The sequence below is a fragment of the Tasmannia lanceolata genome, unplaced genomic scaffold (assembly GCF_043159265.1).
Source record: "Tasmannia lanceolata isolate RefF3 unplaced genomic scaffold, GAP_Taslan_0.1 ptg000012l, whole genome shotgun sequence".
Lineage (NCBI taxonomy): Eukaryota > Viridiplantae > Streptophyta > Magnoliopsida > Canellales > Winteraceae > Tasmannia > Tasmannia lanceolata.
Genome location: NW_027518689.1, coordinates 46,443,004 through 46,515,092, shown reverse-complemented (window position 1 = coordinate 46,515,092; position 72,089 = coordinate 46,443,004). Strand labels below are relative to the sequence as shown.

Sequence of the window (72,089 nt, the reverse complement as noted above, 5' to 3'; positions counted from 1 at the left end):
ATGAGAAGTGGCAAAAAAATCAGGAAACAAAGAACTCTTCTCAAAATCCGACAGTTTTTTCCTGAATTTTAGCCACTTCTCAGGCTCATCTCAATCGTGCCCTCTCAAAATTCTCTCCTTCTCCTAATGCCCTATCCCTCTCTCACCACTTTGAAACACTGATTTATTGTCCAAAAAAAGTAAAAAATAAAAATCCTGGCAGTTAGACATAAGGCTTTAAATAAATTTTCTATTTCTGATTCTGCTTAATGGGGAATCAAAATAGGATGCCGATTCCAATTCCTGATTCGGCCAATAAGGCAAGTCATATAATATAAAGTGATGATAGGGCTTTTCTCCCCGCCAACAAAAGATGAAAGGGTTCTCCTTTCTCATGCTTTTAGCTAGCCCTAACACCTTTCCTTTTCCCTCTTGCGGTCTTACCCCTCCCCTCTCTATATCTTGAATCGACCAACTAGTATGGTTGAAATGATCAGGAACTGATCGATGATAAATAATCTGGAGGAACCCATATTTCATATTAGCTCAACTCCTTTCTAACTCGTCCAATATGTAAGTAGTTGTATCAAAATCTCTTTACTGCACAAATGTCTCTTCATTTTCTTCGCAGTAGGCTACTACAAATCAGCATCACACAACATTCAACTACCTATCTCTATTTTCTTCAAAACCCATTTCTCAAATCCATTTCCACCTCATCAAACCCTAATGACCAACCCTCATTTACAGTCTCTTACCTTGTTCATTCATATGGCCTATCAGAAGCAGCAGCTATGTTAGTCGCCAAGAAAGTTCGCATTGAAACAGCTGAAAAACCAGACTCTGTCCTTTGTTTATTCCAAAACTATGATTTTGACAAAACCCACATCTCAAAGCTCATTACCAAGTGCCCGTCGTTACTCTTAGTTAAACCAGACAAAACCCTGAAGCCCAAGTTCGAGTTTTTTCGTGATTTGGGCCTTTCCGGCCCTAACCTTGCAAAGATCCTCTGTTCAGACCCATATATTTTGAAAAGGAGCTTAAAGAAGGACATCATGCCTTCCATTGATTTCCTTAGAAGTCACATTAGTACCAACGAAAACATCGTCTTTGCTCTCAGACGCTCATCGCGTCTTCTTCAATTGAGTTTCCTAAAACGGATGCTATCCAATGTATCAACCTTGGAAACACATGGTGTGCCAAAATCAGGAATTTTGAAATTGATCATGACCCAATCCAGAGCACTGATGGTGAATCCTGATCGTTTTAGTGAGAATATAATGACGATTAAGGAGATGGGTTTCAATCCCTTAAAATCAACGTTCATCCGAGCAGTCTTCGTTATGTCAGGGATAAGCAAATCAACCCGGGAAGCAAAATTGGAGGTTTATAGGAGTGAGGGTTGGTCTGAGAATGAGGTAGTTTTTGCATTCAAAAGGCAACCTTTGTGCATGGCTATATCGGAGAAGAAAATTAGGAAAGTGAGCGATCACTTTGTGAACAAAATGGGCTGGAAACCATCGGTTTTATCCAAAAACCCAGCTCTTTTGAATCTTAGTTTGGAGAAGAGAATTCATCCTAGATGTTCGGTTATGCAAATTCTCATGTCAGAAGGTCTGGTCAATAAGGATTTGAATCTGGTTTGGGTGTTGAAATTGACTGAGAAAGACTTCATGAAGAAGTTTGTGATCAAGAATCAAGAGAAAATTCCAAAAATACAGAGGGTATATGAAAACATGATTGGAGCTGTAGGACTAGAGATTGGTTCTAAGGACTTGGGTGGAATTCAAAAGTTGTAAAGTTTTCATAACAGAGCACTTGAAATATATGTTTTTTTCTGTTTGGCATTTTTTTTTTTTTTGGTATTTTACAGAAACTGATATGCTTGAACCTGACAACTCATAGGTTGGAGCGCACAATGTACCTCACTATGGCAGTTTGCCCTCTGACACTCGGTGCAATTTTTTGTCTTTCGGTGCCATTAGTTCTTAGTTCTTTGATGGCTATTATTTTATTTTAGACTCTTTTTAGCTTATCTGCGATGAAACCTGTGATGAAGAATATGGTACTAATTGTGGTCTAGACTGTGGTCACAATTCAAATGTGTTTTGGTTGGCTAGTAAAACAAAATCCCTGCAACTAAAAGTTGTTCTAATCCTGACACCAGATAAATCCTTAGACTCAAATTGGAGCATCTCTAGGTTAACTTCTTTAATTCTTCAGAGTCAGCAAGTAAAAATTACTGCTTCATGAACAATGAGCTGCTTTATCATATCATATATACACTTTGACCATCTATTTTTCTTTTACACTCTTCCTCAATGTACCTCTAAGGCTTTGTATATTCTCTCAAAATCCTATGTGGTGAACAAGATATTTCTTGTTTAAGTGTTTAGAAATTCCATCCACTTTGTCGAACTTGCTTCTAAACTCCAAAACTTAGCAAAGTTGCACTTTGAGAGATTGAGTGCAGATTTCTGAAGTTATTCTCCATTGAAGTTACCAAATTTAATTGAAAAAGAATTTGCATAAAAATCCAAGAAGGTTACATCCTATGATTTGGCCGACACTTCGAATTTATTGCCGATTCACGTGTCCTGCCTTGTCCAACACGACACGCGTGTCCACACGTGTCGACACTCATTTGGACACTTTTACTTTGTCTTGCTGGAAGTGTTAGACTTAATGTGGGTGTGTGGACATGTTTTTGTACCGTGTCAAGTTTGACATTCTGTTTTTTTTATTGAATTTTGTGTCTACCTCATTTAGACAACTCGTATTCATGTCAAAACTGGACACACGAATCCATATCCACGAATTATTATTACATATACTTTCTATTTTAGCCGAGTTCCTGTTTCTAAAGTTTGGGGGTTTGCCGTGTCCGACACTCCATGTCCGTGTCCACAGATCATAGGTTACATCACCAGATTTCTGGAGTAGTTTTTGAATTTGAAATAATTTATCAAAAAAAAGGCCGTGAAGGGCCTGAACCAGTTATGTGCCAACTATTAGAGATACTTTCAAAAGAAACTTCCCTTGAAAACACCAGCAAAATTAATGCCTCGTAGCTTTTGCTATAAAGAAAAATGAACCAAGATTGTAGATCTTTTCATAAATGCTATGGAATGTTTCAGTGTATGAGTTAACTCAACAACTTGCATAAAAATCCCATGTTCCAGCGTCATTTCTTATTTCATATGTCTGGGTTTCCATTTTGTTGAGGATTAAGGATTCCATTGGATTTGAGAGCATGAAGGAAGAAATGAGTCAAAAAATCAACCATGACCCACATGAGACAGAGATTGAAGACCTTGTGGCTCTTCCCAAGGCAACTTTTGCACTATTTGGGGAATTCTATGAGGTATATGCCCGTACATCTTTGCATGGACTGTTCACTACGCATTTTATACACCATGAGGCTGGCTTACATCAACATTTTGACATGAAGAATGCTATGATGCAAAGAGAAGTAAAGATGGAGGATTACTATGGAGATACTATCCTAAATAGAGCAAGGATCGTCTACATTTTTTATCCGGGTAGACTACGTCGACAATGGGGCTGGTGGGGAACTCGAGGTCGAGTTCTTTCAAGAAGGGGAGTGTGATGCAGGAGCATCCCCTTAATAAAGTCTACATCAACCCAAGTTGCTTCGTTAACCAAGGATTTGCTTTGTTACATTAGTGTAAACAAGTAGAGTGGGGGTAGTTTAGCCATTTTGGAGTTTTTACATGTCTTTTTAAGTCAATTAGTATAAGTGAGGATAGTTTAGACAAGTAATACTTAATTGCCATTTCATTTAGATTAGGCATTTTAGTTTCGGTTGCATTTACATTTCATTTGTAGAGGGAGCTATAAATATCTATCCCTCCATTGTCATTTTAGTTTTTGGACATTGTAATTTTGAATTGGTTTTAGAGAAAGGATTTTGTAAAGGAAGTTTCTCCAAGTGGGGAGAGCGATTCTTGTTGAAAATTGTCAAGGAAAAAGGTGGATTAGAACTTGATTTTCAAGCTTCTCTAGTTGTTTATGCAATTACCTTGCTAAATCAAGGATTTCTTCTTTCAATTTCGTGATCTTAGCATCCCCTTGCTAGGTCGATTGTGTGGTTTGATGAAGAAAATCAAAGCTGATTGAAGAGAGCCCTGGGAAGTGTGCAGATTTGCCCTGTTAAAGATACATCACAAGGTTGCTGATTTCTATGGCATTTTTATGCATCTTTTGTGTTGGATCTCATCCTCCATAAACCTGTAAGTAGAATTCTATAAACATGAAATTACTGCCTCAGATCAACTAAGGTTTTTGGTTGAACTCGTTGGAAATGTAAAATCCTCAGTTTAGTGGAGTGCATTGATTTCACTTGCATGTTTGGAATTGTGAGGGTTTGGATCCTAATACAACCTAATTTGTCAATGGTGATCTTCTGAAATAGTTGCCTTGTGTTTTTCAGAGGTATTGAAACCGGGCATATGAAAATCAGTTTCATGGAACAGAGTTTTTGTTCTCACATGCATTCAATTTGTTGTCTTCCTTCTTTAAAGCCATGAGCTTATAACAGATCTAAAGAGGCTTTGTAGTTTAGAGGAATTCAATGAATGCCACAATCTGACAGAAAGTTGAAGCAATTTAATGGCCTTAGCACAGTAGTGAAACTACTATGTTGACACAAGCCTTAAATGCTTCTGTAAGCAGCATTAAGATGCTTGTTTAGGTTGAAAGAAGCCTTTGCCATCTGAACTTTTCCAGATAGCTTAATACCATGAACCTGAAGTGGATTTGAACTCATGAGTTTGCGTTTTCTGATTATAGCAGCTCTGGGCATTTGAAGTGCAAAGGCTTCTTTCAATTTTAAAATAAGCTCCATTTGCTCATTTGAGTTAAATTTCTAGTTTTTGGTTTGGCCCACAAACAGATTAGACTAATTGTATTTTTGAGATGGTGTCAAATTTTAGAGGCTAACTTGGTTTTAAGTGCACTGATATTGAATATCCAAAGAGAAGCCGAGGGCTCCCTTGGCCTAATAGTTCCTATAACTAAGAAGGCTGCCACAATGAACTGTTGGATTTTTTTTAAATGAAGGTTGGATTGGGACGCGGTTGAGAAAGTTGCAAGGAGTTTGAGTTGCATGTTACAGAACTGAACATCTCCAAGCTCAGTTACAACTCTCGATAGAAATTTCCTGAAAAAGGCACAATTCTGTCTTTTACTGTTCGTGCTTGCCTTAATCATTGTTGAGGACTGTTTTGATTGTGTTTCTGCTACTAAAGTCACCTCGAATTACAAGATAGAGCTGGTCCCCTAAATTCCACTAGAAACTGATCTAGAAAACTACTTTGCACTAGTGAACTTCAGATTCCTGAAAAAGGCACAATTCTGTATTTTACTGTTCGTGCTTGGCTTAATCATTGTTGAGGACTGTTTTGAAGGTGTTTCTGCTACTAAACTCACCTTGAATTACAAGATAGAGCTGGTCCCCTAAATTCCACTAGAAACTGATCTAGAAAACTACTTTGCACTTGTGAACTTCAGATTCCTGAAAAAGGCACAATTCTGTCTTTTACTGTTCGTGCTTGGCTTAATCATTGTTGAGGACTGTTTTGAAGGTGTTTCTGCTACTAAAGTCACCTCGAATTACAAGATAGAGCTGGTCCCCTAAATTCCACTAGAAACTGATCTAGAAAACTACTTTGCACTTGTGAACTTCAGATTCCTGAAAAAGGCACAATTCTGTCTTTTACTGTTTGTGCTTGCCTTAATCATTGTTGAGGACTGTTTTGAAGGTGTTTCTGCTACTAAACTCACCTTGAATTACAAGATAGAGCTGGTCCCCTAAATTCCACTAGAAACTGATCTAGAAAACTACTTTGCACTTGTGAACTTCAGATACATTTAGAATTGGACAGTGATAAATTGACCCCCATATAGGGCAGTGCAGAGAGAGAGAGAGAGAGAGAGAGAGAGAGAGAGAGAGAGAGAGAGAGAGATGGGGGTCGATTTAAGATACTAGGGGGTCAATTTATCACTGCCCTTAGAATTTAGGCATGCAAACTATTCTAGCTTCAATCAAGGAAATATGGAATGATTAAATAACTATTTAAATTTAATCTTTGCAGGTTTGGGACTGGAAGAATCCCAATCTTTTGAAGTTCTTTAAATGCTGAAAATGAAGAGATCTTTAGAAAGACGATTTCAGATGATAAAAGCGTTGCTTGAATCTACCAAAGAAAAGGCAAGGAGTGCAAGAAATGCCATAATGAATTAAAATTGTTCAAGTAACATTGAATATGAAATAGCTGCAAATACTTGCGAAGCTGTAGCAAAGAATCACATTGCCACCTTATAGCCTGTGGATGAAATGAGGTTTTGGTTTGATCTGAATTACGAAGTACTTACCTACAGAGGCCTCAACAAGATAATCAGCCCTTTCAACTGGTTCAAAGTTGGAGGGGACACCACTATAAAATTGGTGAGTCAGAGGCACGGGAGCGGATCATTGATTTGGGTGTTGATTTGGATTTATAATTGATTGATTTGGTCATGATTTCGGAATATAAAATTTTCTCGTCATTTTTAACTATTTTGAGCCTTTTCTTGGACCAATTTTAGCTGCTCTTTTCAACACTTGTTAAGCAAATATTCCATGTAAAAAATTTCATGGTCGCCAAATTGAATAGTTAGAAATCCTCTCAAGTGTCTCTTCAAGTCCTTTTTAACGTTTTGATTACTTTTTTTGAAGGATGGTAAATTTTAATGAAAAAAGAGAGCAACCGATATTATCATTATAAGCAAAAGAAAACAGAGGCAAAAAGAAACAATTATAACGAAGGAGACAAAAAATCAAGGTGGGGAGGAAATCAAATCTCTCCGAGCTGTACGGTTCACCTCCATTCGAGTCAATCGGTCTACGTCACTGTTTGCCGATCTCCTAATGTGATGAAATCCAACCTAGAACCCTTTGAGTCGGTCTTGAATCTCTAGGGGTAGGGGGTTCCCTCCTCAAGCCACCTATTCATATTTAAGGAGTCCCCTTTCACAATTGCCCCTCTCGATAAGATAGATTTCCTAGGGTTTTGATTAAGGGATTTGCTAGCGTCCATCGCAAAAGGCATTTTGTGGATGGTCTTAGGGCTGCAACTCGGGTCGGGCGGGTCGGGTTTTGGAGAACCCAACCCTACCCGAGAAATATCTCGGGTCGGGTCGGGTCGGGTTTTTTTTCGGAAAACCCACGATTCCCAAACCCGGCCCTACCCATGATAAATCTCGGGTCGGTTCGGGTCGGGTCGGGTTCTTTCACGTTGACGCAAATTTTAAAGGAAAATTCTTGTTTGGCAAGGCAACTCAACTCATAGAAGCAGAAATTACACTCACATTACACTTGAATCAAACGATGATGTAATTACACTCACATCACACTTGAATCAAACAATGCTGTAATCAAACAATGTTGTAATTACAATCAAACAATGCTGAATCAAACACTTGAATCAACTCAACTCATAGAAGCAGAAATTACACTCACATACAGTAACAGTGGGTGCGTGGGTTTTCACTTTTAACGTTGGGATAATTAAATTTACACTCCCTCTAGTTTCTGACACATCCACTTCCACCCCTATAGTTTAAAACGTGACAAATACACCCCTGTAGTTTCAATTTGTTTAAGGTTTGTCCCCTCAGCTGAAGGTTCGTCCATAGATTGAAGGGTTAGGATGATCCGATGGAGCTGATTTTTTGGGCACACCATATCTATGTCAGGACCCATCAAATGAACGCTTTGGATCATCCAAATAATGTGGGCCCCTACCCGAATCCAAACACTACCAAAAAATCATCCAAATAATGTGCGACCACATTGTTTGGATGATCCAAAGTGTTCATTTGATGGGTCTTGACATAGTTAGGGTGTGCCAAAAAAATCAGCTCCATCGGATCATCCTAACCCTTCAATCTATGGACGAACCTTCAGCTGAGGGGGCCTACCTTAAACAAATTGAAACTACAAGGGTGTATTTGTCATGTTTTAAACTATAGGGGTGGAAGTGGATGTGTCAGAAACTAGAGGGGGAGTAAATGTAATTATCCCTTTAACTTTTAACTAACAATAGAAAAAAATGTACATACTATAACTTATGTAACTCGGGTCGGGTCGGGTCGGGCCCCTTCAAACCCGGCTCGACCCGAGATTCATGCGGGCTTTTGAATGCTGAACCTGGCTCGACCCGAAACCCATGAAACCTGAACCCGACCCAGGCTATTTTTGGGTCGGGTCGATGCGGGTCGGGTTTTACCCGGCTCGAGTTGCAGCCCTAGACGGTCTGTTTCAACTGATCGCAGCCACCTTGTGAATGAAGACAAAATCATTCCTTTTTCTAGAACATAGATGGACACAGGGAAAGAAAACAACCAAGGTGGTGCTGTGGAACAAATCTTTGGTTGAGACATATTGGCCTTTGTAAGGAAAGAATACCGCATAGCACCAAGAATGCAAGGGAAAAAAAAAAGACTTATGACAGCAATCCAGAAAGAATGACTACCACTTTTAGAGCTTATTTACGACTTTCAGCTGGATATTTGCAAATTTGACAACTTATCTTCCTGGAATTAGATAGAGTTCTAGATGTAGGCTTCTTATTTTCAGCAATGACTCCAAATATGAAGCCCACTACAACACCAACTCCAATTATTTTCTCCCAATCCACCCACATCCAACTAATTTTAATTTTAATTTAAATTCTAACCATCCACAACCCCACGTTACCTCTCCCTCTCTTGCAACTCGCTTTATTTCAAATTCAAACTCCCAAAATATTTTCAATCCTTATCCACAATCCCATGATTCTCTCATTCAAAATAACAATGGACGTGCAAATCCCACCTCCCCTTTAGCATTTTCCCTATTTTTCCTCCTCCATCTCTATCATGTCAAACATCACATTTGTTGGAACAACAAATCCCACAAAATCAACAACACCACATTTTTCTCCCTCTAACCCCACATTCAGAAGCAATTCTGAATACAAATTTGGGGTTTTGCAATAGAAGTCTTCTAGTTTGCTTTATTTGCAAAAAAGGTCTTCTACTCTGACAATTTGCAAATAGAGTCATTATATTTGAGTGAATTTTGCAAATCACGACATGCCATTTATATGTGACCAAAATATTGGACCCATAAAAAAAACCAAAACATCCTTATTTGTAAGAAGATGAAAATTACCTAAGAAAAAGACCAAAATACCTGTGATGTTGAATAATATTTTTTGACAGGGTGAGCCCCACAACTCAATTCAAACTCATGCATTGGGTGGGGCCTACCATTTTGCCTCATGCTTTTATGTGTAGGCACCCACACCCATGTATAAGGTAGGGCCCACGAAAATTTACACCACATTGTTTTGATGGGCTGGGCGGCTGGGCCCATTTTTTCACAACCATACATAACTTTGGCCAAGAATGCTAGTATATATGGAGATGATATTCGCACACCCTTGATTAAACAGATGTCATTGGCCGTCATGGGTATTTTGGTCTTTTTACAAGGTAACTATTGTCTTTTTCACATATAAGGGTAATCTAGTCTTGTTGGGAGTAAAACACAATCCACCCTGGGCATTTTGGTTAGGGCTGCAACTTGGGTCGGGTTGAACCCGAATTTTGGGCGGGTTGGGTTGACAAAATTCGGGTTGGGTTCGGGTCCGGGTTGGGGTTTGGCAACCCGACCAAAATTTGGGTTGGGTTGGGTTGGGCATCAGGCAACCCGACCCAACCCGTAACCCGGCAAAGAATAAGATTAGCACGTTACTTTTTGACATTTTTAGTTTTTCACTGTGGACCCCGATCCGAGATAGAGGTGAGGGAACGGGTCCCTGACACCATCTGGATCATCCACGTGTGAAGGAGAGCTCTACCAAGGAACTCTCAAAACGGATGCCACCCTCATAGCATAGCATGAGTGGCGATATAAAAAGAAAGAGATATGTCTTGATCCGGAACCAAGGTTCGAAACCGAGACATACTTAAAATAAACTCAGAGTCGCCATCCATGGATATGCGATGGAACCCTAAAATCAAATCCTCTGTGCAATGGATAACCAGAAATATATATGGGTTCGTGCATGGTTACGAATGGAGAAGGTTTGAGAGCACCCCCAATTCGTCTGAGTGCAAGCACTTGGTCTCTTATGCCATTTTCATTAACTCCAAAGAAGTTTGGGTAAAAATAATGTGAAATGGGAATAGTCCTCAGGAGTCATCTACCTAAGCATGCATTTCCTGAGAATACAAATAATAAACACACATAAAATAAAATGAAAGATGTGTCATCTAAGCATAGTTAGGTTATGAGTGACATGCCTAATGGGTGTCTAAGTTCTGATGTGCAAACACATGCAAGCTATAGCTAAAGGTATAGGATCAGTACAAAAAGTAAGAAAACACATCAAAACATACGATGACTATACAACAAATCCTAAGACTCTAAATGATTAGCCCGAGTCTTCGGATAGTCTGGTATTCATCCAAAGAAGCCTACGTATTCCCGCCTCCGCAAGAATCAGAGCCACGTAGTTCTTCGTGCCTATTCTAAGCTAGGATGCCTAAGACACCTAGACTCGATCTAAAAGACCGGACTAGTTATTAAAGTTTCTTGTACGATTATTTAAATTCCAATGAATGGTGGATTTTATGACACCCTATATGCCCTTACTAAATGCAGATTAGCCCTAAGCTAATGCAGGTGGTTCCTACAACCTATGTGTAACTAGGCTGTATTTTCTAAAGAAAACCAAAGGTGGACTAGCGTATCCTACTCTAGTCATCACTCGGCGATGTGGATCGCTGACTGATCGGACGGAGGCGTTCTTATAACTATAGGACAGACCCCTAACTCTAAAATAAGCACACAACAAACAAACAATCAAACAACCTATCAAAAGAAAAACCTAACTCTAAAACTCTCTATCTAGGAGAAACTCCTAACTCTAGATGAAGATCTTTTGAAAACAAGATTTTAAAGGTTTTTGAAGAAGGTTTAAAACATTATTTACAAAAAGTTTGGCTGGACTTGGGATATGGATCCCAAGCTGCACTACGTACCTCATGGAAGAGGATTAGGCCAGCGTAGTTCGAAAACGAACTCTCCTAATTGCTAATTCTAAAACACTCAACACTTTAGGCTTTCTTAGGGTTTTTCCAATGTTTTTGATGTTTTGAATTTCTAATGTTTTTGAGTTTTTAAAATATTCAATATTTTTTGGATTTTAAAACTTTTCCAATGTTTTTGAAGTTTTTAAAGAGTTTTCACCCTTTTGGTAAAAAATCTAAGGGAATATACAAAGCAAAACCCTATGGCTAAACCCTAGGGCAAATAGGGGAAACCCCTAAACAAGGCAAACTAACGCCAAAGACGAGGGAATGGTCTAAGATCACAAAAGGTAAAGCTCCAATGAGACTGGACAAGTCTCTAACAAACAAGAGTGACGACAACACTAAGGAGAAGCTCCTAAAAATAATTATAGAAAAGGGGGAAATGAGTCAAAGACTCTCTAATGCCGCTATCAAAGGACGAGCGAATCAAAGACTCTCTAACAATGTCATCCAAAGGACGAGCCAGTCAAAGACTCTCTAACAATGTCATCCAAAGGACGAGTGAGCCAAAGGCTCTCTAATACTACAACTTAAAGGAGGAATGAGTCAAAGACTCTCTAATACTACCACTAAAAAGGATAAATGAGTCAAAAACTCTCTAACACTCTATAAAGGGGGACGAATAAGACATAGCATGTCTTTTAACTCAAAAGAGAGACAAACCGGGGAGGTTCTATAAATGAGGCACTGTATGCCTCCAATGGGAAAAGGCGGGCTCTAAGCAACGAGGCTTGCTCCCAGAGGAGAGCTGCCTAACGAGACAAAGCGTGTCTCCTATGATGAAACTCGCTAATAAGACCACAATGGTCTCCTAAATGAGGAAGAGAAACTATCATCTAAAGGTTTCTAAAAAGACTAGAGAAGTCTACTAAAATAGAGAGGGGGACACTACTTGGACCAAGCAAGTCCCCTGAGGCTGGGCTTGCTCTATAGAGACATAAATTGTCTCTCTAAAGGGGAGGCTCCGTCTATCGCCATCATTGTCCTCATCTGCCATATAACGCTGACAAATCTACTTGCAACCATGACTAGCATAGCAAAATTATTACTCCAGATATGAAGGGAGTAAGGAATTTCCAAATCAATTCCTTCAATCAACAAATGATTATTTGGGTGATGGTAGAATAGTTCAGTGAACACCATCTTTTCATGACAAATATTAGCATGTAATTACATTGAATTCCAAATTAACAGATGTATTTCCCAATTACAAAATCCAGTAAAACAAGAATGCGATATCAGCCAAGAAATTATTCTCCCAACATGGCAAAATAAATCATTACTTCTCCAAATAAAGCATCTGACACTAGTAATCTCATTCAAAAAATGAAGAGAAGAAATACAGGCATGGACAAAGCTTCAGTACTTAGAAAATTGAATGAATAGTGAGAAATGCATATGGCCACTGATAACAACGTAGCATGTGCTAAATGGATCGAAATCACTCCTCACTATGGTGTTCTTAAAAGCAAACATGGATATGAAATCAAACAATTCATGTACTTTTATCCTTGACATGGAGCAATTACAATAATTGGCCTTTAGCAACACAAGCATTACTCATGAAATAGTCTAATCTCGTTAGTCTCATCATGGAAATACAGGGATCCAAAAAGACAACTGAAGAAAATATAGTGTAAACCCATCCAAACGATCATCAACTCATCCTCAAACAAGAAGAAGAAATATCAGCAAAGAAAATCCCAGCAATTCAAGCTTAATGTTATATGATTTAAAGTGAGAAAATCATACAAAATTTAAAAGAAAGTCTTACCTAAATTGCTCCAAATAATAAAAAGAAATGAATCAAAGGCACTGTCTTCTCTTCTTTGATTTTCTCCCTTCAAAATAGCACCGGAAAATGATCGGATCTTAGCCAGATCTGATCGGAGAAGCAAAAACCGAGGGTTAGAGTTTCAGACGAAGGTTTCTAAATCCAAATCTACTTTCTTCTCTCCCTCCCAGATCTAAAATGATTCTCACACCAGATTTCTCTTTATCTCCAGATCTAATGCTCTATTTCGCTCGGATTCTAGGTTGAGATATCCAGATCTTAGCTAAGAAAAACTAAATCTGAGCTATGAATTTTTAGATCTAAGATTTCAAAACCCTAGTGTAAGGTTTACGAAAATGAAGCGCAGATCTGAAAAAAAAAGATCTCGAAAGAATCTGTGGTTGACGATGGAAGTGGCTGAAAAGAATTGAAGGGATTTTGATGAGGGTTACAACAGAAGAGATGATGATGAGGTCGGGATTGGATCTGTGATGAAAAATGAAGAAAAACACAAATGGATTTAATGGAGAAGGAATGGTGGATATGGCTGTAAAGCAGAGGGCGATTGAGATGGTAGTAATAGGGGTGATTGACGAAGAAAATGATCGGATTTGGTTCGGATTGGCCGGAGAAGAAGGGCGGAGAATATGGGTTTTCTGGTTCGGGGTGGGTTTGATGGATGTGGTGATCGGAGGTGGTTGGCCGGTGATGGGGACGGTAATGGCCTCTCCTCTCCCTCTATGTCTTCTCCAAAATTGAAGAGAAAACCCCTCTTCCTGCAACTCTCTCGTTCTCCCTCTGCTCTCTGTCTTTCGAAAATGAACAGTTCTCTCCCCCTCCTCTTTTTTTCGTTGATTTTTTCATATATACTAAAACCGAGCTGCTGATATTAGCACTACGAAAATTGATGGGCGCACAAAAATTGATTGGCGCGCCCGTCAATTTGTCCTATTAATGCTTGGGTTGGCCCGCTGCAGGATAAATCACCCCCCTTTTGGGAGCGTACTACATTCATTGCCCAGGTCTGTTCGCCGGGCAAATTGGCTCCGATTTCGATGAAAATTTGCAGGGACTCTGGTAGGACCCCAACCTAGCTTAGGATGAAATTTGGGGCCTAATTCCAAGATTTGATAAGGCTTCGCACAAAACACCGCGAACATGGGTCAGGTCAAAATGGGGTGTTTACATTCATGTGTTTTTTTTCTAGCTTCTAATTTTCTATCCTTGAAAATATAATAGTGTATACTTTATATACTTATCAAAAAGTCAAAAACAAAAAGTAAAGGCAAACCCTAACCTAGAAAGAAGAAATCCTTATTCTCTATTTCTCTTTGAGAGAAGCCAACAACCTCCAATCCTCCATCGGACCATCTCTCATTCTTCTTCCGTTCTTCCGCCACAGGACCTACAAGGTTCTCTCTCTCTCTCTCTCTCTCTCTCCGATTTTTTTCATTAAGATTTAAAGAGGCATTTTTTTCATTAAGATTTCAACAGAAACCCAACCCAACTTGGGAAATCGGGTTGGGTTGGGTTAGGGTTGGGGGTTGAAGATTTTGGGTTGGGTTGGGTTGGCCTCAACCCGACCCAACCCGACCCGAGTTGCACCCCCTAATTTTGGTCACCAATTGATGGCGAGACTTCATTTACAAATTTGATTGAAATGTGACGACTCCATTTGCAAATTGTCAAACTAGAAGACGTTTTTTGCAAATAAAGCAAACTAGATGACTTCTTTTGCAAAAACCCCTACAAATTTAAATGATACTACTATTCCAGAAAATATTCAAACCGTTTCTTCTTTTCAAGATCAACTTCCTCAAGCAATTAATACTTCTCTACCTTCTACAGAATCTACTTTAAATGGTAGAGATGTTCACAAGTTTGAAAATTAAAATGGTATTGAAAATTAAAATGATTTTCAAAATGGTATTGAAAATTAAAATGATTTTTCACAAGTTTTGATTTTAAACATAAAAACAATTTTCAGACATGGCCGGCCCGGGCGACCACGGATTGGTTTCTGGAAAATTGAATGATTTCCAGAAAGGTAACGGAGGTCGACCGCGGTTCTTTGGATCGAGAAAAAATAAAGAAACATAAGCATGTCGGCAGGCGACCGCGGATGTTCGAAAAACTATCCGTTGGAAGAAAATAGACATGGCTTTTCACTTCCGTTGTTTAGCCTTTCTTCATGTCTTTTGCTTCCCAACAGTCATGGATGTTTTTCAAGCACATTGTACACTTTGTAGATGATCCAAAACACTTAAATAACAAAGAGTTGTGATCGAATGGTCATTATTCAAACCAATCCAAGGGATGTCTTGAAGATATGCTTCTCTTAGTGAACAGACATCTAGTGTTCTATAAAAAGAGCAAAAACCTATCTTTTCATATATGAGAAAACAGCTATTGCTATACTTTCTTCTCTCTCTAGTAATCTCTCTCTCTCACTTGTTTTTCTAGTTAATTTGTTCACAAAACAGTGCACTAAAAACTGTTTTCTGCAGAAACAGTTTTAGTGATTTTCTTTAAGGCTTGAAGTTCTTGAAAGGTGTTTTGAGTTTGATTCCGCTTGTGCAAAGCATCATCAAACAATTGTAGGATTGTCCTACAAGGCTTCATTGTATCTTGGAGGCAATTTGCGGATTCCCTTTGCCCACAATTGGTGGGGGCGAATATTGTCTTAAGTAAAGCGATTACGCGCCTTGAAGCATCTTATTCTTCTTTTCTCATAACCACCATAGAGGAAATTTCTCCAACAAATTCAAATACCAATACCTCTCGTTCTTCCACACACCATATGATTACTAGATCACAAGATGGAACTCGAAAAGAAAAGTCTCTTCCTTCCCTCTTTGCAAACCAAAATAATACTTCACTTCACCTCTTAGGAAAATAACCAGAGACGACCTTAGAAAAACAACAAAAAGGAGCACAAAGCAAGTTATTTATTCGTGGATAACATCCATATGTCTCTTTTTGTTTTACATTCTCGGCCTCTAACAAAAAAATGAATTTGATGGACCCCTTCTTGGATTGATAAGATAGTCCATTGGACACGAGTCGGACCATGGGGAGCCACTTAGGGGCCCACGAAGTCAATGGTCATCAAAATCCCAAGGTCTTGTTTGATTGGATTTTGAGAACTGGTTGAGTCTAAAATTGACTATTGGACTCAAATTTGCATCTAGGCTCTGTTGTTTTGGATATTCAGATTCAATTGTGAGCCCAAGACTGATTATCAGACTCAACATGACCGTAGGCCCTGTTTGTGATTATGACAGCTGATTGTCAGGCCAAATTACGTAATTTTGTGTTCAAAAACAGGTTTTGGCCTGACAATTGGCTGTCATAATCTAAAACAAACAGGGCCTTAAATTTTGAGTTTGTTAATCAGTTTAAGCTCACAATCGGTTCTCAAAATCCAAAACAAAAGGGGCAATAATTAATGACAGGCACTATCAAGTTTCCCTAGTTGTACTCATAGTTAGCAAGACTTCGTTTTAAACGGCATTTTTTTTTTCAGAAAAAAAAACACATTTTATTGGTTTGCCGTTTATAAGTTTTTCAATGAAAAAAAACCTGTTTTTTTTTTAGGAAAACATTTTAAACACATTTAAAATACGTTTTAAACGTATTAAACACGTTTTTTTTGGTCAACTTTCCAGCTTTCCCCTCACTTTATTTTGCAAATGACAAAATTTTAAACTCATTTTTTGGTTTTTTTTTTTTTTTAACCACTACCGTATTAAACTCGAATTTTTTCCGTCCCCATTTTTGGCCGTATTACGTTTTGGTAACTATGGTTGCACTAACACATAGCTCTAGCATTTCCCTTGATGGAAACAAAACAAATCTCCAGGTCCTGATGGTTTCAATGGCGTTTTCTTTCAAAGATTTTGGTACCTCATCCATGGCGAAGTCTCAGCTGCAATTCATCATTTTTTCAAAAGTGGTCGAATCCTCCTAGAAATCAATTCAAATTTCATTGCACTAAAACGCAAATCCAACGGACCCTGCTCCCTTGATAAATTCAGACCTATCTCTCCCTACAATTTCATCTACTAGGTGATCACCAAAATTCTAGCAAATAGATTGAAAACTCATATGGATAAGCTCCTTTCCTCTTCCTAATCGGCTCTCATTCAGGCAGACTTATTCAAGACATTATCCTCCTCACCCATAACCTTTGCCACAATTTTCATAGAAAAAGAGCTAAGAAATCCATGTGTATTAAGATTGATCTGAAAAAAGCTTTTGACTGTGTCCGACACTCTACACTCCTAGCTTATCATGAAGAAAATGGGTTTCAACAACCTCTGGTGCTCTTGGATAGAGCAATGCATTTCCATCCCCACTTTCTCAATCCTCATTAACAGTGCAGCCTGCGGGTACTTCAATAGCTTAAACGGAATTCACCAGGGAGACCCCTTATCCCCTCTTATTTTCTGCATCACAATGGAAATGCTTTCCACCATTGTTGAGGATGCCACTCAGAAAGGGAACCTCAAAACCCCCTTTAAAAAAGGCACTACCCAGATAACACACCTATTATTTGCTGACGACTTATGCTGTGTTCTTTTAGTTTCCTTTCCCCCACTTTTCCGCATAAAGTTCCCTTTTTTTCACGGAAAACTCCAAAAACCGTGTTTCTTTAGTTTCCGCAAAAACTTTTATAACTTACGTGGAAATTTATAAAAAATTACGTGGAAAAGGGCTTTCCGCGATTTCACGGAAAGCCCTTTCCCCACCTCATACATCGGAAACCTCTATATTTCCCCGACTTTACCCAGACACACACACACACACACACACACACACACTCTCTCTCTCTCTCTCTCTCTCTCTCTCTCTCTCTCTCTCTCTCTCTCTCTCTCTCTCTCTCTCTCTCTCTCTCGCGCGCGCGCGCAAGACCATTGTCGACTTCTCTCTCTCTCGCAAGACGTCCGTCCGGCAAGTCTCCTCTCTCTCTCTCTCTATGTCTCTATCTCTATCTTTCTCTGATTTTTTTTGCTGGATATAGGGTTTCGAATAAGGGGTTTGAGGGTAGGGATTCAAATTTACTAGTTGAGGTTTGTTTTTTGTCCTTTTCCATTATATTTGGTATTTAGGGTTTCAGATTTTGGATTTAGGGTTTATGGTTTATGCATTTAGTTTAGGGTTTACAGATTTGGGTTAGAGTTTATGATTTATATGGATTTAGGGTTCCAGAAATAAGGTTTATAGATCTTCTGTTACGGTATTTTTTCGGATTTGGGTTTTTGGGTACATCTGTGACAAATTTTTTTTTTTTTGTATTTTTTTTGCAAATCAACAAGTTTTTTTACAATATTTTTGGTATTTGTTCCTCATTTTTCGATATTTTGGGTAGAGCTAGGGTTGGTATTTGTTCCTCAATTCTTTGTATTTGGTACAATATTTTGGGTATTTGTTCGTACCTGTTCGTATTATTTTTTTGCAAATCAACATGTTTTGTTTGGTATTTATTCTCTTTTGGTGGATATTTATTTTGCTTGGTATTTATTCTCTTGTGCTGGGAAATAGGGTTTAAGGGTTAGGATTAGGGTTTAGGGGTTTAGTGGTTTATGGTAATGTGATTCACATTTTTTATTTTTTTTAACACATAATTTGGGTTTAATGTATTAATTACCAGAATTCTGCATGTTAGTTTGTCATAGTTTCTGTTTAACAGGTTTCTATTGAGTTTCCGTGCAACGAAACGCATATTTCTGTAGTTTTTGTTAAGTTTCTATGAGCTTTCTATCAGGTTTCTGTGCAACGAAACGCTCATCTGACAGGTTTTCTGTTAGGTTTCTTTTCCTTCCCTTTCCTTTCTGCCACATCACTTTCCTTCCCTTCACTTCCCTTTCCTTTCCTTTCCCGACGAGAGAACAGAGCATTAATGTTTTTTGCAGATCCCAGCACTAAGTTGGCATCAACAATCAAAGATTGTCTGTCTTTCTTCAAAGATCCATCTAGTTTGGAAATCAACAGCCAAAAAAGTGAGATCTTCATTGCTGGAATTGATAGCAACCTCAAGTATGATATTTGCCATTTCCTTTCTTGTCCTCTAATCACTACAAGACTATCAATGAAGGATTGTCTTCCTCTCACAAGCAAGATACGAAATATCATTGCCTCTTGGTCCAATAGATTTTTGTCTAGAGCAGGGAGAATTGAGCTGGTTAAAACAGTCCTAAATTCTCTCCAAATCTACTGGTCAGCTGCCTGCAATACCCCAATTGAATCCCTTCAAAGCAATCGACAGAATCATTCAAGACTTCATATGGTCGGGCACAGACCTAAAGAAAACTTACCACCCAATTGCTTGGTCCATTCTTTGCAAGCCCAAAGGTGAGGGAGGAGTTGGCCTCAAACAGTTAGCGGATGTAAATAAAGCCTCCCAGATGAAGATCCTATGGCAAATCCTCAGAGGTCAGAAATCTCCCTGGGTCTCCTGGTTCTATAGCAAATATATAAATGAAAAAAACTTCTGGCGGATGAAAACTCCATACAACCTCTCCTGGGCTGCTAGAAGCATATTCCAAATGAGAGGGTCCATCAAACCTTACACCTGCTACCTTGTTGGGAATGGCTCTCGCTTTGATTTTTTGGATTCACACCTAGCATGCAAACACCACAACTGATTCAAAAACCTCCATTGGAAGAATTCAAGCTTCAATCCCTCAAAACATTGCCATCAGCAATTTGTGGCTAGATAGTGAATGGGACCCCATCCTTTTTACTCCAATCCTCAACACTAGCTGCCCTCGTGTCACCTAGGAAAATGGATCAAATCATGTGGAAACCCACCTCGGATGGTATTTTTTCTGTCAACAGCACTTGGAACAAGGTCAAAAGTCAAAACTCAAAGCCAAAAAATTACCTGGCACAATACCATTTGGTTTGCAGGTCACATTCTCCGCCATAGCTTCATCACCAGGCAGGCTAATCAAGCAACGCTTAGCACCGAAGACCGGTTGTTTTTCTTGGGTACCAATAGAGATACGACCTGCCCTCTGTGTAAAACTGGTAAGGAAACTACTGACCATCCTTTTTTTACTGCTCATTCTCCTCTTGGATTTGGAGATCAATCCTCTGGAGGTTTTCGCATCGAAGAAAACCAAAAAAAATTTACTTGAAGAGCAGTGGGTCGGTGACAACTTCAAAGGTAAAGGTCAAACGACGATTGCTATCAGAATTGTGTTTTGCAGCACCATCTATGCCATCTGGTCTGAGAGAAATGCTAGAGCTCATGACCAAGTAGAAACCCACAAGCGAAATATTATTACCAATATTCTCATATCCATCAACTGCGGCATTTCCTTCCTTGGCCTAACAGATTCTATTAATAGCAGGAGCTTCACCTTTGCATACCTTCTTGGTATCACCCTGTTTCAGAAACAAATCCAGCCAAAATACTGTATTTGGAAGCTCCCCAACTCAAACACCATCAAGGTCAACTCAGATGCTTCCTTGACCACGGATGCTGACCATGTAGGTTCAGCGTTGGGACTATATTCTTTCGAGTTACAACAAGAAGATATTCGCAGCCTTGAAATTGAAGCAGTTTATAAAGGAACTCTTCTTTCCCTTAACTGGCGCACTGAGCACCTATGGATTGAATGGACTCTATAAACGCAGTAAATGTGCTAAAAGGAATCACCCGCTGCCCATGGTGCAAGATTCCAACAGTCGATTGAATCTGCACTCTACTCTTAAATTTCAAATCTTGGGAGATCATGCATAGTTGGCGCAAAGCAAATCAAGCTGTAGATTTTCTGTCAAAGCCCTCGTGCTCGATAAAAGGATATTTCATCTACCCAAATCAAATTCCTTCATAGCTTTTATCCATCGTAGCTAGTAGGGCTGCAACAGGGTCGGGTTGGGCCGGGTTTTTCAAAACCCTAGCCCAACCCTGGATCCCATTATCTTAGCCCTGACCCGCCCTGAACCTTAGTCCGGGCCAAAAAACCTCAACCCAATGCCCGCCCTACAGGGCTCAGCCCAACCCTTGCCCGCGCTGATTGGGTCGGACCGGGCTGGGCAATTATACATGATTTCGGTCTATTTTATTGTCAAAATACTTCCACATGATCTATTTGATATATGTGATTTTTGGTCACATAAATACATAACCAAAACCCAATAGATGGAGAATTGAGAACAGAAAAATCAATTTCCAATACAACATTACAACATGAAAGCGGTAGTATGCTAATTGGCACTAATAAATGAAGAGAAAGGAGGTTGTTGCATATAATCTGAGAATGAAACTGAGAATACATTTATGTAAAAGTGTAAACATGGTCGGGTCAGGCCGGGTCGGGTTGGCCCGAGGAATCAACCCTTAGCCCGACCCGACCCTAAGTCAGGGCCTAAAAAATGAACCCAAGCCCGCCCTTAGGGTTGAAAAATCTAGCCCATACCATGTTCGGGCTCAGGGTGGGTCAGGGCTCACAAGGCCAAACTTGCACCCCTAGTAGCTAGTGATTCCTCTGGAGTTCACTATTCTTGTTTCTAATGTTTTTCTTTACTTTAAATAAAATCTGGTAGGGGTTTGCCCAACCCCGGCTTACTTGTTGGAAAGTTGCCTTATTCCCACCACCTTCTATTGCTTCGGTGGGAAGGCATGAGACAGAAATAGAAATTGCCTTGTTAGGTTTTGGGGAAGACCTAGAGGTATTAAACTTCTTTTTGGACTGCAAAAGAGGGTGCGACAAAACAAGAGAGCAAAAGGGTGTGTCGGCTGCCCTAGAGTGAGAAGAAAAAGAGAGAGAAGGGAAGAGAGAGAAAGAGAGGAAGAAGAAAGTGTTTTATCTTAGGTACTTTCTCTTGGGTTTTTCTCGGGTTATCTCTCGGGTACGATCTTGGGTTTGAGAAGCGAAGAAAGGGTTGCGGGTTTTGGGTTTTGGGTTTAATCCATTGTAATCCTTGTGTATTGTTTTCTCATAGTGGAAGATCGTGTTTCTCGCCCGTGGAGTAGGCTTTGCCGAACCACGTAAAATCTTGGTGTTCATCTTGTGGCTTGTTTATTTTACTTTTCCGTTATATTTGTGCACGATCAGATTGCCCGGCGGATTTTCTCAACATTACTAATAAAAAAAAATGCATTGTCTTTTTATTAATTAAGAGGTATTCTAAACTGAAGGGTGTCCTTGTAGAAATAGGAGGAAAGGGCGCCAAGAGCAGTTGTGCATATCTTATGGCTGAAAGTCAAAGTGCATTAAATGCACAAACACCCCCAATGTGGAAGCCCTTTCACCTCAATTCTGGAAGGGCGACCTTAGAATAACTCTACTCTACTCCTGTTGGATCAAATGTCAAGGGTGGTACTTCCACCGTACAAAGGCCTTATTGTTGTAAGGCGTTACACCATATAATTTCTCTTTAAAGAGATGTAAGGCTATTGCAGTTCCAAAAAACCCTCAAAAGCCCATTAGAAAAGAAGACGACAAGCTCATATAATACTAGTGTGGTGGCCCATTAGACAACAACGAAGGTGAAAAGGGATGATAGGGCTTTTCATGACTTGCTACAGAAACTGGTACAAACAAATGCTAGCAAACCCATGGGCTCGATCCAACGATACAAAATGCTTCTCAATCGATTGATCCAGTGACTGATATGATCCTGATCTTTTGGTTTAAAGTCAATATGGTGGTCCACTATATAACGTGTGGATAATTATACATTTGCCTCCTCCCCACAGCAAGGGTGAAAGGGTTAGCAAACCCTACCACTACTACTCTCTCTCTAATCGGAGCTTATCGATGAGAAAAAAATCTAGAGGAACCCAGATTTCAATTCAGCAGAAATCCTTTCTAATCTGGAAGTTGTATCAAACTCCCTCTATTGCCAATGTTTCATCATTTTCTTCGCAGTAGGCTACTTCGAATCAGCATTATACACCATTCAACCACCTGTCTCTATTTTCTTCAAAACCCATTTCTGAAATCCATTACCACCTTATCAAACCCTAATGACCAACCCTCATTTACAGTCTTTTACCTTGTTAATTCATGTGGGCTATCAGATGCAGCAGCTCTTTTAGTCTCCAAGAAAGTCCGCGTTGAAACCCCTGAAAAACCAGACTCTGTCCTTTGTTTATTCCAAAACTATGATTTTGACAAAACCCACATCACAAATCTCATTACCAAGTGCCCCTCGTTACTCTTAGTCCAACCAGACAAAACCCTGAAGCCCAAGTTTGAGTTTTTCCTTGATTTGGGCCTTTCCGGTCATAACCTTGCTAAGATCCTCTGTTCAAACCCATATATTTTGGAAAGGAGCTTAAAGAAACACATCATGCCTTACATTGATTTCCTTAGAAGTCACCTTCATACCAACGAAAACATCGTCTCCGCTCTCAGACGCTCAGCACGTCTTCTTACCATGGATATCCAAAAACCCATGGTATCCAATGTATCAACTTTGCAAAAACATGGTGTACCAGAATCTGGAATTTCGAAATTGATAATGACCCAACCCAGCGCACTGGTGGTGAATCCTGATCGTTTTAGTGAGAATATGATGACGATTAAGGAGTTGGGATTCAATCCCGTAAAATTAATGTTCATCCGAGCAGTCTACATTTTGTCAGGGATAAGCAAATTGACCTGGGAAGCAAAATTGGAGGTTTATAAGAGTGAGGGTTGGTCTGAGAATGAGGTAGTTTTTGCATTCAAAAGGCAACCTATGTGCATGGGTATATCGGAGAAGAAAATTAGGAAAGCGAGTGATTACTTTGTGAACAAAATGGGCTGGAAGCCATCGGTTATATCCAGAAACCCAGCTCTTTTGAATCTTAGTTTGGAGAAGAGAATTCATCCTAGATGTACGGTTATGCAAATTCTCATGTCAGAAGGTGTGATCGATAAGGATTTGAATCTGGTTTGGGTGTTGAAATTGACTGAGAATGACTTCATGGAGAAGTTTGTGATCAAGAATCAAGAGAAAATTCCTAAAATACAGAGGGTATACCAAAACATGATTGGAGCTGTAGGATTAGACAATTCGTCTAAAGAATTCTGTGCGATTCAAAAGCCGTGAAATATATGTATTTTCCGTTTGTTTTCTGTCATTTTTTTTTCTATTTTACAGAAACTTATAGGCTGGAACCTTAAAACTCATTGGATGCAGTGCAGGACGTACCTCATTATGGAGGTTTGCCCTTTGAACACTTGATTTGGTTCAAATTTTTATCTTTTTGTGCTCTTTTTTCTTAGTTTTTTTATGGCAATTATTTTATTTTAGGCTCTTTTAGCTTATATAGGGTGAAATCTGTGACGAAGAATATGGTACTAATTGTGTTTGTGTAGTCTAGACTTTCATCATAATTCAAACATGTTTTGGATGGTTAAATGCTGTAAGACAAATCCCATCAACTAAGCTATTCAAAAAAAAAGAAAAAGAAAAAGGAAAGAAAGAAAAAAAAAGAAACAAGAAAAAAGACAAAATCCCAGCAGCAAAAAGTTGTTCTAAACCTGACCAGAAAAATCTTTAGACTCAAACTGAAGCATCCTGAGGTCTTCTAACTTTTTAATTCTTCAAAGAGAGCAAAGTGAAAATTACTTCTTATTGATCAATGATCTGCTTTATCTTATCATGTGTACACTCTGACCATCTGTTTTTCTTTTACACTATTCCTTAGTTTACCTCTAAGGCTTTGTATATCCTCTCAAAATCCTATTCGGTGGACAAGAATTTTCTTGTTTGTGTTAAGAAGCTCCATCCACTTTTGTTGAACTCGCTTTTGAACACTAAAACTTATCAAAGTTGCACTTTAAGAGATTTGAGTGCAGATTTCTGAAGTTATCCTCCACGGAAGGGACACGATTAAATTAAAAAAGAACTTGCATAAAGATCCAAAAAGGTTACATCACCAGATTTCTTAAGTAGGTTTTGAATTTGAAATATTTTATCAACATAAAAGACCTTGTATGAAAAATGAACCGATATTGTAGATCTTTTCTTAAATGGTATGGAGTGTTTCGTTATCAAGTTAAAATTCCAGTAGTTGATTGAGTTTCAAAGACTTGGACAGCTATGAAACCCAAAAGCTTAGAATATGCAGAAATTTAATTGAACTTCGATCTCTTATGGACCAACAGAGGTTCCTATAAATTGTAACTGTGTGGCGAACTTGATATGCGAAGCCAGGAAGTATTTTGAAAAGGAAAGTTAAATGGGTCTTTTGATGTAAAGAGAGTCCTGACAATGTACTCCACATACAGAGGGATACTTCCCATATGGAAGATAGAGAATAGGTCAAAATAACCAAACTTCAAAATAAAACAAAAAATCACTTGATTAAAATTTTTACATCTGGAAGTTTTTTGGAAAATTACCGAAGAAGAGATGAGACTAATGATCAAACAACAAGGGAGTTGGAAGAGGATACTGCCAGTGAGGAGGGAAGTTGGGATGTGGTGAGGATCAGAAGAGAAAAGCGATTTCAAAATGCGACTAAGGAAAGGTGACAGAAGGTTGGGAGATTGGAAATGCTCCCACTTAAAGTTGGTAAATTTTAAAAGAAGAATAAAGTGTTGGCGATGCAAAAAAGATATGGTTTGGTAATGACATGAAGATCAACAATCAATGGATAATGAACCAAAGAAACAAAGGAGCAAATACCCTTTGGAGAGAAGAGAATCATCTTCAGCCGTAGAGGAAGCGATTGAAGCCCTCGGGAGAAGTGATGAGACAAAGTGCTTCCGACTAATTGGGAAACTTGGCATCTAGGTGGTCAGGATAACTCTGAAGTATATGTTGGATGCATTGTTGGAGCGAAGCACTGAAATTTTTGGAAGGATTCCTATTTACTAGCTAGATGCATTTGAGGTATTTATTATTCTACCGCCAGAAGCTAATGCAAAAATCTTGAAGAAAGCCTTGTTTTCGAAGGCGGGATTCCGCTTTGATGAAATGGAACTCTAGTTCATCAAGTTCTCAAATGTGTTTATGACTACTTGGTGGGAGGTTTAAGGTATTCTGCCATAAGCTTGGTGTGAGAACAATGTCAGGAAAAGTGGAGCGAGAATCGGAAGAGTGCTAGCCGAGGAGTCCTGGCTAGCGAGTAAAGGATATAAGAGAGGAAAGCTTCTGCTTTAGTCCTTTGCTACAGCTCTAGAATCGATGTCTATTCTGGTAGACATAGACGACAACCTTTGCTTGGTAATGTGAATATCTGGTTAATCCAAGAGTCCCTTGGATTTGAAGCAGGAATCTTTCTCATGAGTGCTGCTCCCATGCTATAACCACGATTCGACGCCCCTTAGGAAGGAAACCGCTCCCATGATGCTTCTGAAGAGACAATAGCTACTCCCATGGCGCTCCCAACCTGCTCCTATTACTCCATCAGCCCCATTACCGTACCATCACCAACTTCCATGCATCAAACTCCTCCAGTTCTTCAAAGTACTTCACTGGAGCGAGCACAAAGGCGTCTTCAGAAGGCACGGGGAACGAGGGCACAAAAATGAAGATAATTAGAAATTGATACTTTTTGATGTGCTTAAAATTTGAAAGATATATGAAGATAGTTGGAAATTACTATTTTTTGATGTACTTGAATTCCAAAAAACATATAAAGAAAATATTACATAAATACTCCCATGGCGCTCCCAACCTCAAACTCTTCTATGATTTACCTGCAGATACTTGGAAAGCTGCAATTTTAGTTTTGATCTGAATCGTGAAGTACCTACCTACAAAAGGCCTGAACAAGATCATCTGACCTTTGAATTGGTTCAAGGTTGAAGGTTATAGCTGCACAAGTGCACAATTGTTGCATTCGTGGGAAGCCTTCTCCTCCTGGATTTAATCCGGTTACAGCTATTAATAAGTCTGTATCTTTCAAAAAATGAAAAGAATTGATTAAATAGTTTATAATTTTGGTATATAAAATTCTCTTAGACATTTTATAACTCTTTTGAGCCTTTTCCTCAACAAATTTGAGTGTTTTTTTTTCTTTTGCACGTTTCTCCATGTATATATATAATTAATTGAGTCCAATAATCAGTTTTGGACTCACAATGGGTTCAAGAACTAAATGGCCTAAGCGCGAAACACTGATAGGTCGTGTTGTTTCTTCCGAGCACTGGTACAAAGAAATCCTAGCAAACCTCGTGACTAGGATAATAGTCAATCATGGGCTTTATCCATTGGTACAAATAGCTTGTCACGAGATTAATACAATCCCCAATCTTTCCCGTATTTATTCCCTATGGTGTTCTCCTTCCCGAAGCGCCACCACCATTTTCCCATTAGTGCCAGATTCCGGAGCTTGATTTTCCCAATGCCAAGTCCACCACTTCGTTTCGATTTACACACCTTCGACCATGCAACTAAGTGTTTGAGTTTCCTCCCCCCCTCCTTGCCTTCCCATAAGAAATCCCTTTGTAGCTTTTCAATGCGTTTGGCCACGCTTGCAGAGACTTTGAAGATGCACATATAGTAAACCGGCATATTTTCTAGAGGTGATTTGATGAGAGTAATTCGCCCCCCGAAGGACAAATTTCTTTTTTTCCACGATGCTAGTTTTCTCTCCACTCGCTCAATTACCGGGTCCCATAGTGAAGCTTTTGGTATGCCATAATCCAACGGCGATGTTATTGATGGGTGGGACCCACCACCTCTACCCCATATCTATCAGGGTGGGGCCTACTATTTTACACCTCATATTTTGATGGGGAGGAGCCCACCATTTTACAACCATAGCATGGATCCGGAATACTAGTGCAAGCAAGGATAATAGTCTAGCATGGGCTCTATCCAACGATGAAAATTGCTTCTCACACGATTCATCCAATGGCAGATCTGCTCCCAATCTTTGATTTACTGCTTTTGTCAATGGGGTGGCCCACTAAACAATGCGTGGATGATCCTACATATCTCCCTTCTCCCAGCAACCGAAGATGAAAGGGTTTTCTTGCGAACCCTAGAAAGACATTAACACAATTGTTGCTTGCAAATTAAACATCTCTCTGTGTCTTGAATGGATCAATGAGTACTGAACAAATGACTTGTACTGAACGATGAGAAAAATATTATGAAGGAACCCAGATTTCATATCACTTGTAATCGTTTCTGTCTTATCCAATCTGTAAGTTGTATCCAACTCCCTTTTACTAAACCAATGTCTCTCCATTGTCTTCGTAGTAGACTACTGGTAATCAACATCACACACCATTCAAGCACCTATCTCTATTTTTTGCAGAACCCATATCTGACCCATATCTGAAATCCATTTCCACCTTATCAAACCCTAACGACCAACCCTCATTTACAGTCTCTTACCTTGCTAATTCATGTGGCCTATCAGAAGCTGCAGCTCTTTTAGCCGCTAAGAAAGTCCGCATTAAAACTGCTGAAAAAGCAGACTCTGTCCTTTGTTTATTAAAAAACTATGATTTTGACAAAACCCACATCTCAAAGCTCATTACCAAGTGCCCGTCGTTACTCTTAGCCAATCCAGACAAAACCTTGAAGCCCAAGTTTGAGTTTTTCCGTGATTTGGGCCTTTCCGGCCCTAACCTTGCAAAGATCCTCTGTTCAGACCCATTTATTTTGACAAGGAGCTTGAAGAAGAACATCATGCCTTCCATTGATTTCCTTAGAAGTCACATTCGTACCAACGGAAACATGGTCTTCGCTCTCAGACGCTCACCGTGTCTTCTTGAATTGAGTTTCCAAAAACGGATGGTATCCAATGTATCAACCTTGGAAACACATGGTGTACCAAAATCGGGAATTTTGAAATTGATCATGACCCAATCCAGAGCACTGATGGTGAATCCTGATCGTTTTAGTGAGAATATAATCACGATTAAGGAGATGGGTTTCGATCCCTTAAGATTAATGCTCATCCAAGCAGTCTACATTATGTCGGTGATAAGCAAATCAACCTGGGAAGCAAAATTGCAGGTCTATAGGAGTGAGGGTTGGTCTGAGAATGAGATACTTTATGCGTTCAAAATGCAACCTATATGCATGGATATATCAGAGAAGAAAATTAGGAAAGTGATGGGTTACTATGTGAACAAAATGGGCTGGAAGCCATCAGTTATTTGTAGAAGCCCAACTTTTTTGAGTTATAGCTTCGAGAAGAGAATTCATCCTAGATGCTTGGTTATGAAAATTCTCATGTCAAAAGGTCTGATCGATAAAGATTTGAATCCAGATTATGTGTTGAAATTGACTGAGAAGGACTTCATGAAGAAGTTTGTGACCAAGAATCAAGAGAAAGTTCCAAAAATACAGAAGGTATACCAAACCATGATTGGAGGCGTAGGATTAGACATTTGGTCTAAAGAATTGTCTGAGATTCAGAAGTTGTAAAGTTTTCATAACAGAACACTTGAATTATATATACTTTTAGTTTATTTCTGTCATTTTTTTCTATTTTAAGGAAACTGGTAGGCTGGAACCTGTCAACTCACAGACAGGAGCGAACAACATACCTAACTATGGGGCTTTGCCCTCTGAAACTTGATTTGTGCAATTTTTTTCCTTTCAGCGCCATTAGTTCTTAGTTCTTTAATGGAAAATATTTTATTTTAGGCTCTTTTAGCCTATCTATGTGAAATCTGTGATGAAGAATGCGACACTAATTGTGTTTATGTAGTCTAAACTTTGGTTATTCAAATGTGTTTTGGTTGGTCAAAAGTTGCATGACAAATACCAGCAACTAAAAGATGTCCTAATCCTGACCAGAAAAATCTTTAGACTCAAATTGAAGCATCCCTATGTCTTCTAACTTTTTAATTCTTCGAAGTCAGCAAAGTGAAAATTACTGCTGCTTAAGCAATGATCTTCTGTATCTTATCATGTGTACACTTTGACGGTTTGACCATCTATTTTCATTTTACGCTCTTCCTCAGGGTACGTCTAAGGCTTTGTATCTCTGAAACCCTTTTTGGTGAACAAGATATTTCATGTTTAAGTGTTAAGAGGCTCCATCCTTTTTGTTGAACTATCTTTTGAGCACTAAAACTTACCAAAGTTGCACTTTGAGAAATTGAGTGCAGATTTTTGAAGTTATCTTGCACTTAAGTTACAAAATTAAATTAAAGCAGAACTTGCATAGTAATCCAAGAAGATTACATCACTAGATTTGTGAAGCAGGTTTTGAATTTGAAATAATTTTATCAACAGAAAAGACCTTGAAGTGCCTGAACGAGTTGTGTGCCTACTGCTAGTAGAGATGCTTTCAAATAAATCTTTCCATGAAAATACCAATAAGATTTATGCCTCGTGGCTTTTACTATAATGAAAAATGAACCAAGATTGTAGATCTTTTCTTAAATGGTATGGAGTGTTTCAATATCAAGTTAAAATTCTAATTGTTTATTGAGTTTCAAAGAGAGGGTGAGCCTTGGCGCAACGGTATGGTTGCTCCATTGTGACCTGGTGGTCACAGGTTCGAGTCACGAAAATAGCCTCTCTGCAAAGCAGGGGTAAGCCTGAGTACATCTAGCCCTTCCCAGACCTTGCAATGGCGGGAGCTTCGTGCACTGGGCCTAGCGATGCAACTCGGGTTGGGTTGAGGCCAACCCGAACCCGACCCGACCTGAGTTCTAACCTGACAAGGTTCAACCCGACCCGATCCGATCCGAGGAACCCTTTTTTCCCAACCCAAACCCTACCCGACCCATCCGACCTGACCCGAGTTCAACCCTACCCAACCCGAGATTTAAGCTTAAAAAATTTAAAAAAATTATTAAAAATGTCGGGTTCACTCGGGTTGGGTTCCCCAAGCCCTCAGCCCGAACCCGACCCGATCTCAACCCGAACCCGAACCCGACCCGAACTCAACCCAACCCGACTTTTTTCCAGGTTGAACCCGTCGGGTTCGAGTTGAGCCCGCCCGAGTTGCACCCCTAACTGGGCCGCCCTTTTTATTGGTTTCAAGGACTTGGACAGCTATGAAACCTGAAAGCGTAGCATATGCAGAAATTGAACTGAACTCTGATCTCCTAGTGACCAACAGAGGTCCCAATAAATTGTAACTTGGTGGCGAACTGATGCAGAGCGTCCCCTAGGATTCTTCCCATCAGCCAGTAATTGCTCGTTAGTATAGATTTGCTTCATTTCTTTAACGCTAATCATATAGGGCTAGTTTAGCCTTTTTCAATTCTTTTTAGTCTTGTCTTAAATAGGGGTAGTTTAGGGAGTTTGAATTTGTACTAGGGCTATGATATAAAGCCCCTTCTTTCATCTCTTTTGGGGGAGTGTTTTGATGAATTGAGATTGATAGAGATTGTCTTTTAAGATCTTGTATTGTATCTTCATCTTTCTGTTAAAAAATTAGAGTTGCAAGCTATTGATTGTAGCTTTTCTCCATTTCTCTCTTCTACTTTCTTCTTGTCGAATGCCAAAGTGTCTTTTTGCCGTTTCCACGATCCGATCTCTTGCGTCCCCACACTCTAGTAAAAGATCAAAGTCCCTATCTTCCACAAAAGAAAAAAAAAATACATCTAATGAATATCGCTTCCGCTGATTACGCCCTACGTCAATTTGGTATCAGAGCTCTCGCTACGCCTTACCCCACAAGGTGTTTCTACTTCAAAAGGCAACTGGAAATGAAGAATTTCATGGAATTGTGGGCTGAAGTTTGAGACAGTAAGTGACAACGATTTTGTCCTCTTCTAAATCCCCTAAGTGCATGCTATTTTGGAGGAGGTTTTTTTCATTTAAGAATGTCCTATGCTCATGAACCGAGATTCAACAGTCAACACGAACCTGGGTTTGCTCTGAGCACACCTGCTGGAAATCGTGTGGTTTCCTGAGTCTTCTCATGTTGAATATTATCTTCTTTCAAAGATTATTTTCAGCTTTGCATAATCATTCGGTTGGCTTAGGGAAGGTCCTTGAAATCCCAATATTGAAGGGATTTCTGCATCTCTGCAAGCTGTTTATGGATGTTTCCAAAGAGTTGTGCTTGGGCTAAATAATTTACAAAGCACAATGGTCTAGTGACAGCGAAGGCAGAACTGTGCTTTAAGATTTTATGGCTTAGACCATTAAAAAAAAAAGATTTTATGGCTCAGATGTCTTGTTGCCCTTACAACTACTTGGATATCACTTGACATTGGTAGTTTGAGCTGCTACTAATTCCCTTTATCGAATCCTTTCAACAAATGGTGTTCCTGTGGATGCTTTAGTAGAACACAGTCTCATGCTGTGACAGAATACTGGGTTGCTGTTCACTTGATTTAGAAGTTGAAGAAAAGTGGTGAGATAGATGTGGGTTCGCCCGCCCTTCAGCCCTAGCTTAAAGGCGTGAGTGGATCTTTCTCTCCTCATCCGGTTCCTCCAATGGTCATATATAAAATGGATCCTTTTTTCTTGATTCTTCTTCAACAGTAAGATTGGTATCCAAATTGCCCAATTGATAGGACTTAAAAGAACCAACAAGGTGAGGAAGGATAGTTGAATGGGATCAATTCTATTTTTGACCTACCTCTCTCAGAAGAGCTGCACATCGACAGATGTCCGTATTTGATCTCCCAATCTGAGTCAACTATATGCTAGAATTGAAAGACACGGTGTTCAATTGAATTATGCCGAAACAAATGTTGAACAACATTGAGATTTTTGCTGTCAGAGCATGTCACTGGAGCTGCCTTTGTATCGTGTGGACAAATTACTTCCAGGTATGTGTTAATAAAGACCAGGAGCAGATTTCGATGATGGTTTCTTTCATGGGGAGGCAAGCTCCTTTTTTTTGTGAACTCTAGATAGAAGTTCAGGACAGTGGGCTATTTTGATTGAAGCAGAATTCTGTGCTCAGCTGATTGTAATTGTGAATGGTTGATAAGAAAACCTCCATCGGAATAGAGTTTTGATTGGTTGTTGGTTATCTTGTATTTAGGGGGATGTAAAGGCTGCTACTCCAGTGGGACATCTTGGTCCCTTGATGTAATAAAATTTACAGTATCAATAAGATCGTTATCTTTAAAAATAAAAAAATAAAAATCGATGGACTGTTTACAATCGAATCTGCTTGTAAAAATACAGAATTCTTGCTGAAACTTGTAGAAATTCCCAAGGGATGCTCTTGCATCAGTTCTCCATCATGATTTCCAAGATTAGGGCTTTTTGTGGGGTTGAAGGGTATTTATATGGTGGGGGATTTTGTTTAAGTGAGGGTTAGGGAATAAGTTAAGTGGGACAGAGCTAAAGGGTTATAAAAGGTGGTCTTTAGTGGGCTATGGCCAAAAGGTTATAAAAGAGGGTCTTAAATAGATAGGTGGGCCATGAGAAAAGGGTATGGTGGTCCATTTGCTGATATGAACCTAAAAGGAAAATAACACATTCCAATAGTCCAATAGAAAGAAGAAGAAGAAAACTAAATCTAACGGCTAAGATGTCTGAATCTCATCAAATACTTGTTGGACCTAGATTCCCAACAAAAACCATTAAAGTTAAGACCCTAACAGCCTCCTATCATTGGATTCTCTTACTAAATTTGCCTTGTTTAAGGATGGATATGTACTATCATAATACAGTGATGTTGTACTTGTTGGACCTAGATTCCTAACAAAAACCATTAAAGTTTAAACCTAACAAAAACCATTAAAGTTTAGACCCTAAACCTCCTATCAATGGATTCTCTTACTAAATTTGCTTGTTTAAGGATGGATATGTACTATCATCATCCAGTGATGTTGTACTTGTTGGACCTAGATTCCCAACAAAAACCATTAAAGTTTAGACCCTAACAGCCTCCTATCAATGGATTCTCTTACTAAGTTTGCCTTGTTTAAGGATGGATATGTACTATCATAATCCAGTGATGTTGTACTTGTTGGACCTAGATTCCCAACAAAAACCATTGAAGTTTAGACCCTAACAACCTCCTATCAATGGATTCTCTTACTAAATTTGCCTTGTTTAAGGATGGATATGTACTATCATCATCCAGTGATGTTGTACTTGTTGGACGTAAATTCCCAACAAAAACCATTAAAGTTTAGACCCTAACAGCCTGCTATCAATGGATTCTCTAACTAAATTTGCCTTGTTTAAGGATGGATATGTACTATCATAATCCAGTGATGTTGTAGACATTGCCATTTAAAGTGTTCTATATGCTCTATTTTTTTACCTGACATGCTTAATGAAGAGGGTAGATCCTCGATTGCAAAAATTTGGAGGGAAACCACTAAACTCCTAGAGTAATGGCTTTCATGTGGACATTAGCAAGGGGAAAAATAAACCCTTGTGAAGAGTAAAGCATAGAGGATTTTAGACTTGCAAATAGATGTGTTGTGCAAAAGAGAAGTAAGAAAGAAAGTCTTGCTCACTATTTTCTTCATTATGAGTTTGCTTGTAAAGTATGCTGCGGGATTCTTCATTTCTTTGGAATATATGAGAGGAATGGAACAACCAAATTTTTTATGAGGAAAACCGAGTTTTGGGGCATGTGTATTAGGATGTAAAGGTTGTATCTAATTGTGTGGGGAAAAGCTAGCAAGAAGCTGTGATCCTATTCTAATTAGGAGAGATTGGAGGGAAATAATTTGCGAGAAAGGTTTCTACAAGGTAATGCCTTAATGAGAGCCTCCACCAGTTGTATGGATAAAACTAAACTTTGATGAAAGGCATTGCAGTGTGTTTTGAGACTGAAATAGGAGAATCACCAAGGCATATTCGGGTCCGGCCAGTATGCGACTCGAATGAAGCAGAAGCAAGGGCATTGTCATGTGATTTGAAAATCTTCTCATCATCACTTGGAGGACAATTGATAGCAAGTGACTCATGAAAAGTAATTACACGGTCAGAAGTACTGATGGCTGGGCCATGGAAGCTAGGAGGATTTATATTGGAGATTCAATGCGATCAACTTCAACCACAAACTGGGCACCTTCATAAATCAGCAAATGATTATGCGGATGAATTGGGGAGGCATGAAATAAACAGGTAAAGGGTTATCATAGGTGTGTCTGTTCCACTAATGGACTAACTCATGGCTTTTTGGGCGCAGCAAGGACAATAGGTACCTAATCAGAATTTGTCTTAGGCTCGTTGTATTTTGATTAATTCCTTGTATTGTACCATACTTATGAGAGCTGCCCGTTCCTATAATCATTCAATAAAGTTACTGATGCAGGTGCATTCCCGCTACAAGCTTATGGACCGTTTTTCAACCACGATTTTGGTCTGTTAAATGATAGAATTATGGAAAATAGTAAACTACAAAGTTTTAGGTCCTTTTGAGATCTTTCCAACAATTACTCATGGTCGAAATTTGGAGCAATGGTTAGAAAATTTTAGCTGTTTTAGTAGACTGTCTGTTAGTCCTAGGCTAGTTAATGCATTTGTGAGTTACCAAGTTATTTATGAGTTTGCAAGTCCCTAAACTAGTTAGTGGGCTAGCTTGAACGTTTTTACTCATGTATTTATCTATTTAAAGAGTAGCAAACATCTGTAATGGGAGTTTAAGTTGAAGAAAAGCTTTTCTAAGTATTTTGTAAGAATTTCACTTCTTGTTTCCCTCCACAACCCTAAGGATTGCATTTCGCCGATCCGAACGGTATCAAAGTGGTATCAGAGCATCTAAGTGTAACCTTACGACGGTGATCGTGAGGGGATCCTATGCTAGTGCTTACGAACGAGAAAATTGTGCTAGTTCAAGTTTCTCAATGGCCAATAAACGCCGTCGAGGTCTAATGAAAAGAGAGGCTCCCAATCGAGAGAGGGATCTTCGTGATATCGAGATTGAGGAATTGAGGCATCAAGTCCAAACCCTCACCGAGAGGTTACCTCTTCAAGAGCCTCCCGTTGAGGCAAAGGAAAGTAATGGATCGGAGTCAAACGTCAACCCTTCCGCTCGGCTACACCAACGTTAAGGGGAGAGTGGCGGTTCTTCTTCGAGACGTCCCCCTTTTCGTCAACGTTTCACCGATGTTAAGGTGGAGGTTGAAGGAAAGATGCAACTGGATATCTTTATAGAATGCCCTACTTTCATTGTATTGAATGTTCTAGATGAACAACCACATTTTTGATGACTACAATGATGATGAGAGTGATGAGATCATTTGGAACGATCGTGGCGAGGCATTACTTATTCGGCATGCTATGGATACGGCCAAGTGGAAAAAAATTCTCATTGGTTGTCGAATAATATTTTTCATAAAGGATATATGTCAAATGAAGACATGTGCAATTTTATCATTGATAGTGGGCGTTGTGAGAATGCGGTGGCACAAGAGATAGTCAACAATGTCAATCTTGAGACCAAGATGAGGCCTATGAATTTCGAACTTCCATGATTCAAGAAAGTGAAGGAGAGTAACTTTTTTCTTTACGAGAACAAATTTGATCAAGAGAGCAAGGGTAATGGCGTATCTTATGCTCTACTTGATGTTGAAGCTAATGAGGAGCACCAAGAACTTCAACAGCAATTTAATGAATTCATCACCAAAGGGATTGGATTGGACAATATATTAGGTGAACCGATGGATATTGAAAAGATGGGAGAATGGAAAAGAATTACATCGATTTTTTCATCCAATTATATTGATTCATTTTTATTCGATCCAACATCGAAGCCTATAGCGTTTTTTCATGAATTTAAGCATATTTAAAATGGAGACATATTCTATTTTTGCCTTTGAAATTATGTAGTAGGATTTGTTCATCAAGAGTTTAAGATAATTAACATTCTTCGACACTTAAAAACTCGAGGACGAGTCTTCTTGACCAAAAAAATTTGGCGAACTTCAAGATCGTGCGGATGGTCCGTTTCGAGTTCAATCACCTGAAGATTATGGCGGTTCAGCTACTCAATGTTTTTTATCTTATTCCATATCATGAAAGTGGCCCGGTCAACTCAGGGACGAGTTGACTTTCAACCGGGGGAGAATGATGCAGGTGCATTCCCGCTACAAGCTTCTAGACCGTTTTTTAACCACAATTTTGGGTTATTAAATGACAGAATTTTGGAAAATGGTAAACTACAAAGTTTTAGGTCCTTTTGAGATCCTTCCAACAAGTACTCATGGTTGAAATTTAGAGCAGTGGTTAGAAAGTTATGGCTATTTTAGTATACTGTGTCTGTTAGTCCTATGCTAGTTAATGCATTTGTGAGTTACCAAGTTATTTATGAGTTTGCAAGTCCCTAAACTAGTTAGTGGACAAGCTTGAACGTTTTTACTTATGTATTTATCTATTTAAAGAGTGGCAAACATCTGTAATAGAAGTTTTAGTTGAAGAAGAAAAGCTTTTCTAAGCATTTTGCAAGAATTTCACTTCTTGTTTTCCCTCCACAACCCTAAGGATTGCATTTCGCCGATCCGAACGGTATCAGTAACATTATTGCTTAAAAAATGTTGACATGCTCCATGCATAGTCCTGAGCTTGCTTTTGGCCACTGAAGTCACCAGAGTTGCACCTTTGACTGTCTTTGGAGAAACATTTTGGTTGTTAAATTTGACATAATGGGTTGTTTTTTTTATCAGTGTTTCGAAACACAGATGGAGGCCAAAACGCTGCCAAAGCAAATTCTAGTAGACTCGGCACTACACAGTCGAGTACTCGGCTAACACGGTCATAACTCAGGAGAGTCAAAGGAACTTGGATTGCCTTTGTAGGGCAAAACACGAACTCAGCCAAGAACGTGGCCAAGGTCAAAGGGGGCCGACTCGGGAGAGTCCAAGATGATGCGGGGGAGTTTTGAGACTATGTTTTTTATACATTTGATTGGATTTGAAGACCCAGAAAAATAACTTTTCTAGCTTAAATATAGTCAAAAGGTATAATTGTGAGGGATTAGCACTTGAGAGTGACTAGAGTTGATTACCAAGAGGTGATATTTAGTTACTCTTTTGATGTAACAGTTCTTCTCATTTGTTTTATGGTACTGTAAACGCAACTTGTAAAAGAAAGTAACGTATTCATCCGAAGGACTGCCCAAAAGAGAATCATGATGGTAGGTTTTCTTTGAAAAAAAAGGGGGTATGCAGGCTAGATTAGTACAGAATTCTATTATGCTAGAAACTAAAGTAGAAAACTGTTTGGCACTTTCTTATGAACTGCAGATACTCATTTTGAATTTCAGCATACTCATTTTGACCCCATAGAGCACAACTGAACTGAGCCTTACGGTGCATTTGGATTTGCTAGGATGAGGTACTAGAATCGGCATCTTATTCCGATTTCACCTGATTCCGGTGTTTGATTTAAGATAAACACTAACAGAGTCAGTTACAGGTGGAATTATAGGGAGAAAATGTTGATTTTTTTTCACATCCCATGCGGTGGTAGTGGTATTCTGATTCCGCCCTAATTTGAATGAAATGTTTATAAATGGGGATTTGCTACAGACCATCACTCAAGGCATTTTGCAGGGCAACTGTTGCATAAAATAAAATCTGCTGAAAAGTGAGTCTAGGTGGCCGCTCTCTCATGCAACAGCTGACCTGTGAAAAGCCTGATGCGATGGTCCCTAGCAAATCCCGGCCCTGTTTGTATTGCAAGAAGAAAATTTCTATTGGAAAACTTTTACTGGGGAAATCCACAGTTTAGAGGGAAATGATATGATTATGTGTAATTTAGAGGGACGTTATCTTAAATTGAAGGTGCCATTAGGTAGAAATTCAATAGGGTTGGTTCAAATTATCTTTTTTCTCGTGTACGAAGGGAGGAACTTACAAATAAGTTTCCTTTCCAAACTTTTCAAAAAAATTCAGTGTCTCTAAAGTGAAGTGGCTAAAAATCATGAAACGAAAAACTAGTGTCTCCGGTGATGAGAAGTGCCAAAAAAAAATTAGGAAAGAAGAACTCTACTCAAAATCTGACATGAGTTTTTTTTTTTTTTTTTCTGATTTTTAGCCACTTCTCATGCTCATCTCAGTCGTGCCCTCTCAAAATTCTCTTCTTCTCCTACTGCCCTATAGGGCTCTCACCAAGACTCTGATTTATCGTGAAGAGAAAAAAAAAAATCCTCGCAGCCAGACATGGCTTTAATGTTTTCAAAATAAATTTTCTTTTTCTGATTCTGTTTAATGGGGAGTCAAAATAGGATTCCGATTCCAATTCCTTTCTCCGATGGTTTTATCGAGTCAAAATAGGATTCCAACTCCCTTCTTTTTTTTCTTTTACCTCTCCCCTCTCTGTATCTTGAGTCGACCAACGAGTATTCTCAAAATGATCAGGAGCCGATCGATGAGAAATAATCTGGAGGAACCCAGATTTCAAATCACCTCAACTCCTTTCTAACTCGTCCAATACGTAAGTTGTATCAAAATCCCTTTATTACACCAATGTTTCATCATTTTCTTCGCAGTAGGCTACTAAAAATCAGCATCACACAACATTCAACTACCTATCTCTATTTTCTTCAAAACCCATTTCTCAAATCCATTTCCACCTCATCAAACCCTAACGACCAAACCTCATTTACAGTCTCTTACCTTGTTAATTCATGTGGCCTATCAGATGAAGCAGCCCTTTTAGCTGCCAAGAAACTCAGCATTGAAACCGCTGAAAAACCAGACTCTGTCCTCTGTTTATTAAATAACTATGATTTTGAGAAAACCCACATCTCAAAACTCATTACCAAGTACCCGTTATTACTCTTAATCAAACCAGACAAAACTCTAAAGCCCAAGCTTGTTATCTTATCATGTGTACACTCTGACCATCTATTTTTCTTTTACTTTATTCCTTAGTGTACCTGTAAGGCCTTGTATATCCTCTCAAAATCCTATTTGGTGGTCAAGAATTTTCTTGTTTGTGTTAAGAAGCTCCATCCACTTTGTTGAACTCGGTTTTGAATACTAAAGCTTACGAAAGTTGCACTTTGAAAGATTTGAGTGCAGATTTCTATAGTTATCCTACACAGAAGGTACACAATTAAATTAAAAAAGACCTTGCATAAAAATCCAAGAAGGTTACATCACCAGATTTCTTAAGTAGGTTTTGAATTTGAAATAATTTATCAACAAAAAAGACCTTGTAAGAAAATTGAACCGATATTGTATATCTTTTCTTAATTGGTATGGATTGTTTCACTATCAAGTTAAAATTCCAATAGTTGATTGAGTTTCAAAAGACTTGGATGAAAGCTTAGCATATGCAGAAATTGAATTGAACTTCGATCTCTTACAGACCAACAGAGGTTCCTATAAATTGTAACCGTGTGGCGAATTTGACATGCGAAACCAGGAAGTATTTTGAAAAGGAAAGTTAAATGGGTCTTTTGAACATGAAAGAGAATCCTGACAATGTACTTCACATACAGCGGGATATTTCCCATAGGGTCCGTTCACTTGTTTTCTTGGGAAAGGAAAGGAAAAGAAAGGAAAAGAATCTGACGTGGCAGAAAGGAAAGGAAAGGAAAAGAAACTGTGCTGGAAAAGGAATCCTGCGGATGTTCACTTGCGCAGGAAAACCTAAGAAATCCAGAGAAAAGGTTTACTACGCCTGTTCACTTGCCAATTAAACTGTACTGGGAAAGCTAAACAGAAAAGTCACATTGAATCATATTTCATAGTCTGACATAGTTACAGGCCTATAAAATGGAAAGCATAGTAACAAACACCACAATAAAACCTAACTAGAAGAGGAACTGGTCACAACAGAACTTGTTAAGGCTTGGGAATCCCCATGAATGTTGGGCTCTTCTTTCCCATCTTTGCTGGGCCCACTAATGCCATGTAAAAACGCTTTAAGGTCAGCTTCTGCCTCCTCCCTACTCCTATACGAACGAAAGCACGCTCCACTAAACCCGTTAACTTGAACATGACAGTGTTGCCAACTGTCATATATGCCTACCTGCCTTCCCTTAAAAACCACATAGAACTTGTTTTTCGCCATTAACCTGCAGAAATGCAATTAAAATAACCACATAACTGAAAAAGGCCCAACAACAACAGTACGGAAAGCAACACTACTGGATCCATATAGCCTACATAAACAGAATAAGAGGCATTAAGTTTACATGGCTAAGAGCCATCAACAGAATAAGAGCCATCAACAAAATAAGAGCCAGTACGGAAAGCAACACTGGATCCATAAAGTCTAAATAAACAGAAACACCACTGGACTACAGATGTCACTGTCCAGTTATATAATCAGTAACCTAGTCGCGCAATCCTCGTGAACGGGCCCACTGCGCAGTTGCATAATCGTCCCCAAAGACGACAAGGGATTCGTCAAACAAATCATGTCGTTCTGTTAACATTCTCAAATCTTCAGGGTGAGACTGTATGGAAAATATAGAATAAGAGATGTAGGAATCGTAATTTTATAGGAGAACAAAACATAAACATACTACATGCACATACGTACCGTAATATGTGTTGTGCCCAGTTCATTGCATATGGAAATCATCTTACTCGTTGAATCCCAAACAAACCTACCGTGTTCCAACAATGCCTTGAGTTGTTTGTAGTTCTTTTTTAATGTTCTCAACCTCTTCTTGATTTGGGATATGTCAAGGTGCAAATTATGGGCATTATTGACATGGATGACGGCATTGTAAATGCCATGTCATTGAATCCATCCATCCCTCTATTTTTTTCTATAATTTGAATCATCATGCGAGCTAGCAAAGTCCTGTCCATGACTAGATTCCACATATTGTTCTAATGCTACAAGAATATAGAAAATAAAGTATTAAAAAGTAACAACATAAACATAAGAGACAAGTCCAACAAAATAAAGAAGTCCAACAAAATCCAACTAAATAAAGCCCAACAACATGGGATAAACAAGTCCGATAACATAGGATAAGCACCCAACCACATAGGATAAGCGCCCAACACCAACAAAGTCGGACAAACAAGTCCAATAACGTAAACAACATCAAAATGAAGCCCAATAAAGAAGTCCAACAACATAAACAACATCAACAAAACAAGTCCTCCAAGATAAAGATGCATAAAAGTATCAAAGTCATACTATGATCGTATACTACGATCGTATGACTCCCAAAAACAACCCCAACCCATATCAATCTACGCCAAACACGCACAATATCTCTCATCAGATGCAGTCGCTGATCCTCGGAAAGGGAAAGGAAGACTTCAGCATCCGTGTGACTTTTGTGCAGGTAGGTATAGGCCCTAATCAGCTCCATCATGGTGAAACCAGGGATGCTCATCACAACGTCTTTCAGGTCAGTAAGGCTATGGACCCCCCCACCAGTCAATATGATGGTCTCAGCAACCATCCTAACACTATCTGACAAGTAAGCCATATCTAATGAAAGTTGTGCACCACTTGTTCGCCTCTTCCTCTTTTCGCTACTACGTGAAGCTGGGGTTTTAAGTGGTGATGAGTCACTAAAGCCCATGTTGGTGTCTCTGACTGGACATGAATGATGTGATCTGGAAGTACGAGGAGCTGGGAGAGGAGTAAAAGCAGGGGTCGAACCGTCGACCATATTATCGAGCCCTACTGCCTGGCTCGATGAGAAAGGCCCCTCAACATCCTGTGTATCATGAGAAGGGCCTTGTCTGTCCCTAGCGAACTCCTCAGTCCCATAATCTTCCCCAAAGACTTCTTTCATCTCCTCATGTAGCTCGTAACGGTTATTGAAGAAACGAAGATGTGTTGGATTCCTCTAAAAAAAAGAAACATATCATTGTAAGGTAAAACTAAACAAATTGTAAAACAAAATAAATGAAGGAATTATGAGTTATAATTACCGCCAAATAATCATTCTTCACTTGCTCTTCAACAACTATTTTTTCCAGTTGTGAATCCCAGCCAAAACCGCTCAGATTGATGATAGTGTTAAGAGTCTTATAATTGGCTTTCATCGTCTTCATACGGTTCCTGACGTGCTTTTTTGTGATCGACTTTTTAAGAATGGTGCTAAGCTCCTGCGCCGCACCACTGTACGCACCCTCTTTGAAACCGTTAGGGGCCTTCTGGCCCTCGGCAATCTGATGCAATAGGGCTACTATGAGATGCATATCCTCCTCCTCTCCCCAAAAGTTATTTCGCTTCCTCTTCTCTACTGAAGTTCCTTCCATTATATCTGCAACATTGTGAAACATAGTAGAAAAATATCCAAATAATAAGTCGTAACAACATATCATCAAACATAGTATCATGAAACAGGGTAGCGAAAGTAAAGTTAAAAATTCAAATACAACCAAACAACATATCATCAAACACAGTTGTAGACCTCTAATCAAAACAGTCATAAAATTATTACAACCCAAAAAATATGTCATCCTAATGACGATGATGTCGTCGTGCTTGGAAATCATTCAACATATGATTCATAATTCTTGTTCGAACTATAGACTACCCTCTCTCACATCTTCGGCCCTAGAAATAAAAGCTTCCTCTTCTTCTTCATCATCCTCCTCCACTAAAGTTAGCCCCAACTCATTGTCAACAATCGGATTGTATGTATCGGTATGGCATCTCCCTCCTTATGTGATTATGGACATAGCAACAAGCTAACACTATGTCGATCTGTCGTTCAAATGGGTACATGGGTGGCGTATTTATTATGTTGAAGCGCTTCTTCAGGACACCGAAAGTTCGTTTGATTACATTCAGTGATGATGAATGCCTTTGATTATACAACTCCTCTGGAGATCGAGGTCTGTGCCCTCTAATGTCATTCAGGTGGTAACCAATGCCTCGGAAAGGAGTTATAAAATGTCTCAGACATGGGTACCCACCATCAACAGGGTAAAACTTTCTTACAGACACACGAAAGGATATATATAAGTTTCATAACCGAGACCAACAACAACAGTACGGTAAACAACATCAAAGTCAGTACTACCTGGTAAACAAGGACTCCCATTCGGCTTTGATAAAGCAGATGCTAAGACCTTAGAGTCTGATGCCGACCCTTCCCACCTAGCTAACACGTAAGTAAACTTCAGGTTGAAGTCACATACAGCTAGCACATTTTGAGAGGGCCATCCCTTACGACAGATAAATCTGGGTTTTAGATCCTGGGGTACTGTTGCCTGAATGTGTGTCCCGTCAATTGCTCCAACGCAATCCTACAAATAAATTCGTCAGTGCTAACATATGAGTCACTTGCGATGCAACGTACATGCCCACTACATAGGTAATAAACGGTACCTTAAAGTACGACATAAAATTTGGATTTTCAGCAATGTGACGTGGTGTGTCCCTTGATAGAGGTAATATGAGCAAGTCTTGAAGATTGAGCACAGCACGTAGGACCTTGTTAAAATACTTCGAAACAGTCGCCCCTGACCGTTTAATGGATGCCCTAATAGTACAATTCCTTTGGTTGTGGGCAATTACTTGTAAGAATATTGCCACTTATTCCTCAACACAACAGTGTATTGTGTCTTCAAGCAGGGCCGTGTTTCTAAATATTGCCGCGAAGCTGCGGAAGCACCTAACATCCATTCGCAGAAGTGCAATACAATGATTCTCTGCATGTGTAATACTTCTAACAAATGTCCTAGGAGTTTCGTACCCACTTTTATTAGGGCCTCTTGTCATATTTTCTTCAACGTAAAGTCTAACCCTAGCCGTCACTGTAGCTACCGCAGCCATTGCTAGAGCTGCAGCTCGAATAATCATCGTCCTCCTATTTGCTGGTTCTCGAGGCGTGATGGTAGCCCAAACAAATATGTGAGTAGATATTTGTATGTGATTATACAAAAGGGGCTAAGACTATGAGCTGTAAGTAGATATTTGTATGTGATTATACAAATTTTGTTATGGTCTTAATCAAGCACCTAATTTGTGACATTAAAATTTGACTAAGTAGTAAGGAGTTGTGGGTTTATGACCAGTTACTCGGATAAATGCCTTTACTATCTTTTCGTGTCGAATAAGGTCATGATTATTTGCTTGTATGTAAATGTTGATTCTTGTTTCCAATCTCACTCTGTGATGAGTAATGTGAAACTAAACTTGGGTAAAGAATTCGACATGAAAAGACCTGGGTGTTGTTAACACCATTCTTGGTATGAAAGTTTTGAAAGGCAAGGAATCACCCTTAGCCCAGCCCATTATATGAAAAACTACTTTTCATTTGGGGATGCAGTGAGTGCAAACCGATTGAGACACCATTTGATTACACCAAGAAGCTGATCTCTAAGAAAGAGACAGTATCTGAATCAGTTAGATTATTCTAAACTGATTGGTAGTCTCATGTATGTTATGTGTTGCACTAGGCCAGACATAGCCTTTACAGCTGGCATGCTGAGCTTTAGACTAGCAATCCTAGCCATGAGCATTGGATGCCCTTATGAGGCTGATGAGATACCTTTCGAGTACTCAAGAGTATGCTCAAAACTATAGTGGTCATCCACTTATTGTGGAAGAATATTCTGATGCATCATGGGGATCAGAATCAGGGGACAGCAAATCTACTGCTATTGTGTGGAAGTCAAATTGGAACTTTATGCTCTAGCTTCAGCTGCAGATGAAAGCAGAAGAGATAAAGATTCTGATTATGGTTATGGACATTCTACTGACCCGGTTAAGGATTAGTTCCTTAAGTGTGTTCTGTGATAATCAAGCTTGTGAAGAACTCACTCTTTAATGGTAAGAGGAGATATCTTGGGCTTGAAAATGCCATGCTGACTTATCTCGAGAACACGGGATTATCACTTTGATTGATATGAAATCGAAGGATAATAGGCCGAAGCTCTCACAAAAGGGATTGAACATAGATCGATTATTCAAAACTGTAAGGGAAATGAGATTAAAAGTCTGTAAAGACAGAGGGAGATGAAGTTACAGTCTGTGTAAGACAAGACTTAACTTATAGATTAAAGTCTATGTGAACAGAACTTAACTTGGTTAAAGTTTCTGTAGACATGACTTAACTTATAGGTTAAAATCTATATGGTCATCAGGACTTAACTAACATTATCCATGTTATGAACTTAATCTACATTATCCATGTTAAGTTTGAATTTTCGAATCTCCCTTGTGGCCCAAAGATAGGCACTTGATATGTTTTCTTTAAATGTTTAAAGTTGTTGTATATCATTCCACACTTGATAATATACCCTCTTGTGAGATAGGTTGTACATTCCACATTTGATGATACAACTTAACTCAAACTTGATTTTCCTGTTTTAGAAGGTTGAACATTCCACACTTGATGATTCAACTTGACTCAAATATAGATAAGATGACTTAATATTCTATGGAAACATGAAATGGTACTTTGCAAAGGAAACTATTTTGGTCTTATTCTTTGTTGAAACTTGACAATGATGAAATGAAACATGAAATGGTACTTTGCAAAGGAAACTATTTTGGTCTTGTTCTTTGTTGAAACTTGACAATGATGAAATGGTTCTTTGACAATGCAAAAGAAGCCATGTTGGTCTTGTTCTTTATTGAAACTTGACAATGATGCTTATGGTGAGAGTGATAATGATACTTTTTCAGCCTTTTTTGGATTTGTACTAAGTTCTTATGGTAGAACTAGATACTTTCGTGAGTTATGGGATTGTACTAAGTTCTTCTTAAGGTAGAACTAGATACTTTCACGTGTGTAATTCATGTTTTACACAAATGATTGGATTCGTTCTCATGAAATCCATATTTTGTAATTCACAGGGATTAGCGAAAAAGGATGAGCTTATCTTAATCTTGACTTTGATGAGGATGACTTACTTGATGAGTAAATCTTCTAAAGTCATGAAGACTATGCTTTCATTTCAGTATGTATAGAGTTCACTTGTTTGTGGAACTTTATTATGGATCTCGATGAGAATCATACCCCATGAATGAATTCATCTAAGATCAGTAGGGGTTCTATGTGAAACTACCTTTTGGTTGAGTTTAGATTATTGTATATCTAAAACTCTTGGTTTGTCATAAAATGAGTCGTGTTTTCAGTTGGATTACAGATCTTTTATGATATAGACCATATGGTGATGTGGATGCTTCAATATTTTGTTTTAAACATCACACTATCTATCTATTGGATTGTGCTATATGTAAAACATATGAGGAGATTGTTGGATATGTTCTAAATATAAGCCCAATAGATAATGGACCTCGGTGTAGTTGGCCCATTTGGGTCGGAGCCCATTAACTTTCACCAACTCAAACCCTTTAATATTTACAACCGTAAATAGGGGCTAGGGGCAGCTGTCTTGGTATTCTACTTTGATACCTTGGGAGTAATGCTTCAAGCACAACCGACTCTAACATAATCTTTAATGAACAGGGCCTAAGTTGTAATCAATATTAGAAACCAACTTAACCATCCACGCAGCAATTGTGCGGGCGATCAGAATCTTGGCCATAGCCTCGAAAATCCTCCTGAATTTCATTTAAAGCCAGTTTTTTGGGCCTCTGATTGCAATCCAAGTGAGGTTTATGTTGTTTGTCCTTGCACTTACAGTGCTGAAAGAGCCAAATGACTCCTCTCTTTAAACCTTTGTTTTGGTAATGGCTTTTTTTTTTCTTTTGAAATCTTATTTTGATAATCAAACACCCTTTAGTAGAAAAGTTTTCTTGCTCTGACAATGATACCTACCTTTACTCTACTTTTTTTTTACAATTTAATACATATTTTCCCAGTCCACTGCACTTCTACTCCCTAGGCTCACTTCACCACTTAGCCTCATTTGGTTGCTTTCTCTTGGGAAAGTACCAAGAAAAGTACTAGAATTGACCACATTTTCTGTCTTCTTCTTGGTTTTTATCAAACACCCTTTTTTTCAACTCCATTTCAATTTTACTCCGCTACATTCAACTTCAACTTCATGTGTACTCCACTCAATATCACTTAACTCCACTTAAGAAAATCAAGCGGCCACTGTCTTAAGAAAACAGAAAAACAAGTTGTTTAATTGTGGCTAACATCAACTGTCTCTTTTTGTTTTTCAATCTCAGCATTTCACAAAAAATTGAATGGCTGATATCTATCTATCTATCTATTTATCTATCTATTGTTAGACCACTATTTGTATTCACATGATAGTTCATTAGATGTGAGTTTCAGACAACGAGGGACCACTTGGTGGCCCACCAAATCCATGGTTTTTGTTACCCTAAGACTCGGTTTGATTGCTTTCCTCAGGTCGGAAAACCCGCGGAGCCAACATGGCAAAAAAGAACAAAAAAGAAAAAGAAAAGAAAACAAAATATGAAAACCTTTGTTTTGTGATCTGTAAAACATAAAATCTGAGAAAATTGGAAGAAGAGAACTACAAATGAGGCATTTCTTGTCGAAGCGGAACCTTTGGGATGCAACCACATTCTTCCCAAAGTTGGAGAAATGTTGGAGGAGGGAGAGAGATATAGAGAGATGATTGTGTTGAAGGAGGAGAAAGGGCGGACAGAAGCGGAAATGCAGGAAGGAGAGCGAGAGAGAGAGAGAGAGAGAGAGAGAGAGAGAGAGAGAGGTGGTTGTGTTGAAGGAACGGAAAGGGCAAAGAGAAGAGGAAACGCGGGAAGGAGATGGGTGGCTATGAGACTTCTGTAAAAAAAATGGCAAAATTTAAAGCTGCCAGACGAATTTGGTTTAGTGGAAATCTCATTGCAAGGTGGGCCGACAAAGAAATAACGGTGTCTATGGATCCTAACAGTCCGATGGACTATCCACATCCAAAGTTTAATGGAATGACCTAGACACAATACTAGGATCCATGGACATATTTTGGATCCCGATCGTAGTATCCGAAAAATTACCACTCCGATCCAGACAACTAATAAAAGCCCGTGGCACAATCCGAAATCCGATATTATTGTATTATTTTATGAAAATACTCTTCAATTTTTATAACCTTAAGTATTATATCAAGGGTATTTTAGTAAAAATAAGTCATATTTTTTAGCGATTTCTATTTTCAGTATTTTGACACTCATCTCTCTCATGTCTCGAGTCAGCCTCTTCTTTTCCTTCTCTAACCATTGACTTTAAGTCTCTAATTTTGTGTATCGACGTCGTTGCAACTTTCCCTCGCCCCCTTTTGAAATTTTTAACTGTGTACAACGTAAGTAGGACCTACTAGGACACTTCGATCGACGGTCCTATTTGAAATGGATCGTGATTGAGACATGGGAAGTAGGATCCAAAGAACACTCAGAATCTGATCCGACCGATAAGGGATTTGAATGGATCATGAATGAGACATTGGTGGATACGATCTGAAGTGGATCTGTTGACACCCCTACAAAGAAATGACAGCTAAAAACACAACAATTCGTGCTAACAGACCAAAACCCCCGTCCTCCACCTCTTCAGCAATGAGGCAACCAAAAAGAGACGAAGGCCATGTTCGTCTATTGCAACCGATTGTGAGTCAAAAACCAATTATTGGATTCAAAATTACACCCAATACTGTCATAATCAACGAACAGCACTGTTTTGGATTTTGAGAACCGATTGTGAAATTCAAAAGGCCCTGTTTGTTTTAGATTGTGTCATCCGACCAGGCTGGGTCTCACAATCGGTTGTCACAATCTAAAGCCCTGTTTGTTTCGGATTTTAAGAAGCGATTGTGAGTCCAAAACTGATTATTTGACTCAAATTTATGTTTAATTTTTAGTCCAAGAATCAGTTTTGGATTCACAATCGGTTCTCAAAATCCAAAACAAACGTAGCCCAAACAATTAACAAACATGTCTAAGGTGACACGCTGGAACTGTAATGATGGGGCTTTTCATGTCTCCCTACCAGTCAAGCATGGGCTCGATCCAACGATATAAAGAGCTTCTCATGCGATTAATCCAATGGCTGACATGGGTTTATTCGTGGATAATCCATTAATCCTACATCCCCTCCCAGAAAGCGAACCCTAGCACGACATGCTATTATTGTTGATTTCAAATTAAACAAACACACACACACACTCTCTCTCTCTCTTACACACATTGAAACATCTGAAGGAACCCAGATTTCAAATCACTTGGAACCCCTTCTAACTCATTATCCAATCTGTAAGTTGTATCAAACTCTCTTAATTACGCCAATGTTTCATCATTTTCTTAGCAGTAGGCTATTTCAAATCAGCATCAAACAATATTCAACCACCTATCTTTATTTTCTTCAAAACCCATTTCTCAAATCCATTTCCACCTTATCAAACCCTAACAACCAACCCTCATTTACAGTCTCTTACCTTGTTAATTCATTTGGCCTATCACTAGCAGCAGCTCTTTCAGTTGCCAAGAAAGTCAGCATTGAAACCATTGAAAAACCAAACTCTGTCCTTAGTTTATTCCAAAACCATGATTTTGACAAAATCTTCATTTCAAACCTCATTACCAAGTGCCCCTCATTACTCTTAGCCGATCCAGACAAAAACCTCAAGCCCAAGCTTGATTTTTTGTCTGATTTGGGCCTTTCTGGTACTAACCTTGAAAAGATCCTCTGTTCATACCCATATATGTTGAAAAGGAGCTTAAAGAATAACACCATACCTTGCATTGATTTCCTTAGAAGTCACCTTCGTAGCAATGAAAACATAATCGCTGCTCTCAAACGCTCACCACGTCTTCTTCATTTGCATCTCCAAAGACCAATGCCATCCAATGTATCAACCTTGCAAAAACATGGTGTCCCAGAATCAAGCATTTCTAAATTGTTCATGACCGAACCCGGAGCACTGATGGTGGGAGCTGATCGTTTTAGTGAGAATGTAATGATGATTAAGGATATGGGTTTCAATCCTTTAAAATTAATGTTCATCCGAGCAGTCACCATGATGTCGGTGATCACCAAATCGACCTGGGAAGGAAAATTGGAGGTTTATAGGAGTGTGGGTTGGTCTGAGAATGACATGCTTTATGCATTCAAAATGCAACCAATTTGTATGGGTATATCAGAGAAGAAAATTAGGAAAGTGATGGGTTACTTTGTGAACAAAATGGGTTGGAAGCCATCGGTTCTTTCCAGAAGCCCATATCTTTTGAATCTTAGTTTGGAGAAGAGAATTCATCCTAGATGTTCGATTATGCAAATTCTGATGTCAGAAGGTCTGATCAATAAGGATTTGAATTTGGCTTGGGTGTTGAAATTGACTGAGAAGGACTTCATGAAGAAGTTTGTAATCAAGAATCAAGTGAGAGTTCCTAAAATACAGAGGGTATACCAAAACATGATTGGAGCTGTAGGTTTAGACATTTGGTCTAAAGAATTCGGTGGGGTTCAGAAGTTGTAAAGTTTTCACAACAAAACCCTTGAAATATATTTATTTTTCTGTATGGTACTTGCTGTTCAGCAAGTGAGATACTTTCACTTTATTTTCTGGCATTTTTTATATATTTTACATAAACAGATAGGCTGGAGGGAGCCTGACAACTTAGAGGCTGGAGCGTGCGACCTACCTCACTTTTGTGGTATGCCCTCTCACACTTGATTTGGTGCAATTTTTTGTCTTTCAGTGCCATTAGCTCTTAGTTCTTTGATAGCAATTATATTATTTTAGGCTCTTTTAGCTTCTCTAGGGTGAAGCGTGTGATGAAGAATATGGTACTGATTGGGTTTGTGGAGTCTAGACTTTGGTCACAAATCAAATGAGTTTTAGTTGGCTAAATGCATTAAGAGAATCCCTGGCACCTTCATGAATCCCAGTAACCCGTAGTTGCAAGTTTGCAACTAAAATTTGTTTTTCTAATCCTGACACCAGAAAAATCTTTAGACTCAAACTGAAGCATCCCTAGGTCCTCTTACTTTTTAACTCTTCTAAGCCAGCAAAGTGAAAATCATTGCTTCTTGGGCAATAATCTGCTTTATCTTATCATGTGATCTCTGACCATCCTTTTTCATCTACACACTCTTCCTCGATGTACCTTTAAGGGTTTGTATATTCTCTCAAAATCCTATGTGGTTAACAAGATATTTCATGTGTAAGTGTTAAGAAACTCCATCCACTTTATTGAACTCAGTTTTGAACACCAAAACTTGGCAAAGTTGCACTTTGAGAGATTGACTGCAGGTTTTTGAAGTTATCCTCCACCGAAGTTACAAAATTAAATTGAAGAAGAGAACTTTCATAAAATTCCAAGAAGTTTACATCACCAGATTTCTGGAGTAGGTTCTGAATGTTAAGTAATTTTATCAGCAGAAAAGACCTTGGTGGGCCTTAACCAGTTTTGTGCCTACTATTAGAGATGATTTCAGAAGAAATTTTCCATGAAAACACCAGCCAGATTAATGTCTCAAAGATTTTACTACTGATTAAATGAACCAATATTGTAGATATTTTCTTAAATGCTATGGAATGTTTCAGTATCAAGTCAAAATTCCAATTGTTGATCAAGTTTCAGAAACTTGGACTGCCATGGAACTTGAAACTTGATCTCTTACTGACCAACAGAGGTTTCAATCAATGGTAACTGTGTGCTGAACTTGACAGGTGAAAGCAGAAAGTATCCTGAACAATAAAGATAAAGGAGTCTTTTGAACAAGTAAAAGAGAGAGCTTACTATAGAACAGCATTTGAAAAATACAATACCATCCACTGCCAAAACATTATCTTTTTTTTTTGTCGGTTTTACATAGCTCCCGTGAACAATAAAAACCAAAAGGAACAGATTGTAGAATTTCAGCTCCAACCCCTTTATGTAGTCAATTCACATGACCCACTGTACACCATCTTTGATTATAAAGATGAAAGGTGGAGGGGCCATACGTCCAACCTCTACTCATCATTGACTGCTGGTGGTTGACTAGGCATTGTTATGTGCTGTTTCTGGCATGTCATATATCTACATCATCTACCATATCTCATTTTTATACAAATGATTGAATTCTTCTTTTTCTTTCTATTTTCATCTTCAATTTCAATCCTAAAGAACCTATGTTGATGTCTATGGCAATCATGCCTTCTCACCTCTGTGGAGCATGCTGGGTTTTATCCTGTTACTTATTGACATGGTTTTAAATGTCCACCGAAACCGACACGAAATGACCAAATGTTTCCGTTTCCATCCCCACCAAAACCGAAATGCATAAACCAAAATCGTAACTATAACAGCCGTATACTATATTAGTATGTATTATATAATTATATTTATACGAAGTGAATGCAAAATGTGGTGCATGCATTATTTATAAATATTTATATGAATTACATGTGAAATTTTACCGATACTAAATTGTTTGACATGCGTGACAGTGCATGTCATTAGGTGTTTGATGTCTTTAAACCATTATGGATGGTTGTCTTGCTTATATGAGTTCTAAGTGTGTATTTGTGCTTATTCTATCTCTTCCTTAAGTTGCATCTTTAAATTCTATCATTTGCATATGTTTTCATACGTTTCCTTGATTTTACAGGATTTCCACCGAAATTTAAAACGTTGCTTATTGAGACCCAAGTCGACCACCAATACTGCTGTTTCCACCCTCCTTTGATTTTGTCTCAAGACGTGTCCTCTCCACCTCTTTGGCATTGGACTTCTCCTCCAATTTTATGAAGAACTCTCTTCTTTTTTCTGCCTTTTCGTCACTCCTCAAGCGCAAAGAAGAAGATACAGGCTTTGCAATTGATTTATTTGCACTATCTGCTTTGAGAGGGGCTGCCAAAATAGAGTGCCCTCTTGTCCCTGTTTCCCTTTTTGAGGATTTGTCTTCTCCACTGTTTTCCTCAGTCCTTTTTCTTTCCCAGGGCTCATACCGACCCCAGCATTTTGTTGGTTCTCCTTTACACGCACCTGCCGAGGAGTGGCAGACTTTTTGTCAGTGGAAGGTGTTAACAGATTCAAGCTGTTTTGAAATGTCATAAAGGCTTGCTTTACGATTTCTTTGTCTCCCATTTTCTCCATAATAAGAGATCCACTGGAGGATTCTTGCTCGTTGGTAAAGAGGAACTATTCCGTGTTTCCGAAGTCCGAGTGACAAAAACAATTCTGGAACTGGGTGTAAGCTTTGATGCTTTTGGGCTAGAAGTGTGTGTGTCAATTTTTGTATAGGCACTGCTAATTTCATCTTTGTTCTAGCCAAGTTCTTCTCCTTAGGTGCAGTCATTTTCCTTGTCGATGGCTTATTCGGCGACTTCTGTGTGACATCCTCTGGCATGCCTAATTGATCGTCATTCGTCTCATCACTGAATTGCGGTGGAAGTTCAATTGGGGCCTGATATCCTGTTAAATTTTGCTCTACCTCAACCAAAACATACACATCGAACTTTTGTAACTCCAAACTCTCTGGTCTGCTGTCTGGTTCTGCTCATCTGCTGCTTCAGTTCCATCATCCAATAAGTCCTGGCAATCTGTCTTTGCTTCATCCTGGTTTGGTTCAACATGGATACTATACACCATAACAGTCGAATTGGTGTTGGGATCTCTTCCTTCACTGATCCTATCTTCTTTAAACTGTCCAAATGAAGGATCTGTAAGCTCTAAACCTGTACTATTGATGGTTGAATTATAACAATTTCGGTCTTCGGATTTCGAAGAATCAGCCTCGACTTCCTTGTCTTGTTCCAACTGTTCTGCCCTGGTTGAGTTACCACAATTTAGATCTTCAGATTTTGACAAATCAACCTCCATTTCCTTCTGTTCTTCCAACAATTCTGCCCTTTGATCAAAATCCTTTTGTGTGGTTGAATACAGGAGGATACCTCCCATATGGAAGGAAGTGAAAATGTCAAAATACAAAACCTTAAAAAATCACTACTGTTTTTTTGAAATGTCACTACTTATTTACTCTTATTTTATTCATTAGGTAAGAACTAATGCCATTCTTTAATTGGAGAAAGGATTCAGTCTTGCATGCCTTACTTTCTAATAGATTCTCTTGGTGGCTGTGCATATTTGAAGCTTGATAAGGTAAAGTACACACTGACCCACCGATCCCCAATTCAAAAGAGTTTTGTTTCACAGGATGAAATAAAGGGAGGTGCGACATTTGGGTCTTCCCCTCTAAGAAACACTTAAAAGTTGTTCCAATCTGTAGACCACAGTCTCGACTCCCAAAACCTAAGCAGCCCTGGGTCCATTTGGTTGCATCACTTTCCTATGAAAGAACCTGGAAAGTGGGAAAAAAAATCATAACAAATATGTTGATTTCTTGCCCACTGTCCAAGTTCTTCCCTATAAAAGTGATGCAACCAAATAGGCTTCTTTTCCACAGCAAAAATTGCTAAGTCTGTAGGAAGCATCTGCTTTATCTTTTCATTTTCGGTTTTTAGCATATAGTTTATTTCTTTTCTTATCATAAATGTTTTTTTTCCTTGAGACACCTACAAAACTTAATGAGAATAAAATTCTAACACACTGGGGCAGAGCATTCCACAAATACAAGACCCAGTACTTGCCCCTCTTTTAGCAAAACTTCCAGTTCATCACTAGTCATCCTAGGAACATGAAGAAAAGGGATGTAGCATCTCTGTATTCCTCTAGAATAGCATTAGTAGTATGAGTCAACGTCCAAGGACCATCGTTCCTCTGAGCTGCCCAGCCTATCGCGTTCATCGAGTCATATTCAATCAAAATCTTGCCCCTCAACTCATTATTATATTGCCAAGTCCTCATTTCGAGTTAGTGATGCCAATTGGACCCAATATGCTGTATCCTTTTTGAACACTTCCATACCCACAGAATCCTTATTCCCCAAAGAATGTCCATTAAAGTTTAGCTTGATCACTTGACGTGGAGGAATCACTCTTTCCCTTTTATTTTTCCTCAACAACCTCCATCAATTGATTTCTCTTCATTATTGTGCCTTGGTTTAGGCTGCATATGTTATCTCATAATTCACTGGTGTTATAGACATTGCCATTTCAAGTGTTAAGAAGCTCCATTGGTATGTTTGGGGGATTTACCTAAGTTGTCGAAATTGATGTAGTTGGTTGTTTTTTATGCATTTCATTGATTTTGAAGGTCACTTATAGCCATCATGGTATCAGGAAGTGTAATTGTGAGGGATCAGCACTTGAGACTGACTATTACTGGTCACAACGAGGTGATATAGTGATGGCCACCTATACCCAGAACCTACGTCTGATCATTAACCTTTGCTCCTTGAATATGACATGAGAGCATATGTGCCTGTCCCATTCATATTCGAATTAGAGTGGGTGAATGAGCCAAATATGAAGGACAAGCTTAAGGACTGATGGCTTGATTTTTCATCCTCTGAGAGGGCGGGGAGGAGAATGATTTTGAAGCTTAAATTTATCAAGGGCAGGCTTTAGGAGTGGGCTTAGAAAAGAGAAGAAAGGTGAAAAAGTGAGATCCATGAGTCGATTGGGAGAATTGATGAGGAGGAGAAGTCTCCATTGTTTGAAAGGACATAATAAAGAGGGACATGACAAAGGAGTTTAAGTTGCTAGCAATTGAAGGAGAGATGGTGGCAAACATGTGCTAATATCGACAAGGAGGAGAACTCTCTATTGGAGAGGTGTAGTCGTGGTTGAAAATGTGAGTTTAGAATTCAAATTCTAGGCTTGCAAAATTTTGTAGTGGCTAGATGATTACTCTCTTCCTAATTTGTATAGAAGTCTTCCAACTCCAATGTGGAAGGGGTTTATTTCAAATGAACAAACTAGCAATATAGCCTCTGAAATTCTACCATTAAAATCACAGGCTCAAAATGTGGTGGCAAGAATTTGATAGAAGTCATTAATTCCCTGCTCTTCAACCTCACTGTTCTGTGCATAGTAGCCGGAAACTCCTTGGGCAGGTGGGAAACTCGTTTCCCCTAAAACTTGCCACAGAAGGTAGCAACCCATCTTGCTCCCTTACACTTCCTAGTTCCTTTACTTCTTGTGCTTAGGGGTGTCAATGGATCCAGACAGTCCGATGGATCGTCCGAATCCGAACATTAATGAACGAGATCTAAACATATGAATAGGATCCATGGGCATATTTCGGATCATCAAATCTGGGATCCGAAAAATTTTGGCTTGTGTATGGGCACGCCACAGATGCCCATTGGTTAGTCACGATCCGAAATGGTTTACAAAAATACCCTCCAAATTTTGTTAATCCTAACCGTTCTATGACTGGTATTTTGGTCAAAACCTCTCTTATCACTTAATGAATCGGATGGGAATGCGATTTCACTCATTTCAGTCGTTTCATTTCATACTTTCACGAAGGAAAAGAGAGAGGGGTTTTGTTCTTTATGCATCATATTCTTTCATAATAGTTATACATTATATTTGTGTATGTAATTTTGATTAGTTTTATTGTTAACAAGCATTATTATACACGTAGATTAAACATTGATAAAATTTTAATTTAGTTGAAGAAAATGCATAGAGACACACTACTAGTGGACTGCCATTCTATCTCTTTTTTAAAAAATTAATTGTTTACTTAGCTTAGTGGAACATAATAGGACACTCAGATGGACCGTCCGAATTAAAATGGATCGTGATCATGACGTGGAAAGTAGGATCCGAAGAACAATCCGACTCCGACCCGACCGATAAGGAATTTGAATGGATCGTGACTGTGACATAGGTGGATCCGACCCGAAGTGGATCTGTTGACACCCCTACTTGTGCTCCTACTAAGATGGTCACCTTGGTCAATGGGACTCAATGTCCTATTTCAGGCACTGGGACTGTTACAACCACCTCCCACTTATCCTTATCATCTGTACTCTGTGTTCCTACTTTTCCCTGCAATATTCTTTCTGTTAGTCAGCTTACTAATCGCCTTAATTGTTCCGTAACATTATTTCCGTCTTATTGTATTTTTCAGGAACTTGCGACGGCGAAGAAGATTGGCTCGGGGCATGAGACAGATGGCCTATACTACCTGGATGATGCTATCACTCCCACGGCGTTTAGTAGTGTTTCCTACCCGTCTCGTTCTGTTAGTCGTGTTAGTAGTCCTTTTGCATTAGTGCATTCTGATGTTTGGGGTCCATGTCGTACTCCTTCTATGTTTGGTGGGAAGTACTTTGTTATTTTTGTTGATGATTTTTCCAGGATGACCTAGCTTTATATAATAAAGGATCGTTCTGAGGTGTTTTCTACATTTTGTTTATTTTATGCTGAAATTACATATCAATACTCATGTTCCCTTGAATGTTTACGTACTGATAATGCCCGTGAGTATTTTTCTGATCGGCACGGTTTTTAGGAGTTTCTTTCTAGTCATGGAATTATTCATCAGTCGTCTTGTGCCTCACACTTCGCAACAGAATGGTGTTGCCGAGCGGAAAATACGGTATCTTGTAGATATAACTCGCACCATTCTGTATCAGATGCATGTTCCCAAATCTTTTTGGGCTGACGCTATGCTTACAGCCTGCTTTCTGGCTAATCGTCTACCCTCTTCAGTTCTTAGCAATCGGTCCCTTTTTTCGGTGTTACACCCTTCTGGGGATCCGTCTCCGTTACCTCCCAAGGTGTTTGGGTGTGTTTGCTTTATTCAGGATCTCACTCCAAGACTTGATAAATTGCCCCAAGGGCCATCAAGTGTGTTTTCCTTGGTTATTCACAAACCCAGAAGGGTTACCGATGCTACAGTCCTCAGCTTCGCCGCAAATTTATCAGTGCTGATGTCTCCTTTTTTTAGGATACTCCCTACTTTCCTGCTTCCTCTTCTTTACCTGTATCTCCTCCTCCGTTGCCATTGCCGGTTCCGGTTCCAAGTCTGCCATCGGATCCGGTTCAGCGTCCCTTCCAGGTATATACTCGCAAGCGTTCTAACTTCAGTTGAGCCTTCATGCCCTGCCATCTCTTCTCAACAAGCAGGTCCTTTACCCTCATCCTTTGATGATGCTGCTCAGGTTGATGATTCTCTTGATGCTGCTCAGGTTGATGATTCTCTTGATGCCCTCATTGTGAGCCGTACTCGTTCTCGTACCACTCATCACCCTATTTCTGATGCGGTAAGTTATGCTCGGTTATCTCCTTCGTATACCGCATTTATATCATCTTTGTCATCGATTTCTATTCTTCGCTCTGCTCGAGAGGCTATGCTTGATTCGGGATGACGGGCAGCTATGGAGCCTGAGATAGATGCTTTGGCCAAAAATCAGACATGGTAGTTGGCTTCCCTTCCTCCTGGTGCTCAGGTAGTCAGATGTAAGTGGGTGTTCACCGTCAAATACCTACCTGATGGCTCTGTTGAGAGGTTAAAAGCCCGTCTTGTTGCAAAGGGCTTTACTCAGACTCGAGGGATTGATTATGTTGAGACATACTCTCCAGTGGCAAAGATTCTGTCCATCCGTGTATTGATTTCTTTGGCCGTGAATCAGTCTTGGCCACGATATCAGTTGGATATCAAGAATGCATTCCTCCATGGTGATTTGCAGGAGGAGGTGTATATGGAGCAACCACCAGGGTTTGTTGCTCAGGGGGAGCTGCAGCATACCGTCTGTAAGCTTAGAAAGACGATTTATGGTCTTAAACAGTCTCCTCGTGCTTGGTTTGGGAGATTCGGTGAGGCCATCCTACAATTTGGTATGAAACAATGTGCTGTAGACCATTCTGTGTTCAGCTCTCGACGCAAGGATGGTCTGATTCTCCTGGTTGTATATGTTGATGACATTGTTATTACAGGGAATGACAAAGCAAGAATACAACGCCTCAAAGATTTCCTTCAGAATGAATTCAGCACAAAAGACCTTGGTGTTCTGAGATAACTTTTTAGGCATTGAAGTGGCACATTCACAAAGGGGGCTATCTTTGTCCCACAGGAAGTATGCTCTTGATATTTTGGAAGAAACAGGTCTTCTGGGGGCAAAACCTGCACAGACTCCTGTGAATCCGAATGTCAAGCTTTCACTTGATCAGGGGGAGCCACTAGACGATCATGGTCGATACAGACGGTTAGTAGGACGGTTGATCTATCTCATAGTCACTCGTCCGGACATTGCATATGTTGTTGGTGTGGTTAGCCAGTATATGAGTGCGCCTCAGACATCACATTGGTCAGCTGTGATTCAGATAGTGAAGTATCTGAAGAAAGCTCCCGGGAAAGTTCTTCTCTTCCGGATGCATAACCATTTGAGAATTGAGGGATACTCTGATGCAGACTGGGCCGGATCTCTTGCTGACCGGCGATCTACTAATGGCTATTGTACCTTCATAGGTGGAAATCTAGTATCTTGGAAGAGTAGAAGCAGGACGTTGTGTCTCGATCCAGTGCAGAAGCAGAATACAGGGCCATGGGCTTACACCAGCTGTGAATTAATTTGGCTACGATCGTTTATGTCAGAGATTGGATTCTCATACTCCTCACCTGTGTCCCTCTACTGTGACAACAAGTCAGCCATTCACATAGCTATGAAGCCGGTATTTCACGAACGAACTAAGCATATAGAAGTGGATTGTCACTTTATTCGTCACAGGATTCAGATAGGCCAAATTCAAACCGAGTTCACTCGAACGAATGATCAGATTGCAGACATGTTTACCAAGTCGTTGAATGGAGTTCGATTGAGTGATTTATGTAACAAGCTGGGCATGTATGACATTCATACTCCAGCTTGAGGGGGAGTGTTAGAATAAGCTTATGTAGCCTAAGGGCATTATAGTCTTTTCATATTCTTCTCATAATAAATATATATGTGTGTGTGTTAGGGCAAGAAGGCTAACACAACATTTCATTCTCAAATCTCTCTCTGTTAACAACGCGTTTTGGAAAGGTGGGAAACTCATTTCCGAAATGCAAGTGAAACATATAAGAAACTTATATGAAACACATATGAAATGTATGTAAAACCTGTATAAAACGTATGTGAAACGTGTGGAAAATATGTGTGAAACTCATGAAAATCATTTTAAAAAAACACAAAAAAAATTGTGGAATAGATATTAAAAAGGAAAATAACAGCGTATACCTTAATTAAAATTAAAAGCAAATAATATCTAAACAGAAATTTGAACTTAACAAAATTTAAATCTACAAAATCATATATTTCATGTTTTCCTTGTGTTTCATATGCTTTTTCATTAACATTTCTCTATCGTTTCTGAAATGTTTCTAATGTGTAACATAAGATGTTTCTCGTATGGTTTTTTATTGTTTTCCCGTTTCTCATTTCCCCTCTTCTTTTTTTTCTTGTGTTTCCTGTTTCCGTTTCCCGTTTCGATTCCCGACTCCCGAGAAATCACCAAGCAGGCATAGTTTCAAAATACTTTTTTTGGTAGGTAAGCTGGGCTCGAACCTACGACCTGAAGGTTGAGAAACATAGCCTCAACCATCGAGCTACAGGCCAAACCTCCATAGTTTCAAAACTCCCCCATGTCATCATGGACTCCCCCGAGTTGACTCTCTTTTGCCTTGTCCATGTTCTTGTCCGAGTCCGCATTTTGCCCTATAACATCGATCAAAACTCCTTTGACTCTCCGGGTTATAACCACGTCAACCGAGTACTCAACCGCATTGTGCCGAGTCGACTAGCATTTGCTTTGGTCGCATTTTGACCCGCATCTGCGTTTTTAAACAATCAAAGCAAGACTAGTGGGCTATGAAGCACGGATATGGGTACGTGGTGCGGGTACGACACGAAACGGGTATGTGGATACATGATTTTTTTAAGAAATAGGATACGGGTACATTGAGGGTATGCTGAATATAATATATTTTATATTTTATTATATATTTATTAAAAGTTAAAAGTTAAATATTTTGTTAAAGAATTCAAACAATTTAACTGGAGAACAATCAAATAACAATAACATCACCAATACGGGTGTGTGGGCCTCTGGATAGTACTTGATTGCGCACCCAAGGCAGATGATGAAGGCCGACGGAGAGTGCGGGTGCGCCCCCATCCTCCCGATGATGTTTGGGTGCGGGTACGCACCCAGGGCATACCCGGGCGCACCCACACCCAATACGCACCTGATACGGGTGCGCGGACCTCTGGAGAGTACTCGTGCTTCATAACTAGTGGGGTAATGAGGTAATGGTGGGTATCTTGATCTAAATCTGGGTAGGGTAAGGGTGTCAAGGATATGAATGATTATAGGAAAAAGGGATAAAGATAAAGGAATGGTTGAAATAGGGGATCACGAAGTAGGCTACAAGGAAATAGATGGATGGGATATGTATCTGGGCTTGTGTGCTTGGCCTTGGGCATATGTTGTCCTATTGCAGGTGGCCAGAGGGAGGGAGGGCTGCAACAACTGTAGAAAGAAGGAGTGAAGGCTCGAGAAATGAAAAAACAGGGGACTGGAGGATGGTGGCTACAAGTCCTCCAAGCCATGAGGTAGGAGAGGAGGAAGGAAGGTAGGAGAGGAGAGAAAAGATGGTCAGGGAAAAGAGGAAAGAGAAGAAGGGACTGTTAGCTACAACCACAAGTGTGAGGGGGATGGGAGATAGGGGTGACCAACCATGGGGATGGCTCTCCTTGTTGGTCAACTTTAATTGCGGTTTGAATTAAAAGGGTTTTATAAGAGAAGGCAGAGATGTAAGTGATAGATGTGGTGGGCCATAAGGGATATACAGTAGGAATTAAAAGGGAGAAGGAGGGGGGGGGATTGGATGGGTTTAAGTGGTGGGCCATGGGAGAGGGCCAATCAGATACAAGGTTTCTTTTAAGGTTTAAGTGAGTTTAGGCCTAGATCTGATTACCAAAATAAACCCTAATGAAATACGAAACAAGTTGTCCATGAAACATAATAAATAAATCTAACCCTAAGGCTTGTTGGATCACATCAATGGACCTGGATAGGGGCATTGTGGTATTGTTTATCACAATCATTTCTCACGACAGATAGTATGCTTCCCGTAGGGATTGGAGGCCTATCAGCCTAATGGGAAGTGTGTACAAAATTATCGTGAAGGTTCTTATCTCTAGAGTTCAAAAGGTGCTTCATGATGTGACTCAACCGAATAACGCCTTTATTGTTGGATGCCAAATTCTAGATGGTTTTCTGGTTACTCATTTAGTGATTGGCTCATACCATAGGAGAGGAAGGAGTGGGATCTTGTGAAAGCTAGATTTGGAGAATGCTTACAATAGGGTGGATTAGCATGTGCTATGTTGAATAGGCTAGTCTTTAGCATCAGAGGGAGTGGGTGGATAAGGCGTTATCATTCTTCCACTTGGTTTCCCATTCTCGTTAATGGAACACCAAGAGGCTTCTTCAGGAGTATTCATTGCACAAGGCATTGTTCCTATTCACTATCTTTCAAAGCGGCTCATTAGGATGATCTCCAGGGCGAATGGGGGTGGGTTGTTCCAGGGATTAAGAGTGATCCTGATAGAATGGAACATCGTTCACCTGCACTATGCTGATGATACTATGTTTTTCTATGGGCCTGAGGAGGAGGATATTCGTAAACTTAAGAATGTCTTAGATATTATGAGGTAGTCTTGGGACAACAGATCGATCTTTCGAAGTCCATTTTGATGGGTTTGCGCATGGAGAAGGTGGCTATTGCTAGGTTGGAAGACACTTCTGAATGTCGGGTTCGACCCTCCTCTTGTACCTTTGCATCCTCTTATGAGTGGGTCACCCCTCAAAGTCATTATGGGACCCAATTCGTGAGTGCTTTGAGAAAAACTATCTGCTTAGAAAAAAAGACACTGGCTCTTGGGAGAAGGATAACCCTAATAAGGAGATACCACTTGGTTGAATGGGTGGTTTGGGTATCAAAAGTCTGAGAAAGATGGTAGTGCTCCTTCCATGCAGTTGTAGAGGTTCAGTGACGTGCCAGAGAGTTTGTGGAAGGAAATGATTGTTGCTAAATATAGTGTTCAGTGGGGTGTATGGGCCACCCATCATAGCTTTGGTTGTTCTGTATATAGAGACTCGACAGGGTGGCATCACATAAGAGGATCGGGCATGGCTGATTCCTATGTATTTCATGTTGGGTTTGTGACTTGGGATATCCCATTTCGTCGCCACTTCTTTGTGGATGTAGTGCCTCGCTTGGAGTTTTCACAGTCGGATCCTTTTACCTCTAGATATCTTCGAGTGGAGGTCTATTGAGACCCCCTCCTCCAACGTGTGGTTTATGTCCCCGCCCTCTCATATCATGGGTTTCTGTTGGTGTTGGATTTTCTCTTGATAAGATTCTTATTGTGGAACATTTTATCCATTGTTGGCGGATTGTCACTGACCACTGTTCGATGTCCAGTGTGGATGCGGATTCAATAGATCATCTCCTTGTCTATTGTGGTTTTTTTGCTTCGCGGGTTTGGAGGTTCATTTTTCCTTTTTCAAGATCTAAAGGTTCTTCCCTTGCTCGATTGGTGGGTTGATTGAGTCCTGAACTTTCTTCATGGGTTTTTCAAGAGGAAGGGTTCTTTGGAACCCTCTGGAAGGAAAGGAATGACATAGAAGAAGGTACCAAGGTGTGGTGCGATCGAGCAAGGCTGACTGTGCGGCGATCTTCAATTTGTTATTTCTTAAGCCACCCCGTGAAACATTTTGTGGGTGTTTCTAACGACGACTTCTAGTAGGCTTGGGATTTTTATGGGTGCTATTTGAATTTGGAGGATAGGACGATTTCAAGATGAACCACTCCCATACAAGTTGAACTTTGGCCAAGTAGGGTTACAAACTCCAACACGGCTGAGCTTATGGGGCTTAGGGCTGGTCTCGAGCTAGGGGTTTATCTACTGCTTGAGCAACTGATCATTGAGGGAGACCTGGAATATTATCCTATGGCAGAAAGACCTGGGCAAGAGCCCCTTTGAAGATATTTTGGGATGATTGATGAGGTCATGGATGGTCATTCTGGGAGACATCGCTTTCTGCCACATGGTAGTTGGCTAATGAGAGTGGATGAGCGTGCCTGAGGCTGTTTGCTTTGCGCGTCGGAGTGATCTTCTGATAACAGAGGCTTGCTCAGCCCCCTTTTTTTTTGCTTGTGTTGTTTTTAGCTTCTGTAAGACCTCCTCGGCCCACACTTTACGTGTATCTTTCGGCTTTTGAATATATCTCTCGCTATTCAAAAAAAAAAAGAAAAAAAAAAGCATGTGCTATAATGACATGTTTGATGAAATAGTCAATCTTTTATTGCATTGTGAACACAACTTGTAAATGAAGCAGACGGATCTCATTTGGGATACATCTCTACATAATGTATTTATCCCGTAGGCTACACAAAACAGAATCCTGATTGTAGTTCTTTATTTTTTGTGTGTGGGGTGGGGGTGGGTGTTGTTGTTTGGGGGGGTGGGGACAGTATGCAGATTAGTAAAGAATATAACTCTGTTAGAAACTGATCTTGAAAACAATTTTGACCCTTTCCTTATGAACTGTAGATAATCATATAGAGTTTCGACATACAAAATACTCTAGGTTCAGGCTTGTAATTGGAAGAATCCCAATTTTAATGCAATATCATTCCATTTTCACTGTATTGAAATTTTTGAGAGGGTGAAATTGGTGAGCTCTTCTGAAAGACATAAATTCACGTCATAATAGTTTTACTGAAATTGTCCTACTGATTGGTTCAGGAAATGCCATAATGAATGAAAGGTGCTCAAGCAACAAAAAAAAACATACACACATCAATTGAGACAATCAATAGAAGTCAAATTACCCACTGTAGGCTAGCGATATTTGGAGTTTGCAGCTGGGTTTGTTTTTTTTGTGAGCACGCACCCGAGTTTGCATGCCGAACATTCATCAGATAACTAGCTTTACAACACATTTTTGTTCATGTTATGTCTATATTCTAGTGCCACTTTAAACTAGTTTATATAGAATGTTGAATTTTATATTTATGCAGATATATAAGAAGCTGCAGAGATGTTATTAGGCGGGCAACAATTTGACGGTTGTTGCATAGTCTGAAAGATGTTTTTTTGGCCTGTCTCTGAAAGCACTGTGACCATAGATTGCTTTGAAAGATTGGCCCTTCTAACTGGCTCAAGGTTGAAGGTGATACTACTCTTCTTGAAGAATGGCCTTGCTGGTATGCCTGCAGGGTTACAAGCTCATATTGGGTTTCCTCTTCTTCTGTTTCTGGGCTGGTCTGGTCTGGTCTTCTAGAGGGTGGTGGTAATGCCTCTGGCTTTTGAGGTTCATTTAGATCCTGTTTGGATTGCGAGAAAAACATTTCTTGCAGTAAAATTTTCCCATGAAATTTTTTTTATTTCCAAGATTTAGAGAGATAATTTTCTCCATAAAATGATCCGTTCCTTCGGACAGTTTAGAAATCTCTGCAAATGGCAAGGGTTAGGATCATCTTATGAAGATTATTTAAGTCCGGGCCTACCAAATGAATGGTTGGATTATCCAAACAAGGTATTTTGTTTCGAGAGAGTTTCTTTCTGAGAGAATAAAGGTCTAAGTGCCTATCATGTAAAATCTCACAGAAGAAACAGACAATTCAAATCACCCGAGCAATGTAATTTCTCTGTTGAATGCTTGAATCTGGTCTATTTTTCTTTGTAGCTGTCCACTTTATGGCAATATATCAGAACATGAGATGTAAGATGGGCCCCATCCCTACCATTCCAAAAAAAAAAAAAAAAATGGGCCCCATGCCCCCATGCTTAAGAGAAAATTGTAGGACCCACCCGATCAAAATATGAAAAATGGGCCCTACCCTGTGCATGGATTTTGGTAGAGATGGTGGCCCACTCATGGGTTCAAAATGGTGGGCCCCACTGCATGCGTAGGTTTGAGTGGATACGCTGGGCCTGCCATATCAAAACATGAGGCGTAAAATGGGGGGCCAACATTGTGCAAAATGATGGGCCTCATGTTATCAAACTTGTTGTAAAATGGTGATGCAACACCTGTAATCATTTTTATTAGATGCTAGGGGTGCAACTTGGGTCGGGCTCAAGCCGAACCTGATGGGTTCAACCCGATTTTGGCTCGAGTTGGAGGCATTTTCCCAGGTTGGGTTGGGTTAGGGTTGGAAAAAGCCAACCCGATTTAATTTCGGGTTGGGTTAGGGTTGTGGAGGCCTTGGCAACCCGACCCGACCCGAACCCGACCTCCGTCCTCTAATTTTATTATGATTTTCTTAGGATTTATATTTTTTTCGTGTATTTTTTCTGTTTGGCCCTAGATGAACCCGAACCCAACCCGACCCGATTTGGAGGCGGTTTGGGTTGCGGTTCACAATTTTCAACCCGAGGCTCGGGTTGGGCCGGGTTAGGGTTGAGGGAATGCTATCTTTGGTTGGGTTAAGGTTGGCCTCAACCCGACCCGAGTTTGACCCCGACTAATGAAAGTTTTGGGCAAGGTTTCTCATTCTCGTTTAAAGAACAGGCAGAAACAGAATCCCTGAAACGACTCCGTGGCTTTGGAAAATCTAATTCTTTACTGCCATTTAAGCTTGATTTTGAGAAACGGGCACAACACCAAACTCGTTTCTCCTGTTCTTCGGTCCCTTTTCATTCTTCGAAGTGTTTGATCCACAGAAATCTCGTCTGTGAAGGGCGAGTTCATTTATCACTCCCATTCTGCAATTCTCGCAAGTGGCAAGATATGATAGAACCGAATTTGCCGAATTATATTGGAGGATCTGGTGGGATGTTGGTTATGGAACTTTGTGTAGTACATATTGAAGACTCAAGTCCAAGAGTTTTACCTGGAGATGAAATGAAGACAGTTGTAATGTTGTGGTATTCTCGAAAGAACACCAAAGAAATGTTGTTCCAATTGAAATTATCAAAAATCTTCTTTATCTTGTCGTTTACAATTTTGCCCATGGTCTCTCTCTCTCTCTCTCTCTCTCTCTCTCTCTCTCGTAGTGGCAAATTTGAGGCTTAAATTGAATGTGTTAATTCATACTCAAGATTTTCTACATATTGGCAATCCTAGTTTTAGTGGTGCTCCATCCAAAATGCTAAATCTACATACGAAATTCAGAGTCAATGCAATTGTTTTTTAAGCATGTTTGGAAAACTGATCTGCGGTTGTCCAAATTATATAGCTGCTTAAATTTTGAGCATTTCAGTAGTTTGTAAGTATCCTTACATTGTTGCTGTGTGTACAATTGTATTAGTTTGTTTCATATCATGATCCAACCATCAATACACTAGCAAAATAAAGCATCTGATTATCATAAATGAGTTACAACCAAATACTTAAAGTAAATCGTCTTAGACTAGATTGATTAACAAATTTATATTACATTCTCCAATTCCCACAGTAAATGCAAAGTCATAATCCATCGAATACAATAATCTATGTCTGTAATGTGTTCCCGCCAAATAATTGTTTAGGCGGTTGATACCTCAAGCGCACCTTTGATCATCTGATTAATATGCCCCTCTTTTCGCCCTGTGATTTTCTTTGCATGTCTCAAGGCAAAATATTTCTTATCACCCATGTTTACGCCTCGCCCTAATGCGTACCTTGAGGCATACACCTCTAGTTCCTTCAAAAACTTTGGTGGGGGCAGCTACCGTACTATGGAGGGAGGTTCCCTTAATGGCATTAAATGAGCCAATGCGTGGGATGTATTGACATTCCTTGCCTTTGGGAAATTTATGGACCTAATTGAGGTGCACATGGAAGTTTAGATGTGCCATCCTTTGGGAAATTTCTAATTGGGGTACACATGGAAGTTTAGCTGTGTCATCCTTTGGGACTTTTATGGATCTAATTGAGGTGCACATGGAAGTTTAGATGTAACGGGGTTTGAACCCAAATCCTCCCCTCCCTCCCTCTCCCCCCACCCCCCACCCCCCACCCACCACACACACACACACCACCAGCACCACCACCAACAAAGAAAACCTTTACAAGTGTAATTTCCCTTAGGGCATTTGAGTCTTTGTACTTTCCGCTCTTTATATAAATACATATGTGAGGGGGAGTTCTCCCCAACTCACCTTTTCTCCTTCCATTCTCTTCTCCCAACATCGTATCAAAGCTGCATCTCTTAATCGATAGTATCTGACTTTTAATGTTTTTGAAGATTAAAACTAGTTAGGGACATGTTTTTTACTTTGTTTCGCAATCTATGGCTTGCAAACTCATTCTCCCAATCCTTCCACGTGTAAATCTTCTTCCTCTTGGGCTTTAGAGACGATTAGGGTTCAATTATTCTCCTAATAACTCACAAAAGAACGTATTTATAGGCTTTCTTGAGAAGCCCTAAATGCAAATTATCCCCAAGGACAAAAATACCCTCTCTAATAAGAGGGAAGAAATTTGGTAAGGGGGTATTTGGTGTATTTCAGGTTGAGTCTGCTAAAAGTCTCTAAATAATTGAAAGAATCTTGATTTTTTATCCCATTAAAACTTTTAAAAGTCCCAAATAATTAAAACAATCATGTACTTGAAAATATTATGAATTTTTATCCCATTGAAACTTTAAAAATTCCAACTAATTCAAAAAATCTCGTACTTTTCTGTTTAAATGCAAAATTTCCAAATTAAACAAGACATTTTTCCAATCAAACAACTCCTACAAGTAATTCATCAATTCCTCATATATTGTTTATAAATCTCATGCGGAAAATCGCTTAGCCCCGTTCATCTTCGGTGCAAGAGCGCTCGATTAGTGAGCTATTACGAACTAAAGTAAAAACGTACCCTTTCCATTTAATTTAATATATGAATAATATACAAATGAATTGAAGCAAAATGGATGTAATAACAATACAAGAAGGCAGAACAAGGCCTTATTTATTTTTATTTTATTTTGGATTTCTAATTCATTTCTAATTCTAAGTATTTATTACTGACCTGAACTGAGGACGAGTTTTTGGAGTTAGCTCTATTAGTAGTCACTAGCACTAGAATTTTTTTTCTTTCAAATCAAATTAATGAAAGAGATTATGAAAGGGATTTGATAGGGATCATCACAAAAGGCATTTCGCAGACCCTCCCATCCTACTCTATCAAGCACAGGCCCTTAACCATTTTTCCGTGCTTTATGTTATGTTATGTAGAAACTAAAGTACATTTAGTAGAAAGTTGACTCTCTCTCTCTCTCTCTCATATTGGAATAATGTTTTTTCCTTGGCTTTCTTTCACAATTTTCAAATCTCTACATGCCCGGAGATATTTCGTTTTAAATCACATTGTAATGTAGCAAGCACAACCCTTAACCATCCTTCCCTGCTTTTTGTTGTGTTATTTGGAAGATTAAGTACACATAGTAGATATATGTGTTGCAAATGGAACAATACTCATTTTGAATACTGAACTCTTTCCTTTTCAAACATTTATCATGCTGATTTATTCCCAACTTTAACGAACAATATCTAGAATGGAAACGTTTCGGATCCATGTCATATGATCCAAAACTATTTTTAATTGGAACCAAACAACTAACAAAAACCACTGTGACCGACCTAAATCCGACTTTATTATGCTACTTTAAATCCTTACTTTGCGTAGTAAGGTTGTTTTACTTAGGCCACGACTAAGTGTGCGCCCTAGATATCAACCTTTCACATTTTTTTGAGCGGCTGAGATTAATCCCACTAAATAACCATGGCTTTTAATCTCATCCCTTCACAAAAAAAGTGTAAGGTTGATTTTTGAGTGAGGCAATTTTTTTTTTAAAGTTAAGTTGGGATCGAACCTCCATCCTTAGAGTTGAAGAACAAAGTCGTATCCAATTAAGAGCGGCCAATGGCCTGTCTCCTCTGAACCCTGCTCCGCAACCAATGTAAATCTTTTCCTTTCGCCTCGATGCATTCTCCCTCAGCTTGAGCTCGGAACTGCATACTTCTAGTTTCACCTTGCTTTCCATGATGTATAATCCCTTAACTGTGAAGTGGAATATCCTTCTCAAGAGGAAGCGTGCATTCCAACACAATAGAGAAAACAACTAAAGAAGAAGTAAATCACAAACTAACCTCGGTTGCCTAGTGTCACAGGCATTTTGTTCGATGACAAAGTTATGGCAATTTTATAACTAAAAATCCACAGAATTCATTTAAATGTAGGTTATATACCATAAACGAGCGAAAATTCATGAAATCAGATTAACTAGTATAACAATCTTCTAATCAAGACCCTTAATTCAAATCAAAATCTCATAACCTGAAGGGATCCAAATCATTCAACCAAATACATAAGCAGATAAATCATTTCATTCCAAATAGCAATAAGAAAATCAGAATCAAGCATATGAAGTAGGCAATGAGAAAACAAAAAATCAACACAAAATTTTATGATCATTTACCTGATTCTTTGTAGAAGAGATAAGCTTTTGATCTCGAATTTTAGCTCTACTTACTGAATTAGCTTGACTTTCTCACTAACACAGATAATCCAAAACCTCTTCTTCTCCTTCCTTGCTTCACTGGCCCAGATCTTTGATGAAAAGGATCAGATCGGAGAAACGACCGGAGCATGGCCGGAGTTAGGCCGGATTCCGAGTGAAATCTCACCGGAGAAGACGAGAAGTTAGGCTTTCTAATGGTTGAAACTAGGGTTTGAATGGAATATGGGATTTGGGGCTTTGATGGAGACGAAAATAAGAAAATAGAACTAGAGGATGATATAAACACAGATCTAAGCAATAGAGGCAAAGTTTCAGATCTGGGAAATTTCAAAAGGATCTGAAAGGGATCTAAGAAATAAGGATGATGATAATTGATCTAGGGTTGAAATTTGATAAAAATAGAGATGAAAAGTGAAGGATATGATCCTCGCCGGAAAATAGACCGCCGGATTCCGGCAAAATATGCCGAAGAAGATGAACGTGAGATCCCCTTTCTTGTTCTCTCAATCTCTCCCTCTCTTTCTCTGCCTTGTTAAAAATGAGATCCCCTTTCTTTTTCATAGCTGAAATTAAGAGAGAAATGATGAGATTAGAGAGGGATGGAGGTAGAATCATTGATTGTATTGGCTGGAAGGAGAATGAAGAGGGTTTGATGGTGGTGGTAATGGAGGTTTGGGACCGGAGCTTGGCGATGATGGCTTTGGAAATGGTAGATAGAGGTGGTGGTTGCTAGGGAGAGCCGAGATAGTGGAGATCGTGACCATAGGGTAGCAAACCCTCCTCATCTTCTTCTTCTTCCCTCTCTCTGCTTCAGCGAGAATGATCTCCTCCATTTTTTTTTCGCTGCTCTTTTTTTTATATCACTTGGAGGCTGTGGATATTGGCACACCCCAATTGATGGGCACACCAAAACTGATGGGCGCGCGAATTTGATTTGACTCCAGCCAGACTAATGCACCTCCCTTTTTCCTTTTTACATACATGATATTCCTACCCTCCCATTTCAACTGGACAGCCCCCTTATGCAGATAGTTCACCCCCCCCCCCTTTTCATTCACATTTCCATTCTTATTTGGTTCGCTTGTTAGGTGCAAGCGCTCAGACCTCGACGAAACTTTGCAGGGACCCTGGTGGGACCCTAACCTATCCTTGGATGAAGATTGGGACCCTAATGAACTGATTAGGCAAGTTTTCGATCAAACAAATTTAATAAGGGAGCGGTCAAAAT

The 72,089-nt window shown here is 39.4% G+C and overlaps 4 protein-coding genes across 6 annotated transcripts; all 4 read left to right on the top strand.

The window, feature by feature from the left end:
• Window positions 1–353: 353 nt before the first annotated feature.
• LOC143888376 (uncharacterized) lies at window positions 354–1,949 on the top strand. Its single transcript, XM_077392767.1, has one exon. The coding sequence runs from the start codon at window positions 588–590 to the stop codon at window positions 1,776–1,778; it is 1,191 nt and encodes a 396-aa protein (XP_077248882.1). The 5' UTR covers window positions 354–587; the 3' UTR covers window positions 1,779–1,949.
• A 20,639-nt stretch (window positions 1,950–22,588) lies between these two features.
• LOC143888375 (transcription termination factor MTERF15, mitochondrial-like) lies at window positions 22,589–37,809 on the top strand. The gene is made up of 2 exons (XM_077392766.1): window positions 22,589–24,064; window positions 37,366–37,809. Exon 1 carries the CDS (start codon window positions 22,760–22,762, stop codon window positions 23,948–23,950), a length of 1,191 nt encoding a protein of 396 aa, XP_077248881.1. The 5' UTR covers window positions 22,589–22,759; the 3' UTR covers window positions 23,951–24,064; window positions 37,366–37,809.
• Window positions 25,499–29,239, top strand: LOC143888880 (uncharacterized). Its single transcript, XM_077393268.1, has 2 exons — window positions 25,499–25,634; window positions 28,119–29,239. Exons 1-2 carry the CDS (start codon window positions 25,499–25,501, stop codon window positions 29,237–29,239), a joined length of 1,257 nt encoding a protein of 418 aa, XP_077249383.1.
• An 11,826-nt stretch (window positions 37,810–49,635) lies between the features above and the next one.
• Window positions 49,636–66,068, top strand: LOC143887420 (transcription termination factor MTERF15, mitochondrial-like). 3 transcript variants are annotated; one of them, XM_077391507.1, is made up of 3 exons: window positions 49,636–51,178; window positions 57,497–57,619; window positions 65,444–66,068. In XM_077391507.1, exon 1 carries the CDS (start codon window positions 49,810–49,812, stop codon window positions 50,998–51,000), a length of 1,191 nt encoding a protein of 396 aa, XP_077247622.1. In that variant the 5' UTR covers window positions 49,636–49,809; the 3' UTR covers window positions 51,001–51,178; window positions 57,497–57,619; window positions 65,444–66,068. The 3 variants fall into 3 exon arrangements, with proteins under 3 accessions (XP_077247622.1, XP_077247621.1, XP_077247620.1); XM_077391506.1 differs by lacking the exon at window positions 57,497–57,619; XM_077391505.1 differs by lacking the exon at window positions 65,444–66,068 and having other exon boundaries at window positions 57,497–57,773.
• The last annotated feature ends 6,021 nt before the right edge of the window (window positions 66,069–72,089 follow it).

Coding starts and splice junctions, on each gene's coding strand:
- LOC143888376 (XM_077392767.1), top strand. CDS start 588: ATGTCTCTTCATTTTCTTCGCAGTAGGCTACTACAAATCAGCATCACA.
- LOC143888375 (XM_077392766.1), top strand. CDS start 22,760: ATGTTTCATCATTTTCTTCGCAGTAGGCTACTTCGAATCAGCATTATA.
- LOC143888880 (XM_077393268.1), top strand. CDS start 25,499: ATGGATAATGAACCAAAGAAACAAAGGAGCAAATACCCTTTGGAGAGA. Junction 25,635..28,118: donor CCGACTAATTGGGAAACTTG/GCATCTAGGTGG, acceptor TATTTTTTGCAG/AACCCATATCTGACCCATAT.
- LOC143887420 (XM_077391506.1), top strand. CDS start 49,810: ATGTTTCATCATTTTCTTAGCAGTAGGCTATTTCAAATCAGCATCAAA.